A 72,089-nucleotide genomic window follows, 5' to 3' on the forward strand; every position below is an offset into this window, starting at 1 on the left:
TAGCAGAAGTCAAACAACTCAGATATCAAGCAGTAATAATTTCAAAGATATGTGACCAACACTTATAAATACAAAGAAACCCTCTAGGCTAAGAGTTTAACCCTGAATATCAATGAAGTGAAACACAGTAGCCCCCACTTACTACAGAGAGAGAGAGAGAGAGAGAGAGAGAGAGCACAGTATTCTATAAAACAATTAAATAGAAAAATAAATAACTACAGAGAGACACAGAGCACAATATTCAATGAAACAATTAAATAGACAGAAAAATAAAATGCACTACAATCTTTACCACTGCAAGTTTGTACTTAACTCAGCTTGTAATGCAGTTGATTGTAGGTATGTAGCAGAAGCCAAACAACTCCGATATTGAGCATCTTCCAAAATACAATATGAAAGGCTAATTTTCTCTTGTATAGCAAAAAGGTTTACAGTTTCTTCTTAAAAGATCATAATTAATGTAACCGGTCCCCATTCTTCTTCCTCTTGGTAATGACTGACCTTTTTATATGTAGAAGAGGTAGTCACTTAAAGCTACACTAGGTGATTCCCATTTTGAACAATGCATGCATCCAGAGAAATAGCTTACAGTAGAAACAAGTCAAAGTGCTCATGTTTTACAGAGCTCATGGATGTGCACAAGTAGGAGGAAAAAAATTTAAACTACAATTTCTGGGCCAGAAACCACTCTTGTGGTAGATAGGCAACCTAGTGCTTACAACCCCCCCTGATAAGCTCGAAGGCTCCCAACCAACACAGAAAGGCTTGGGGGCTCAGGGGAAAAACAGTCCTGGATACAACAAATCTGTATCTGGACTAGACTAGTTACAGGAAGATGGGAAACAAGCAAAAAATGGGTTTTTAAAACCCAAAAGTTGAAAGAGATGGAAAAACTGCCAAACTGCCAAAAAATTACAATACGGGCCAGAAACCACTCTTTGTAGATAGGCTACCTAGTGCTTACCACTCCCACTGATAAGCTAGAAGGCTTCCCCCCAAACACAAAAAAGGTTTGGGGGGCTCAGAAGTTTAAACAGTCCTGGATACAGCAAATCTGTATCTGGACTAGACTAGTTACAGGAAAGGGGGAAACAAGTGCAAACCCCCTTTTAAACCAAAAGTTGAAAGAGAGGGAAAAAACTGCCAAACAGCCAATAAACTACAATTTCTGGGCCAGAACCACTCTTGTGGTAGATAGGCTACCTAGTGCTTACCACTCACTGATAAGCTAGAAGGTTTCCTCCAACACAGAAAGGCTCGTGGGCTCAGAAGCTTACAAACAGTCCTGGTTACAGCAAATCTGTATTTGGACTAGACTAATTACAGGAAAAAGGGGAAAAGGGCGGGAAACAAGCTTAAAATTTTGTTTTTTGTAAAGTGGAAAGGAAAAAGAAAACAGAAGATAATTCAAAATTAAGGACCTAAGTGGCTTCCCCTTCACAAATTTCTCTGTATTAGGTAGAATGAGCTAGTGACACAAGACTAGAATAGACCTGGGACAGAGATGAACAGCTGGGACTGGTAGGAGTGTCTGAAGTCAAAATATGATATCACTGTACTCCTCCCAGATCAAACCTTAATACAAAAGTTTATTCACAAATAAAAACCCCCATTTTAAAAAGTTAGTTATCAAAATTAAAAAAAGGGAAAACAGAAAAAACCGAAAGAGGCGGGCCCATATATTTTCTACATATGAATTAATTAAAACATAAAAAGGAAAACAATATAATTAAAACCCAAACACAATTTCAATACTTGTAAATCCTTAAACAAAAAACAAGTGGGGAAGGGGAAAAAACAATAAAATAAAATATAATGAACTTTGAAATATAAATGCTAAAAAAAAAATACTATAAAAACAAAGTACTATTTAAGTAAAATTTAAAAAGGGTTGAAAAAAAGAAAAAACCAAAAATCTAAAAAAAAAACCTTTATATAAAATTTAAAAAAATTAAAAGAAACTTTAGAAAAAAAGTAAATAAAAAGAATAATACTAAAGTGTAAAATGTTAAAATGTAAAGCATTAATAATAGGGAAAAAAAAATTTAAATTTAAACCCCCTTTTTTTTGGCCAAAAAAAAAAAAAAAAAAAAAATCGGTTTTTTTAAAAAAATTAAAAAAATTTTGGTGGAAACCAAAAAAGGGGGGGGAAAAAAAAAATAAAAAACCCCTAAAAAAGGATTCCTTTTAAAAAATAAATTTTAAAACCCCAAAAACTTTTTTAAAAAAAAAAGGGGGAAAAAAATTTTTTTTTTTTAAAAAAAAAAAAGGGAAAAAAAAAAAAAAAAAAACCCTAAAAAATTTTTAAAAAAAAAAATTTTTAAAAAAAAAAAACCCCAAAAAATTTTTTAAAAAAAAAAAAAACCCTTTTTTAAAAAAAATTTTTTTAAATTTTTTAAAAAGGGAAAAAATTTTAAAAAAAAAAAATTTAAAAAATTCCTTTTAAAAAATTTTAAAAAACTTTTTTTTTTGGGGTTTAAAAAAATTTAAAAAAAAAAAAACCCCTTTTTTTAAAAGGTTTTAAAAACCCTTTTTTTGTTAATTAACTTTTTAAAAAAAAAAAAAAAAAGAAAAAAAAGGAAAAAAAAAAAAAAAAAAAAAACCCCAAAAAAAAAATTTTTTAAAGGGAAAAAAAAATGGAAAAAAAAAAAAAGGTTTAAAAAAAAATTTTAAAAAAAAACCCCCCCAAAAAAAAAATTTTTTTCCCCAAAAAAAAAAAAAGGGGAAAAAAAGGGCAAAATTTTAAAAAAAAAAATTTTTTCTTTAAAAAAAAAAAAAAAAAAAACCTTTTTTTTAAAAAAAAATCTTTACTAAGTCAGATGTGAGCTAGTGTAATGAAAACAAATACACAACTAAAAATGAAAAGAAGAGATATGAGATAGACATATTCTAATCAAAACAAATAAATCTCAAAAAAACAGTTGTAAATTAAAAATGACAACAGTCTGCTGCAATGTAAGAAAAAGGATGAAGATGTCACAAAAAAGTGAAAAATACCAGTTTATCTTTCCACTAGATTAATGGGACAAACTTCTACAGTATAGTAAAACAAGTTGAGTTAGCATCAATATCTGGATGATACATTTAACGAAAAAAATTAGAGGTCAAGATGATATCAGAACAATAATGATTACATTAGAACTAACTCATTCAAAATAATTCAATATTACTCTTGATGTGGAATAGATGTATACACAAACCACTATGGTCAAAATTGTGTCATTGCTACATAGAAATCAGAAAAAGGACCTGAATCTTTACATATGCAGTATAACACATATTTCCTGACACATCAACATATTTAGAACATTGACACCTCCCCATAAACTCTCATGATCCCCAATTTTAACATTCAAACATCACAATCCTACATACAAGATACTCTAGTACTTCATGTCCTCATCTATTCTGCCACTAATAACTGACTTAATGCAATATGACAAATGAAATGTCATTATTTTTATAGTATTTACATTTAACTTGTTGATATATGTCAATTCTTATATGATGTTTATGTATGTTTATTTTTTCTTAGCCCAACTTGTTTGTTATATTGCAAGTATTGATTGTGCTTATTTAAATTATATTGTTTTAAAACTTCATTTATGTTATATAATTAATTGATATGTAGAAAATATATGCATTCATTTGCATGTATTTAAAAGTTTTTGTTTTTAATGATGAAACTACCACTGAGAGTGGTGAAAATGCTGTTTGTATTGTATAAACTTTGCTAAATGATCTAGCAGTTCTTTTTCACTAAGCCTTTGTTTAAATGGTTTGTGTCTTTTCTGAAGTTTGGTATATCACTTACTGTTGAGTACAAATAAGAAAAAGAATATTTAAACACAAATACATGAATAATAACAAAATTAATACCAGAACAAATAATAAACTAACTGCAGAGAGAAAAGAGAGAGAGACCACAGTATTCTATGAAAATTAAATAAATAAATAAATATTCTATGAAAAAATTAAATAGAAAAATAAATAACAACAGAGAGACACAGACCAGAATATTCAATGAAACAAATAGAAAAATAAAATGCAGTACAATCTTTACCACTGCAAGTTTGTACTTAACTCAGCTAGTAATGCAGTTGATTGTAGGTATGTAGCAGAAGCCAAACAACTCAGATGCTGAGCAGTAATAAATTCAAAGATATTGTGACTAACACTTATAAATACAGAGATACCCTCTAGCCTAAGAGTTTAACACTGAATATCAATGAAGTGAAACACAATAGCCCCCACTTACTACAGAGAGAGAGAGAGAGAGAGAGAGAGAGAGAGAGAGAGAGACTTAGAGAGAGATCACAGTATTCTATGAAACAATAAAATAGAAAAATAAATAACTACAGAGAGACACAGACCACAATATTCAATGAAACAATTAGAAAAATAAAATGCAGTACAATCTTTAACTCTGCAAGTTTGTACTTAACTCAGCTAGCAATGCAGTTGATTGTAGGTATGTAGCAGAAGCCAAGAAACTCAGGTATCGAACAGTAATAAATTCAAAGATATGTGATTCACTTATAAATACAGAGAAACCATCTAGGCTAAGAGTTTAACCATGAATATCAATGAAGTGAAACAGAATAGCCCCCATTTCCTGCAGAGAGAGAGAGAGAGAGAGAGAGAGAGAGAGAGAGAGAGACTACAGTATTCTATGAAACAATTAAATAGAAAATAATATAACTACAGAGAGACACAGACCACAATATTCAATGAAACAAATACAGAGAAAAATAAAATGCAGTACAATCTTTAACACATGCAAGTTTGTACTTAACTCAGCTAGTAATGCAGTTAGGTATGTAGGTATGTGTGTAACAGAAGCTGAGTAACTCAATATTGAGCACTAATAAATTCAAAGATCTGTGACTAACACTTATAATTACAGAGAAACCCTCTAGGCCAAGAGTTTAACACTGAATATCAATGAAGTGAAACACAATACCCCCCACTTATTGCAGAGAGAGTGAGAGAGAGAGAGAGAGAGAGAGAGAGAGAGAGAGAGACCTCAGTGTGCTATGAAACAATTAAATAGAAAAATAAATAACTACAGAGAGACACAGACCAAAATATTCAATGAAACAATTAAATAGACATAAAAATAAAATGCAGTACAATCTTTAATACTGCAAGTTTGTACTTAACTCAGCTAGTAATGCACTTAGGTATGTATGTATGTGTGTAACAGAAGCCAAATAACTCAATATTGAGCACTAATAAATTCAAAGATCTGTGACTAACACTTATAAATACAGAGAAATCCTCTAGGCTAAGAGTTTAACACTGAATATCAATAAAGTGAAACACAATAGCCCCCTTGCTGCAGAGAGAGAGAGACAGAGAGATCACAGTATGGCTTGAGCTACCACAACTACTTAACTATCATCAGCTGGTTACTGCCTACAACATTCTCAAATACCCTGAAAACAACCCCTCAATATCCAATCTCCTTACTCGCTACACTGGAAACTGGCACCTTTGATCTAGTGGAAAATCTCTCCTCTGCATCTCCAGGGCTAATAATAAGGCAGGGAATGTACTCTACTCCCACACCATTACTAGAAACTGGAGCTCTCTTCCCCATTCCCTGTCCACTGGCCCTACCACCTCACAATTCAAAAACGCGCTCAAATCACATGTCCTTAGTACCTGGTTATGCCCTTGTAACACATAAACACACCCTCATTGCTTCTATCTCCCCCTCTCACTTTATTTTTACCTGCATATTATATGAATTGGGAATGTCAAACCATTAGTTGTTGAAATGCTTGACACATTTCTTCTCGTGATAACTGTCCATCAATATATAGCTGTTATTGCCATTCTTTTTACAGTTTCTTTTTATTGCTCATTTTGTTTCCCTAATATGTTGTATGTCTACATTGTTCACCATGTATTTTGCAACATTTTGCTAAACTATATATACTGTATTGTTTTGTTAAACTAAATGCTGGAGCTTTTCTCCCCTGGCCTCTGTTGTAAATGGACCAGGTCCAGTCGGATCTTCCCGGTTAACGAATGTAAAATACAATAAAATAAATAAATAAATAAATAAATATTCTATGAAAAAATTAAATAGAAAAATAAATAACTATAGAGAAACACAGACCACAATATTCAATGAAACAATTAAATAGACTGAAAAATAAAATGCAGTGCATGCAATCTTTAACACTGCAAGTTTGTGCTTGACTCAGCTAGTAATGCAGTTGATTGTAGGTATGTAGCAGAAGCTAAACAACTCAGATATTGAACAGTAATAAATTGAAATGCATGCGACTAACACTTATAAATACAGAGAAACCCTCTAGGGTAAGAGTTTAAGACTGAATGTCAATGAAGTGAAACACAATAGCCCCCACTTACTAGAGAGAGAGAGACCACAGTATTCTATGAAACAATTAAATAGAAAAATAAATAGCTACAGAGAGACACAGACTACAATATTCAATGAAACAAATAGACAGAAAAATAAAATGCAGTACAATCTTTAACATATACAAGTTTGTACTTTATGCAGTTGATTGTAGGTATGTAGCAGAAGCCAAACAACTCAGATATTGAGCATTAATAAATTCAAAGATCTGTGATTAACACTTATAAATACAGAGAAACCCTCTAGGCTAAGAGTTTAACACTGAATATCAATGAAGTGAAACACAATAGCCCCCCTTACTGCAGAGAGTGAGTGAGAGAGAGAGAGAGAGAGACCACAGTATGGCTTGAGCTACCACAACTACTTAACTATCATCAGCTGGTTACTGCCTACAACATTCTCAAATACCCTGAAAACAACCCCTCAATATCCAATCTCCTTACTCGCTACACTGGAAACTGGCACCTTTGATCTAGTGGAAAATCTCTCCTCTGCATCTCCAGGGCTAATAATAAGGCAGGGAATGTACTCTACTCCCACACTATTACTAGAAACTGGAGCTCTCTTCCCCATTCCCTGTCCACTGGCCCTACCACCTCACAATTCAAAAACGTGCTCAAATCACTTGTCCTTAGTACCTGGTTATGACCTTGTAACACATAAACACACCCTCACTGCTTCTATCTCCCCCTCTCACTTTATTTTTACCTGCATATTATATGAATTGGGAATGTCAAACCATTAGTTGTTGAAATGCTTGACACATTTCTTCTCGTGATAACTGTCCATCAATATATAGCTGTTATTGCCATTCTTTTTACAGTTTCTTTTTATTGCTCATTTTGTTTCCCTAATATGTTGTATGTCTACATTGTTCACCATGTATTTTGTATCATTTTGCTAAACTATATATACTGTATTGTTTTGTTAAACTAAATGCTGGAGCTTTTCTCCCCTGGCCTCTGTTGTAAATGGACCAGGTCCAGTCGGATCTTCCCGGTTAACGAATGTAAAATACAATAAAATAAATAAATAAATAAATAAATATTCTATGAAAAAAATAAATAGAAAAATAAATAACTACAGAGAGACACAGACCAGAATATTCAATGAAACAAATAGACAGAAAAATAAAATGCAGTACAATCTTTACCACTGCAAGTTTGTACTTAACTCAGCTAGTAATGCAGTTGATTGTAGGTATGTAGCAGAAGCCAAACAACTCAGATGCTGGGCAGTAATAAATTCAAAGATATGTGACTAACACTTATAAATACAGAGAAACTCTCTAGCCTAAGAGTTTAACACTGAATATCAATGAAGTGAAACACAATAGCCCCACTTACTACAGAGAGAGAGAGAGAGAGAGAGAGAGATCACAGTATTCTATGAAACAATAAAATAGAAAAATAAATAACTTCAGAGAGACACAGACCACAATATTCGATGAAACAATTAGAAAAATAAAATGCAGTACAATGTTTAACTCTGCAAGTTTTTACTTAACTCAGCTAGCAATGCAGTTGATTGTAGGTATGTAGCAGGAGCCAAGAAACTCAGGTATCGAACAGTAATAAATTCAAAGATATGTGATTCACTTATAAATACAGAGAAACCCTCTAGGCTAAAAGTTTAACCGTGAATATCAATGAAGTGAAACAGAATAGCCCCCATTTCCTGGAGAGAGAGAGAGAGAGAGAGAGAGAGAGAGAGACTACAGTATTCTATGAAACAATTAAATATAAAATAATATAACTACAGAGAGACACAGACCACAATATTCAATGAAACAAATACAGAGAAAAATAAAATTCAGTACAATCTTTAACACATGCAAGTTTGTACTTAACTCAGCTAGTAATGCAGTTAGGCATGTAGGTATGTGTGTACCAGAAGCCAAATAACTCAATATTGAGCACTAATAAATTCAAAGATCTGTGACTAACACTTATAATTACAGAGAAACCCTCTAGGCTAAGAGTTTAACACTGAATATCAATGAAGTTAAACACAATACCCCCCACTTATTGCAGAGAGAGAGAGAGAGAGAGAGAGAGACCTCAGTGTGCTATGAAACAATTAAATAGAAAAACAAATAACTACAGAGATTCACAGACCAAAATATTCAATGAAACAATTAAATAGGCAGAAAAACAATGCAGTACAATCTTTAACACATGAGTTTGTACTTAAACTCAGCTAGTAATGCAGTTAGGTATGTAGGTATGTATGTAACAGAAGCCAAACAACTCAGTATTGAGCATTAATAAATTCAAAGATCTGTGATTAACACTTATCAATACAGAGAAACCCTCTAGGCTAAGAGTTTAACACTGAATATCAATGAAGTGAAACACAATAGCCCCCCTTACTGCAGAGAGAGAGGGAGAGAGAGAGAGAGAGAGAGAGAGAGAGACCACAGTATGGCTTGAGCTACCACAACTACTGAACTATCATCAGCTGGTTACTGCCTACAACGTTCTCAAATACTCTGAAAAAAAACCCTCAATATCCAATCTCCTTACTCACTACACTGGAAACCGGCACCTTTGATCTAGTGAAAAATCTCTCCTCTGCATCTCCAGGACTAATAATAAGGCAGGGAATGTACTCTATTTCCACACCTTTACTAGAAACTGGAACTCTCTTCCCCATTCCATGTCCACTGCCCCTACCACCTCACAATTCAAAAACTCCCTCAAATCACATCTCTTTAGTACCTGTTTATGCCCTTGTATCACATAAACACACCCTCACTGCTTCTATCTCCCCATCTCACTTTATTTTTACCTGCATATTATATCAGTTGGGAATGTCAAACCATTAGTTGAAATGCTTGACACATTTTTTTCTCGTGATAACTGTCCATCAATGTATAGCTGTTATTGCCATTCTTTTTACAGTTTCTTTTTATTGCTCATTTTGTTTCCCTAATATGTTGTATGTCTACATTGTTCACCATGTATGTTGTAACCCTTTGCTAAACTATATATACTGTATTGTTTTGTTAAACTAAATGCTGGATCTTTTCTCCCCTGGCCTCTGTTGCAAATGGACCTGGTCCCGTTGGATCTTTCCAGTTAATGAATGTAAAATAAAATAAATAAATAAATAAATATTCTATGAAAAAATTAAATAGAAAAATAAATAACTATAGAGAAACACAGACCACAATATTCAATGAAACAATTAAATAGACTGAAAAATAAAATGCAGTGCATGCAATCTTTAACACTGTAAGTTTGTGCTTGACTCAGCTAGTAATGCAGTTGATTGTAGGTATGTAGCAGAAGCTAAACAACTCAGATATTGAACAGTAATAAATTGAAATGCATGCGACTAACACTTATAAATACAGAGAAATCCTCTAGGGTAAGAGTTTAAGACTGAATGTCAATGAAGTGAAACACAATAGCCCCCACTTTCTAGAGAGAGAGAGACCACAGTATTCTATGAAACAATTAAATAGAAAAATAAATAGCTGCAGAGAGACACAGACTACAATATTCAATGAAACAAATAGACAGAAAAATAAAATGCAGTACAATCTTTAACATATACAAGTTTGTACTTTATGCAGTTGATTGTAGGTATGTAGCAGAAGCCAAACAACTGAGATATTGAGCATTAATAAATTCAAAGATCTGTGATTAACACTTATAAATACAGAGAAACCCTCTAGGCTAAGGGTTTAACACTGAATATCAATGAAGTGAAACACAATAGCTGCACTTACTGCAGAGAGAGAGAGAGAGAGAGAGAGAGAGAGACCACAGTATGGTTTGAGCTACCACAACTACTTAACTATCATCAGCTGGTTACTGCCTACAACATTCTCAAATTCCCTGAAAATAAAATGCAATACAATCTCCTTACTCCCTACACTGGAAATGCACCTTTGATTCTAGTGAAAAATCTCTCCTCTGCATCTCCAGGGGTAATAATAAGGCAGAGAATGTACTCTACTCCCCCCCCATTTACTGCAAATTCAAAAACTTGCTCAAATCACATCTCCTTAGGCTACCTGGTTAACACTGTATCAATAAAAACACCCACACTTACTGCCCTCAGTTTTCTTCTTTTCACCTGCATATTGTATGAATTGGGAATGTCAAACCATTAGTTGTTGAAATGTTGCAAACAACTCAGATAACTGTCCATCAATGTATTGCTGTTATTGTCATTCTTTTACAGTTTCTTTTTGGCTCATTTTGTTTCCCTAATATGCTGTATGTGAAACACAATAGCCCCGCTTACTGCAGAGAGAGAGAGACTACATTGTTCACCATGTATATTCAATCAAACAGACAAAAATAAAATGCTGTATTGTTTTTAACACTGCAAATGCTGGAGCTTAACTCCCTAGTAATGCTGTTGATTGGATGTAGCAGAAGGATCAACTCGGTTACTGAATGTAATAAATACAATAAATAAATAAATAAATAAATATTCTATGAAAAAATTAAATAGAAAAATAAATAACTACAGAGAGACACATACCAGAATATTCAATGAAACAAATAGACAGAAAAATAAAATGCAGTACAATCTTTACCACTGCAAGTTTGTACTTAACTCAGCTAGTAATGCAGTTGATTGTAGGTATGTAGCAGAAGCCAAACAACTCAGATGCTGAGCAGTAATAAATTCAAAGATATGTGACTAACACTTATAAATACAGAGAAACCCTCTAGCCTAAGAGTTTAACACTGAATATCAATGAAGTGAAACACAATAGCCCCCACTTACTACAGAGAGAGAGAGAGAGAGAGATCACAGAATTCTATGAAACAATAAAATAGAAAAATAAATAACTACAGAGAGACACAGACCACAATATTCAGTGAAATAATTAGAAAAATAAAATGCAGTACAATGTTTAACTCTGCAAGTTTTTACTTAACTCAGCTAGCAATGCAGTTGATTGTAGGTATGTAGCAGAAGCCAAGAAACTCAGGTATCGAACAGTAATAAATTCAAAGATATGTGATTCACTTATAAATACAGAGAAACCCTATAGGCTAAGAGTTTAACACTGAATATCAATGAAGTGAAACAGAATAGCCCCATTTCCTGCAGAGAGAGAGAGAGAGAGAGAGAGAGAGAGAGAGATAGAGACTACATTATTCTATGAAACAATTAAATAGAAAATAATATAACTACAGAGAGACACAGACCACAATATTCAATGAAAGAAATACAGAGAAAAATAAAATGCAGTACAATCTTTAACACATGCAAGTTTGTACTTAACTCAGCTAGTAATGCAGTTAGGTATGTAGGTATGTGTGTAACAGAAGCCAAGTAACTCAATATTGAGCACTAATAAATTCAAAGATCTGTGACTAACACTTATAATTACAGAGAAACCCTCTAGGCTAAGAGTTTAACACTGAATATCAATGAAGTGAAACACAATACCCCCCACTTATTGCAGAGAGAGAGAAAGAGAGAGAGAGAGACCTCAGTGTGCTATGAAACAATTAAATAGAAAAATAAATAACTACAGAGAGACACAGGCCAAAATATTCAATGAAACAATTAAATACACATAACAATAAAATGCAGTACAGTCTTTAGCACTGCAAGTTTGTACTTAACTCAGCTAGTAATGCAGTTAGGTATGTAGTTGTGTGTGTAACAGAAGCCAAATAACTCAATATTGAGCACTAATAAATTCAAAGATCTGTGACTAACACTTATAAATACAGAGAAATCCTCTAGGCTAAGAGTTTAACACTGAATATCAATAAAGTGAAACACAATAGCCCCCCTTACTGCAGAGAGAGAGAGAGAGAGACCACAGTATGGCTTGAGCTACCACAACTACTTAACTATCATCAGAAGGTTACTGCCTACAACATTCTCAAATACCCTGAAAAAAACCCTCAATATCCAATCTCCTTACTCACTACACTGGAAACTGGCACATTTGATCTAGTGGAAAATCTCTCCTCTGCATCTCCAGGGCTAATAATAAGGCAGGGAATGTACTCTATTTCCACACCTTTACTAGAAACTGGAACTCTCTTCCCCATTCCCTGTCCACTGGCCCTACCACCTCACAATTCAAAAACTCGCTCAAATCACTTGTCCTTAGTACCTGGTTATGCCCTTGTAACACATAAACACACCCTCACTGCTTCTATCTCCCCTCTCACTTTCTTTTCACCTGCATATTATATGAATTGGGAATGTCAAACCATTAGTTGTTGAAATGCTTGACACATTTCTTCTCGTGATAACTGTCCAGCAATGTATAGCTGTTATTGCCATTCCTTTTACAGTTTCTTTTTATTGCTCATTTTGTTTCCCTAATATGTTGTATGTCTACATTGTTCACCATGTATGTTGTATCATTTTGCCAAACTATATACACTGTATTGTTTTGTTAAACTAAATGCTGGATCTTTTCTCCCCTGGCCTCTGTTGTAAATGGACCAGGTCCAGTCGGATCTTCCCGGTTAACAAATGTAAAATACAATAAAATAAATAAATAAATAAATATTCTATGAAAAAATTAAATAGAAAAATAAATAACTACAGAGAGACACAGACCAGAATATTCAATGAAACAATTAAATAGACAGAAAAATAAAATGCAGTACAATCTTTACCACTGCAAGTTTGTACTTAACTCAGCTAGTAATGCAGTTGATTGCAGGTATGTAGCAGAAGCCAAACAACTCAGATGCTGAGCAGTAATAAATTCAAAGATATGTGATTCACTTATAAATACAGAGAAACCCTCTAGGCTAAGAGTTTAACCGTGAATATCAATGAAGTGAAACAGAATAGCCCCCATTTACAGGAGAGAGAGAGAGAGAGAGAGAGAGAGACTCCAGTATTCTATGAAACAATTAAATAGAAAATAATATAACTACAGAGAGACACAGACCACAATATTCAATGAAACAAATACAGAGAAAAATAAAATGCAGTATAATATTTAACACATGCAAGTTTGTATTTAACTCAGCTAGTAATGCAGTTAGGTATGTAGGTATGTGTGTAACAGAAGCCAAATAACTCAATATTGAGCACTAATAAATTCAAAGATCTATGACTAACACTTATAATTACAGAGAAACCCTCTAGGCTAAGAGTTTAACACTGAATATCAATGAAGTGAAACACAATACCCCCCACTTATTGCAGAGAGAGAGAGAGAGAGAGAGAGAGAGAGAGAGAGACCTCAGTATGCTATGAAACAATGAAATAGAAAAATAAATAACTACAGAGAGACACAGACCAAAATGTTCAATGAAACAATTAAATAGACAGAAAAATAAAATGCTGTACAATCTTTAACACTGCAAGTTTGTACTTAACTCAGCTAGTAATGCAGTTAGGTATGTATGTATGTGTGTAACAGAAGCCAAATAACTCAATATTGAGCACTAATAAATTAAAAGATCTGTGACTAACACTTATAAATACTGAGAAATCCTCTAGACTAAGAGTTTAACACTGAATATCAATAAAGTGAAACACAATAGCCCCCCTTACTGCAGAGAGAGAGAGAGAGAGAGAGAGAGAGAGACCACAGTATGGCTTGAGCTACCACAACTACTTAACTATCATCAGCTGGTTACTGCCAACAACATTCTCAAATACCCTGAAAAAACCCTCAATATCCAATCTCCTTACTCACTACACTGGAAACTGGCACCTTTGATCTAGTAGAAAATCTCTCCTCTGCATCTTCAGGGCTAATAATAAGTCAGGGAATGTACTCTACTCCCACACCATTACTAGAAACTGGATCTCTCTTTCCCATTCCCTGTCCACTGGCCCTACCACCTCACAATTCAAAAACTCGCTCAAATCACTTGTCCTTAGTACCTGGTTATGCCATTGTAACACATAAACACACCCTCACTGCTTCTATCTCCCCCTCTCACTTTATTTTTACCTGCATATTATATCTGTTGGGAATGAAAAACCATTAGTTGTTGAAATGCTTGACACATTTTTTCTCGTGATAACTGACCAACAATGTATAGCTGTTATGGCCGTTCTTTTTACAGTTTCTTTTTATTGCTCATTTTGTTTCCCTAATATGTTGTATGTCTACATTGTTCACCATGTATGTTGTATCATTTTGCCAAACTATATATACTGTATTGTTTTGTTAAATTAAATGCTGGAGCTTTTCTCCCCTGGCCTCTGTTGTAAATGGACCAGGTCCAGTCGGATCTTCCCGGTTAATGAATGTAAAATAAAATAAATAAATAAATAAATAAATAAATATTCTATGACAAAATTAAATAGAAAAATAAATAACTACAGAGAGACACAGATTACAATATTCAATGAAACAATTAAATAGACAGAAAAATGAAATGCAGTGCAATCTTTAACACTGCAAGTTTGTACTTGACTCAGCTAGTAATGCAGTTGATTGTAGGTATGTAGCAGAAGCCAAACAACTCAGATATTGAGCAGTAATAAATTCAAAGTTATGTGACTAACATTATAAATACAGAGAAACCCTCTAGCCTAAGAGTTTAACACTGAATATCAATGAAGTAAAACACAATAGCCCCAACTTACTGCAGAGAGTGAGAAAAAACACAGTGTTCTATGAAACAATTAAATAGAAAAATAAATAACTACAGAGAGACACAGACCACAATATTTAATGAAATAATTAAATAGCCAGAAAAATAAAATGCAGTACAATCTTTAACAATGCAAGTTTGTACTTAACTCAGCTAGTAATGCAGTTGATTGTAGGTATGTAGCAGAAGCCAAACAACTCAGATATTGAGCAGTAATAAATTCAAAGATATGCGACTAACACTTATAAATACAGAGAAACCCTCTGGGCTAATGGTTTAATACTGAATGTCAATGAAGTGAAACACAATAGCCCCCACTTACGAGAGAGAGAGAGAGAGAGAGAGAGGGAGAGTGAGAGAGAGACCACAGTATTCTATGAAACAATTAAATAGAAAAATAAATAATTACAGAGAGACACAGACCACAATATTCAATGAAATAATTAGAAAAATAAAATGCAGTACAATATTTAACACTGCAAGTTTGTACTTAACTCAGCTAGTAATGCAGTTGATTGTAGGTATGTAGCAGAAGTCAAACAACTCAGATATTAAGCAGTAATAATTTCAAAGATATGTGACCAACACTTATAAATACAAAGAAACCCTCTAGGCTAAGAGTTTAACCCTGAATATCAATGAAGTGAAACACAGTAGCCCCCACTTACTACAGAGAGAGAGAGAGAGAGAGAGACCACAGTATTCTATAAAACAATTAAATAGAAAAATAAATAACTACAGAGAGACACAGAGCACAATATTCAATGAAACAATTAAATAGACAGAAAAATAAAATGCAGTACAATCTTTACCACTGTAAGTTTGTACTTAACTCAGCTGGTAATGTAGTTGATTGTAGGTATGTAGCAGAAGCCAAACAACTCCGATATTGAGCATCTCCCAAAATACAATATGAAAGGCTAATTTTCTCTTGTATAGCAAAAAGGTTTACAGTTTAATTAATGTGACCGGTCCCCATTCTTCTTCCTCTTGATAATGACTGACCTTTTTATATGTAGAAGAGGTAGTCACTTAAAGCTACACTAGGTGATTCCCATTTTGAACAATGCATGCATCCAGAGAAATAGCTTACAGTAGAAACAAGTCAAACTGCTCATGTTTTACAGAGCTCATGGATGTGCACAAGTAGGAGGAAAAATTAATTAGAGACCTCAGAATCCTTTTTATAGGCCATCTGTGCCCGTGGAATAAAAATACACCAAGTGGTAAATTGAAAATCCACCAAGTAGTGAACTGCAGAGTATACAAAACCTTTAATAGGATCATAGGATCATAGGATCATAGTGGGTTACTAGGCTAGTGGCCCTGGGCCCCTTACAAGCCTAGCTAAGATTTTGTCCTCAAAAAGAAACCTCAGTCAGCACTTGTCACCCCTGACAATGAGGGACACAGGTGGAACCCCTGGGACAAATTTGTGGTTTCCCATCCACTCATCAAGGTTGTGCTTGAAAAGGGTCATGGAGGTATTCTGTTTGCTGTGTATGGGAAGTCTATACCACAGATGGGGCAACGTCTGGGAGACAAACCTGTCTCTCCAGCGGGTTTTGTTATTCAGGCCTTTCAAATGGGTAATGCCTGAGGAGGTAGACTTATGGATATGGAACATCTCTAGTAAGGCAGGGTCCGAGATTGCCTTGTAGGTGAGACACAGATCACCTTTGAGCAATCTGTATGATACTAAGTAGAGTGATAGTGATTTGAGTCTGACTACATAGGACTGGTGTTGGAGGCCATGGATTCTGTTTGTGAGGTATTTATGTGGCCTTTCCAGTTGGTGCAGATGTTTGGAGAGGTACATGTCAACGGGGAGTTATATTCAATTATTGGTCTAATGAGGGAGGAGTATAGAGAGATGATTACCTCCTTTTTTCTGAATGCAATCACTTTACTTATGAGATGAACTACGTAAAAGTTTTTTTTGACTACTGATGCTACATGATGATTGAATGTGAGATTATCTACCTGAGTACCCAGGTCTCTTACCACAGGTTATATGTTTAGGGGCTTGCAGTTGATGTTCATTAGTTCATAGGGTCATAGGTGTTTACTAGGCTAACACCCACAAGGGCCTTTTTAAGCCTAGCTATGCATCCTGAATCTCTGACAAGTTCTGACACCCTTGATAAGTGTAAGCATGGGCCTGGGAGATGAACCATTTACAGGTTAGCTCTTTGCATTACAGACATAGATGCCAAACCAGGGATGAATTTCCCGTTTCTCATCCAATTGACCAAGTTGCAGTTGAGTTGGGTTTGGGAGGAACTCTGCTTCACATGGATGGGGAAGCCTGTTCCATAGATGTGGTAGTCTCTGTGATATATACCTATCTCTTCAGCGGGTCCTATTTATATCACAGGCAAGGTTTAAGTCTTTAGAACTGGTAATTCTGGTACTGTTTATTTTGTGGATATGCAGGAGGTCCATCAGAGTGGGGTCTGACAATGCCCTGGGTGCCAGGCATGGATCTCCCCTCAAAATCCAGTAGGAGACAGAATACAGGGATAGGGCCTTGAGGTGGTCAGCATAGGACATATTACTTATACCCTGTATTCTTTTAGTGAGGAACTTCTGTGGAGGTTCCAGTTGTTGGATATGCCTGGTTAGGTAAATATCAAAGGGGGCATTGCACTCGATAGGTCTGATGAATGCTGAATATAGTGGAACAATGACTTCCTTGAACTTAGATGCCAAACCTTTATTTATATTTTGGGGAACATAGAATTATTTCCTCATCACTGTAGACATGTGATGATCAAAGGCTAGATTACTATCTGTGTGTGTCCCTAAATCCCTGATTACTGGATCAACTCTAAGGGCTGTGTTGTCAATATGATAGTTACCAGGGATGGATGACTTCCCAAAGGATACTATTATGCATTTCTTGGCATTAAGTTTTAGTCCATGGCTCTGACACCAGTTGTTTGTCTGTGTTAACCCCTCCTGGAGAACATTTGTGTTAGTATGGGATTCAATGGCAGGTCCTAATTTGCAATCAACTGCAAATTTAGTCAGCCAGAGACCGCTGACATTGGCCTTGACTTCTGAGAAGTAAATGCCAAAAAGGAGCGGTACAAGGACTGATCCCTGAGGGACTCCATTTGTGACTGGCCTTTTTGAAGAGGTGGACTCCCCAGTTCTAACTTCCTGGGTCCTGTCTGTGAGCCAGTTGGCAATCCACTGGGTGACATACAGGTTTGTACCTAACCTCTTCAGTTTGTTAATAATGCCCAAGTGGGATATTGTGTCAAATGCCTTGGCCAGTTCAAGGTAGGCAGTGTGAATGATTTTGCCCTCATCCATTGCTTTGGTGACCTTCTCAAAGAAGTCCCCCAGGATGAGTAGGCATGATCTGACCTTGACAAAACCAAAATGGGTTGGGTCCAGTGTCTGGAGGTTAACTAAATCTCTGTTGATCATCTCCATGATAATTATTTCCATGGCTTTACATATAAGACTAGTGAGACTTATGTGTCTGTAGTTTCCAGGGTCTGTAGATGGCCCACCTTTTTGCAGAGGGATGACTGTTGGCTTTCTTCATTCATGAGGCACAAAGCCTGTTTGGAGGTTACAGTTAAATAGCAATTCCAGAGGGCCTGATAGGTCATGTTTCATGCTATTTAGAAGGCAACCTGGTATATTGTCTGGGCCCATTGATGTAGTTCTTAGTCTTATAGAGAGCATTAAGGACCTGTTCCCTAGTGATAATAGGGGGATTTATATTTGATGATATTTCCTGAGGGAAGGTTGAGGGATAGAAAGGAGTAAAGTTGGAACTGAATTTATCAGCCAGGAGGTTTGCTGTATCTTCTGTCTCAGTATAGGTGGCTACATTTACAATGAGCTCTGCACACAATTGTGCATTGCCTTTGTGGTTGCGGACATAGCTAAAGAATGCTCTGTCATTGTCCTTGGCCTAGGTGGCCAAACTTACCTCAAATTTGGCTTTGGCAGACTTTATTTGTCCTCTGAGTTGTTTGCTTAGTTTGATGAGAGTGCTTTTATCCTGCTGGGTATTGCATCTCCTAATTTTTGCCATGATTTTCTTCCTCCTGATATACTTCCAATTGATGCTGTGATTCCACCAGGATGGCTTGTTTTCTGAGTTAGTTCTGTACTTCTTCCTAGTGGGCACAACTGCCTCTACACAACTATTAATATGCTTGTACAGGGTTACGTTGAACAGTTCTGCATATGCAGAAGTGTTTTCAGGGTTTATACTTACTTGAAATTTTGCCAGGTTCTAACTTAATAGCAGGAGGTTAGCCTTAGAATAGTTCCTGAATATTCCCAGTTTAGCTGGGGGCTCAGGTTTTATTTTTACTTCAAAGAAGACCAATTTGTGTTCTGACCTTATCAGGGAAGGCATTACAGTAGGGGGTGTGCAACACTCTTCCATATTAGTGAGGACCTGATCCAGTATGGTTACACCCCGGTTGGTGTATTGACTATCTGGTCCAGGGATTTTGTGTTTACAAAATCCAGGCATCTCTTGCATATATGTTTGATGTCATATAGGATTCCTTGTTAACAGTGGGGTAATTAAAGTCACCCATGAATATGGTATTGGGTTGGATGGTTAGTGTTTCTAATAAGTTTAAATACATAGTATGGGTTTCCTGGGTAATAGAGGGGGACTTATAGCTTGCAAGTAAGTGGTATTGGATTTTACCTACAGTGATTGTGCATTGTCTTGTTTGACCAGTCTTGCAGTATATTTATTTTTTTATGTAAATAGAGCCACCTCCACCTTTAGTCCCTGCCTGTGAGGTAGCTAGTCTAAATGTGTGGAAGGCATTATAACCTTGCACTGTTGGTGTGTTGTCCGCTGCTTTAAACCATGTCTCAGAGACCGCACAGGCATCAGCATTCTCTAGGGTAAAGACATCTTCCAGAGAGTGGAGTTTTTTGTTTAGGCTCCTAGCACTGAGCAGTAATACCATTAGATTTTATTGATTTTGATTTATGTCAGAAGTACTTTCAGTTTGGTATTGCCCAAAAAATGCACTATGGGGAAAGACAATCTTTTAGCTAATATCCAAAAGCCCAGAGAGACGAGGTGCAGACCATCCCTGGCAAAGTAACATGATCTGTTGACCTTCTCCTTCCATGATGACAAATATTGCACCACCTTTGAATGACACCAGAAACTAAGCCAATTATTAAAGTCAGTCATATTTTGTTCATATTGTGGCATCATCCTTTGAAAAGGTAAAATGCTGCTCAATGCTAGGCTTATACCAGCCTGAGGCACGTATTCCAAGAGCTCTATTATGTCTCTCTTCATATAGTCTAGGGAGTTACATCTCAGGTCATTTACTCCCACAATAAACATAAGAATCTCAGCTCTTCTTTGAGCATAGGCAAATTCTGCCTATGGTGTAAAGAATATAGCAGTGTGGAGTGGTGCCCTGAGATAAAAATTTCATTGTACTGCATATTTTTGAATTTTGTTAAATGCAGGCCCAGTGGCTACAGTATCTCTTCCTGGCTACTGTGGGGTAGCTGCAGTGAGAGGTGGAATGTTTTTGGTTACAGAACATGGTTTTGTGGTACTTCAGTCTGGGTTCTTCACTGTCAAGCTTCTTCCTGAGTCTAGGAGTTACTGAGGGCTCTTCTGTTCAGATTCTTCCTCTCTTCAGGTTCCAGGTGGTGAAGTTTGTGCAAAAGAGGGCTAGATAGCTCTGTGCTTGGCTAAATAAAGGGCTGGAAACTGGGAGGGAGCAAGTGGAAAGATAGTTAACCAATCTCCTGAGAGAGAGAGAGGTGCTATGGGGCTCAGGGTGGGGTTAGATGATGTCAATCAAACTAGGGGGCTAGTCTTTGGCCACCTTTTTCTCACTCTCAACACCAAAAGGAAAGCCTAAGTCCCAAATGAGTAGTAGAAAAAAACATTTTCAAATAACTGAACGTTGCTGTTTAAGTTTGTACACATCACAAGGAAAAAAGCATTTTCAAATTCATGATAGTTACTGTTTGGATTTGTACACATCTGTAGATCACAAAACAAGAGAAAACAAAGTAAAACAAATAAAATAAATGATTGACTTGTTTCCCATATCATTAGTTCACGAGATAAATTCAGATAAGAGTGTTAAGATGAGGAATATGTATCCCAACTAATACTGGGGGAGTTAAAATCACCTGCTAAATCTCCTTATTCTGCATGACTGCTAAACAAGCCGGAAAATAGATGTCCAAATGGAGAGATTATAAAATCAGCAAGAAAAGGAGAGTATTATTGCTGGAATTGAATTAATCCTCAACTCTTTGTGAGTACATTCACATGCTGGACCCTGTTTTCACAAAAATCTTACCAAGACGACACTGATATATACACTGTATTTTATACAGCATATATAATAGACAGAGATAGGTTAAAAAAATAATAAAGATAGGAGGGTGCAAGTGCCAGGTCCTGGTATGTGGATTGGTGCCAGGAATGGAAAAAAAATGACAGTGTAGAATCCTGAAGACATGGAATATTCCTACAATGGGGTTAGGCCAGACTCAGGGGAGGATGCCCCCCATTATAGACAAAAGTAGTAGTCCACACAAAACACACACAGAAACTGTCAGGCCAAAAAATAGCATTAAAGATGATAGCATGAACTATTAAAGATAAGGAAACAATTATTTATTGTTACTATTATACAAGAAGACCAGAATTTTTAGAGAGAAGGTATTCAAAAAGATTAAGAGAGAAATTAAAGGAAAGGAAAATACTTGCACAAGAAAAACTGTCAAAAACTTCAAATGCAAATTTGTGTTCATTAACACAACAGATCGAGGAAAAACATTGTATAGGCCAAGAAACTAAGGGTATTTTGGAAAAAAGATGTGATAGTGAAAGTGTGAAGATATAAAGAACAAAATCTAGAGATTTTTGAAAGCTATAAAAATAAACATGGACATGGGAAGGAGAAAGAGATCTGATATGGTGTAACATTTATCCAAATGAGAATGCCAAATTAACCAATACAAAAAAGCATCTCCAAAGATATTTGAAGAGAAATACAGGCAAAGGCACCCAGATATGTAAAATTCTACAATACAAAATGGAAGATCATAAAGGGGGAAGTTAAACAAATAGAAGTTAAAGTTATGGAATACTTGTGAAGTGAATGATTTAGTTTAGAAAGTCTAACACAGGATATGTTACAGCATGATGTAACAATGAGTCCCTATAATAAGGAAAAACAGATAGAGCAGGAGACACCTGAAGAAGAAATATGTATATTGGAAAGAAACAATTTACTATGATGTAATATTTATGCAGATCAGATAGCAAAACTAATCAATACAAAAAATAGCAGCACCAAAGATATTTGAAGAGAAACACAGGCAAAGGTATCCAGATATGGAAAATTTCACAATACAAAAATAAGAAAACAAAGTGCAAAAGTAGAAAAGAGGGTTAGTTATGGTGATGATAAAGACACAGGAACTGTGGTGATGATAAAGACACAGGAACTGAAGTTATGGATTACCTGTAAAGTAAAGGATTTAGTGTAGAAAATCCAACTCTGGTAAAGTCATGGCATGATGGAACCATGAATCCCCAACTTGAAACAGGTGAAATGGGAAACATCTAATCGCTTGCCACATGAAGATACTCTGGATCCTTCAGTAAGAAACCAGTACAAAAGTTCAGCTGGAGTTGCACAGCAAAGGAAAGAGCAGGGAACAGTGGCAACTCTGACTCAGTTTTGTGGAGTGACAGGCCAGTGGGTTTCCATATGAAAAAGCAACAAATGACGCAGGATGCAGCTGAAGAGTATATGTCTCAGAAAGATGCCCTGGAGCTCTCTGCATAATGTCTGCAGGAGACAGAGAATGAAGAATGTGATCTCAGTTTAGAAGAAAATGATCGAAAAAGTTTCTTGATTTCATAGATATGGATAGATATATTAAGATCGATGAAAGAAATGGATTACAGAAATCAGTAAGACACAAAATGTTGGAAGTCCGATAAAACAGATGAACACAGTAATCAAGACTATTAACAGAAATTCATGTTATATAACATAAGTAAATAGAATATATTACTGTGCAGCTAAATTAATAACAGATAAAGCTTTACCACAAAAATAAAGAACACTAAGGGAAAGGAAGTGAAGAAATCAAATACTCTCATGGAAGCATTGACTAGAGAAAACTATAAAGCAATTAAGATAAGAAGTGTCATTGTTAGAAGAGTATAGAAGATGGAACAGATCACAAAAATACTCAGAAAGATAGACATGATTACGAATTTCAAATGTACATGATGTGAAATGGAATGAATGCTAAAAACCCAGGCCCAGATGCAGTAACTAACTTCTGGTTAAAGGTATTAACATCTTTACATGAAGATTTAACCCTGAGTAAGAAATACTTACATGCGCATCCCAAACAGACACCAACCTGGTTAACAACAGCAAAAAAATGATACTCCTAAGAGTGAACCTGCAAGCTATCTTAAAAACTGTAGACCAATAATTTGCCTTCCGACCATGTGTAAACTATATATAATGAAATTAATGCCAACATAATTTAAAGTCATTTAGAAGAATACTCATTCATAGTAATTTTTATTTATTTATTTATATTTGTTTTCCAGGGGAGAGCACTGATCTCCATGGACCTTTTTCAGACTCATCCCAGGAGTGGTGTCTGGTTAAGTGACTTGCTCAGGGTCACAAAGCTAGGCAGTGGAAGCTGAGGGAATCAAACATTGCACCACTGTACCACAGGAAACCACTTGATAACAGCTCCTTAATCCTTTAAGCCAACTGCCAGACAAACTGAATAGAACAAAAGGGTAACAAAAGAAAGTCATATGGAACAAAGGATTATGTGTTGCTAAATAAAATCATAAATGAAAATTGTAAAAAAGGGAATTATTAAAGTATGACATGGATAGATTACAAAAGAACATTTAACAGCATCCCATATTCATGGATAAAGGGGAATTTTCAGATGTACACCCTACATTGATCAATTACAGTACAGTGACCATGCAACTTCGCAAACCACTTTGCAGCTAAGATATAATAAAGGATGAATGAATATCCCAGGGATAAAAATTCAAAGGGGTGACTGTTAACACTGCTCTTTTTTCTTGCCCTTAACCCATTAAACTGTCTACTTAACAGATTCGATCATGGTTATAATTTAGCTCACAGAAAACAATCACGTGTAAAGACTTCTTGTTTTCTTTTTGTGGATGATTTAAAACTGTTTAGTGTATCAAATGGGGAAATGAAAGCACAACTGCAAGTGGTTAAAACCTTCTCGAATTATATAAAAATTTTATTTGATCTTGATATACAGGTTCATAGGTTCATAGGTTGGTACTAGGCTATTGGCCCTAAGGCCTATGCAAGCCTAGCCATAACAATTCCCTGGAAATTTTTTCCCACAATATTTACTTCTCTGGGCCCCTGTCTAGCAGGGCAACTGACATGATCCCCGGCGTGAATTTCCTATCTCCCATCCAATCATCAAGGTTCCTTTTGAAGAGGGCCAATGAGGTGCTCTGCTTGACATGTATGGGCAATATATTCCAAAGTATGGGGAGTCTCTGGGTCAGGAACCTATCCCTCCAGCATCTTTTGTTCATTGTGATGATAAGGTTCAGATCCCTGGAGCGTGTGGCTCTGAGGGACTGGGATTTCTTTAAGTGGAGCATGTCCAACAGCTCAGGGTTTGACATGGCCTTGTATGTTAAGCAGAGATCACCTCTGAGTAGATGATATGCCACAGAGTATAGCTGGAGTTTTTTTAGATGGTCAGCATATGGCATCTGCTTTAGGCCTGTGATTCTTTTAGTGAGGTACTTCTGTGAACTTTCCAGCTGTTGCAGATGTCTTGTGAGGTACATACCAAATGGGGCATTATACTCTATAATGGGTCTAATGAGGGATGAGTACAGTGGGACAATGACCTCCTTTTTTCTGGATGAAAAGCCCTTGGTGATGAGGTTTGCCACATAAAAGGATTTCCTGACTGTTGTGGCAATGTGGTTATCAAAAGTGAGACCACTGTCCACTTGTGTCCCTAAGTCTCTCATCACACTTTCGATGTTTAGTGTCCTGCCACCTATGTGGTAGTTCATGGGTACATGTTTTTTCCAAAGGGGATGATTATACATTTCTTGGCATTATGCTTGAGCCCATGGCTCTGGCACCAGGCATCTGTTTCTGTAAGGCCCTTTTGTAGAATATCCACATAATTTGGGGATTCAATAATGGCTCCCAGTTTGCAGTCATCTGCAAACTGGGAGCAATGTGCAAAAGCAACATTTAAAACAGGAAAGCTGCAGCACCAGGAAAATATCAGTCTGAGACAGGAATGTGATATAAAGGAACTTGAACAGGAAGGAGTATATAAATGTTTCAGAATTGATAAAGGATTAAAAATAAAGCATGAACAACTGTGAACAAAACTCAGTAAGGAATATTTTAGAAGACTAAAATTAATACTGAAAACAACACTGATAGCTAGGAGCAAAGTTCAAGCTATAAACCAATTTGATTTTAATGTTCTAACTTACAGTTTTGGGGTGCTTCACTGGCCCCAAAAGGTATTAGAACAGTTGGGCAGCAAAAGAAGAAAAATGCTTCACGCTTATAAAATGATATATAAAAGTCATTGTACACCAAGATTATATATTTCTCATTCTGAAGGTGGTATGGGCCTCCTCGAAACTGATTGCAAGTATAGATCTGCAATTGTAGGACTGCATGCATATCTGCTGACTTCACCAGATCCAAACATAGTGAAAGTTATAAAACATGAAGAAAACAAGACTAAGATGACTTCTCTGCCTAATTTAGCAGAAGGATATTGGTGTCAAATGGGAATGGAAATTAAATCAAAAGAAGACAAATATCAGGCAGCAACTAAATGTGCCAAAAAAAAAAAAACCCCAAAAGAAAGCATATAAGGAGAAATATCAGATGAGAAGGTAAGAAATGTGGAAAAGGCATAAATATGATTGCTAGTACAGAAAACTCCTGGAACAACCTCACATTGATCAGGATCTGACACAGGAATGGTTAAGGAGAGGTGAATTTAAATCAAAAGATAAAAAGTTAATATTGGCGATCCAGGATAGTAGACTACATACATGTTAGTTTACAAACTCCATTGAACATGTTGGAGAAACAGATAAATGCAGATTTTGTAAAACAGAACTGGAAACAGTCGCAAATCTTGTTGCTTGGTGTGATGCAATAATGGCAGAGGGCCTGTATACCAAAAGGCATAATAATGTGGCAAGAGTGTTGCATTAGGGATTCTACAAACATTACAGTATTGAAGTAGCTGAAAAGCATTGGAAACATGAGCCATAAAGCATTATAGAGAATTATGAAAATTATATTACATAGGATCCCCCAATACAAATAGTTCAAAAAACAGATGGGAGATATAGTAGTCCGTGATAAGAAGACAAAAGTAGCATTGATCATTGAAATTTCTACACCCAGTTATTATATTGCCTTATGTACATAGAGACACAAAGCCATAAAATACCTGGATTTGCAGGCAGAAATGAGGGCAATGTGGAAGAAAGATATCCAGACAGTTCCAATAGTAGTAGGAGCAATGGGTCTCATAAAAAAAGTATTTATAGTCATACTTAAATATGCTACCAATGCATGTAACTCCATGTGAGTCAGTTGTGGGCAAAGAGCACTTTTGGCTGATATCAAAGAGTGAAACAATACTAATTTCAAGAAGGTTAATTATACTTTGACTTAGGAATGGAGTCCATTCCCGTCATGGTACTAGAAACCCAAAAGAGGAGAAATTAAACTGCCAGAAATAATCAGTATTCTGTTCTAAATTTAGACTTCAATTTCTCTAGGTGGTCATCAACATCACATTGTCCCATTTACTTGCTTAAAGCAAATCTAGGGCCCGAATTTCTGATTTATGGTCAATAGCAACAAGTTTTGGTGAAACAGAGAAGTGTATAAGGACCAGAACATCACCCCAGATCTGATGTGCATTTTACAATGAGAGGGAGATAACAAGAATAGAAAATGTTTGGTTTGTTTTCACTATCAACATATAACACAGCATGGATCACCAATTAACAATGAAAGAAAGCAGTCTTGTGTGTGTGTGTGTGTGTGTGTGTGTGTGTGTGTGTGTGTGTGTGTGTGTGTGTGTGTGTGTATGTGTGTAAGCAGTGTTCACTTTGTTCAGATTATAAGTTAAAACAGAACTGGACAATACTAATAAGCACAACTCAATGTAATAATTTCTGTTTTATGAAAGAGACTTTCTATTTATGGTCAAGTTATTTTCAGTATCTTTGAGAACTGACCGTAAGGACAGCTCCAGGCAGCACTACCACTAACAAGAACTTTAGTTTAACTCTTTCAGTAGTACTATCAGTGGTTAAGAATAGGGGCTTATATGATGAGGGAATGTAGTAGTCCACGAAGGTTTTGGGCCTCCTGGCAAGTACTCTTACCAACCCATTTTATTTTAGCTGAAAGATAATAGGCATTGGAGAAAAAACCATGTCATTATATAAAAGGAAAAGGCATTAAGTCAGACCGAATTAATACAGGGTGTCTGTTTGTACATAAAACTCCTTTATTAGAGTTTTATTAATTTAAGCATTAAGAGATTTAAGGGTTTTCCTTACATTTTCTTATTTAAAGGCTTCACCAGGCTTTACAGCTGTTGCTCAGAGCACTCATTACATTAGTAAACATTAAAGGCTACTGAGAAAATATGACATAAGAATGTAATTTGAGGTGGGCGATGGAGAATGTGGAAGAAAGAAAACAGCCTAAGTGTTCAAGGTGAGGGCAGCAGCCTGACTGAAGGAAGTATGGGGAGGGGGTATATGTGAGATACTGAGATATGTATTTTACCCTCTGTATCAGACAGTAGATGTGAGATATGTATTTTACCCTCTGTATCAGTGCACTGCAGAAAAATGGCAGTCACTGACAGACAAGACAAAACCTGTCTCATTCTTTCTCTGGGAGGTGGCATGTTTGATTACTCGCATATATTCCTTCAATTTTGCTCATATGTTAGTAGAGAAAAAGTGACATCAGAAACTGACAACTTGAGCTGTTCTTAGGCAATTGTAATATGGCTCAGTTAATTGGAGTAACTGATTGCTTGTTGATGTTATTAAAAAAAGGAGAAGAAAGTCATGGAGATAGAAGAACAGCTGCTGTGGAAACTGTGAGATCAGTGTTGATAGGGGACTTAGTTACATGATGCACCAGCTTGTGAAAGGATGCCGGGAATACCTGGAGAGATCAAAAATGATCATACCTCTAACACAAGCTAGGGATGGACAGGTACAGAATAATATAGCAATAACCCACGCGGGTGGGTGGTGCTAAACCCACAGTTGGCGTGTTTGGTCCGGGTGGGTGGCCCGGGGAAAAAAACAAGCCAACCGTGGATAATTATTACCCCCCACCCAGTGGAAAGTGGTTATTTAATGACATTATTTAAGAATTTAGAAAAAAAAATAATTTAAAATAATAATACTGTTTCTATCTGCCCTGCCGTGTCTGCTGGGCAGCGGCGGATATGTCTCGGCTGGCCGCTGCGTACATACGCCAGGCGCTATGAGCGCAGAAAGTTGAGAAGCAGAAAGCTTTTTCTCCGTTGCTTTTTGTTTATGGGTTTTAAATTTAAAAAACAAGCAATGGACTATAAATTAAAAAAAATGCTGCTTGTTTATTTTAAATTTTTAAATTAAGCTCGTTAACTTCTTGGCTTACACGAAAAGCGACGGAGATCTTGATCTCGGAGATTATATTAAATGTGTTTGTCTGTTAAATGGGTTTAACATTAAATGGGTTTAACATATGAAGCAAGCGGACATCTCCGTTTGCTTTTTACTTCTTATGCTAAGATTATTTAACGCCGGTGCTCAACCTTAAAAAGTTTTAAGATGGAAGAAAAGTTAAAATGGAATTACTTTTCCACCAGTAAGTCTCGATTTACGATTTTTGCTATCGATGATAACGTGCGTTTTCGTGAGGAGGGTCTATAATAAGTGAATTGCAGTGCACATAGGATCAAATGGTCTGGCAGAAAGCTTAGTGCCTGATGGATCTATAGCACCATTTCTGTGAAATTAGCTAGCATAAAAGCTTGGAAGCCTAGTACTTAAACATTAGTGGTTGTGACTGAAAACTGAAGTTAGCATGACAATATTTCTGAAGCATGTCATTCATTTAATGCATACAGTTACCTATGTTACATTTAGTCTGCATTTTTGACATGCTGCAAACCAAGAATTACGTACAATATTATTTAGTTTCTTAGTTTGGTATAAATTATAATAACTGACTAAGAAATTCCAATTAGGAAAAGGAATCCAAGGAAAAATGTTCCAAGATATATTGTTTTCCTGTAGGCTGTGCCCAGGTTTCCAGTTTAACATCCTTAGCAAGTAAGTGGAACCTGTCATCTAGGGCCCTGTGTGTTGATGAAAGTGTGGGGTTATGTCTTTGTTGCATGACATGGATCTTTCTTGCTTTCTTAATAGAAACTTTGCTGCCCATCAACTCTGACCCTCACCTTATGATTACAGTATTAAGAGGTGTTTTGTCAACACTGGGGTTTAGGTTGGCATTTTTTTATTTTTTTGGATTAGATGGGTTTGGTTAAAACTAAGGTACCAAGTCATTTGAACATGTTTTGGCTGCAGGATCTAACAGCACTTTGCTCACCATCTACAGTCAGCATGGTTGTGTGAAGACATTTCTTCAAACAGTCACTAACTCTCAGACTGACTGTGATATTTCACCCAGTCCTTGAGCTTCTTAGTTATCTCACCAAATGAGCTGATACAGAATCAATACCTCTTACAAAGACATTCCACTGTATCATGAAGGGATTCAGGTCTGCTAACGTTATTTGTTTTGCAACCCATAGATTAAGACATGCTGTTGATTTAATTCTCCTTTTGGATGTGAAGATCGCAGACTTGGTGGTGGGGATGGTCTCATGGTCTATTTCCTGCTTCACTTTACTCCTGAATACCCAGGTTAAATCCCCTGATCTTGAGATAACTCCTATAATACATCTAAAAGTTATTTTTGTCTGGATTCTTTCAGCTTCTTAGGAAGATGTTGTTGGCTGTCTAGATGATCTGCTTGATGAGTGTAATAGGTTTGTATTCACTGATCTTGACTGGCTTGCCCCTTGTCATGTATTTCCTGTCATTAAGAAGGCTTGTAGCTCATGGCTTGACCTTGAACTGCACTCCTTGAAGCAAGAAGGAAGCAAGAAGAGGTTGTAACATCACTGGAGGTGTGAGCATCCTTGGAGCAAAGAACTGGATTTGGTGAGTGTTATGCTCATTACAAGATTAAGAGCTTTTAAAATGAATACAGATTACTTGTCCTGAGACCTCTCAGCTGCAGCAAGCCATATGGCCATGATGTTCCAGGAACTGAGGCAATCTATGCAGCCCAGCCTGGCTCACCACCTGGAAGGCTTTCGATTCACATCAGTGTAGTGAGGTGACTCCCACCATCAGATCAACATTTTATATATTTGACTTTATCCATAATTATCTGATCTTTGGTTAGCCTAATCCTTCTTGCTATTGTCCAGTGTTTAGTATTTCCATTTATGATGAGTTTTTAACTTTGATTTCGGCCTTGCACCTTTCAATTGGCAAGCTGGAGTTATAGGTTCATAGGTTCAAAGGAGATTACTAGGCTAACTGCTCAAGTGCCCTTACAAGCCTAGCCAGTTTTATCCAGATTTTACCCAATTCCCTATCCCCAGGAGAAAATTAACAAGGCTCAGCAAACTATTTTGACTATTTTTACAGACTGCTTCTGTCTATAAGGGACATGGGTGCCACCCCAGAAGTGATGTGATTTCCCATCCATCTGTCCAGATTGCACTTGAAGACAGTTAGGGAAGGACTCTGCTTCATGTGAATAGGAAGCCAATTCTAGGGGAGGGGCAATCTCTAGGACACATATCTGTGTGTCCTGCATGATCTATACATATGTTAAATTATGTTAGATCTTTGGAGTTGATTACCCTCATGCAGTTAGTTTTGCGAATATGCAACATTTCCATCGGGGCTGAGTCAGAGACTGCTTTGTAGGTCAGACACAGATCACCCCTAAGTAATCAGTAAGAAACTGAACACAGTGATAGCGCTTTTAATTGATCGACGTATGACATATTGGTTATACCCTGTATTTTTTTGGGTGTGAAACTTCTGAGGATGCTCAAACTATTGCAGGTACCTGGTGCGGTACATGCCAAAGGGTGCATTGCACTCGATTATTGGTCTGATGATGGCTGAGTACAGTGGTACTATGACATCCTTAGATTTGGATGCCATGCCCTTATTTATAGGCTGAGCCACATGGAAGGATTTCCTCACTACTGTGTCAGATTACTATCTATCTGAGTATCCATATCTCTCATCAATAAGTCCACTCTTAGGAGGGTTTTATCAATGTTCTAATTTGCAGGGGTATTAATTTCCCAAAGAGTAGTATTATTATGCACTTCTTTACATTTAGTTTGAGGCCATGCCTCTGACACCAATCATTAGTCTGCACCAGACCTTTCGGTAGGATATCAACATCGCTTGGGGAGTCAGTGATTGCATTTAAATTGCAGTCATCAGCAAACTTAGTAAGATAAAGGCCATCTACATTTGCTTTGACATCTGAGAAGTACATTTCAAGCAGGATGTGGCCCAGAACTGAGCCCTGTGGTACTCCACTGGTAACTGGCCTCTTGCTGGATGTGGATTCCTCCACTCTAGCAACATGTCATATTTGTGAGACATTTGCTTATCCATCAGGTGATGTAGAGATTTATGCCCAGTTTTATGAGTTTATCTATAATACCTGAGTGAGTTATTGTGTAAAATACCTTGGCCAGGTCAAGGTAGGTTGTATGCACTGTCTTACCCTCATTTATGGCCTTGGTGACCTTTTCAAAGAAGTCCATCAGACTCAACAGGCAGGACTTGCCTTTGATGAAGTCAGACTGGATTTGGTCTAGAGTTTCCCCAAGAAACAATAGTCCTCGGAGACTTTAATATAAATTGGAATAGCTGTACCTCAGAACAGCCCTCTACCCATCTTAATTTACATGGTTTTACTCAAACTATAAACTCCCCCACAAGGACCAATAAACACAACAACACCGAAAGCACCCTAGACTGGATACTAATAAATAGACATCACCTAAGTTATAAAGTTGGAACTTTCCCTGAGGATATAAGCGACCATGCTCTAACCTTCATAATCAGGGACAAGACTGATATCCAAAATCCAATTACCTATAGAACTATTAGGAGTAAAACTAAATTTAACCCTGATAATTTCCAAAACAAACTTAGAGCATGCAACTGGGCACCCCTTAATAGTCTACCTCTAGAAGAAGCAGTAATTCACTTTAATAGTAAATTTCTAAACATTCTCGACCTCCATGCTCCAATAAGGACCATTAAGACTAGAAACAAACCTGCACCCTGGCTCTCAAAAGATACAAAACAAAAAATGCTACTTAGAAATAAAATATGGACCTTATGGCGTACTACCAAAAACCAAGAAGATCACATCAAGTTCAAACAGTTAAGAAATGACACAAAAAAATCAATCCTGTTAGATAAAAGAAAATACTACATAAAACTCCAAAATACCCAGCAAAGTAAACTCCAAAAATTTTGGGCAGGTATAAATACTCTCTTACATCCAGGTCGTACTGTCACCCCCACCTGTAGGCGCAGACCAGGACAATCCAAAGGAAGTAGCAAGAACCTTTAACTCCTTCTTCACTGAAACCATTCAGTCTCTTTCCAACCAACTATCTCCCAACAGCTCACCTCTAACATCCCATAATACTACCTTACCTCCCCCATTTCATCTCAAACCCATCTCTACATCCCTTATCCGTACCCTCCTACAAAAACTCAAACCTACTACCATTGCTGCCGATCTCCTTCCTGCTGAATATCTACAGAAAGCAGCAGATGCAATAGCTACCCGATTTCCATTCTGATTAACAGAACAATCTCTGAAGGTGCAATTCCTAGCACCTGGAAGATTGCGCATATTATCCCCCTTCATAAAGGGGGAAATTCTAGGGAACTATCCAATTATAGACCTATTGCCATACTTTCTCCTTTGGCAAAAATCATGGAGAAATGCATTCATAGGCAACTGTTAAAACACCTTATAGACAACAACTTGCTAGCTAGCTGCCAACACGGTTTCAGGCCATTTCACAGTACTACTACTGCCCTCTTATCCTTCTCCGACTGTATAAATAAAAATCGCAATAACAACACTCTATCCTCAGCCCTCTTTATTGATCTGTCCAAAGCTTTTGACATGGTTAACCATAAACTTCTCATTAACGCACTAAAAAATCTGTCCCTTGATACTCTATCTATACATTGGTTTGAATCATACTTAAGCAATAGGCAACAAGCAGTCATGTGGGGGAACAACCTATCTCCCCTTCTCCCCATCTCACTAGGCGTCCCCCAAGGTTCTATACTTTGACCACTTCTATTCTCTGTCTTCATCAATGACCTGTACACGGTTATTCCTCAGGCCTCCTTAATACAATATGCTGATGACTCCACATTAATCTGCACAGCCCCAAATCAAGCTGACCTGCAATCTCTTACCCAAAAAGTGTTCAACACAGTTGAGGATTGGCTTCAACATCAATGTCTCATCCTAAATCCGAAAAAAAAACAAACTTCTACTTTTAACTCCCACCCATAGAGCCACACCTCTAAACTTCACTGTCACATCTAATAACGGAACCATCATTTCCCCTGATTCTAACACAAAACTCCTAGGGGTACTAATTGACAATAACCTTAACTTTGAAGCCCACATAAGCAATACCATAAAAACAGTTAACAAAAAACTAGGCTCACTATATAGGATCAAATCCTTTCTTACCCCACTAGCTAGATCTACCATTGCCCAGACCCACCTAATTTCTACCCTCCTCTATGTCTCCCCAATATATACTAACCTCTCAAAAACCAACATGAACAAACTAGCAGTCTCCTACAACAATATTGCAAGATTTGCAACTGGCTCAACATTTAGGACCCACCACTGTATTAATTACAAAAATCTTGGTTGGCTAGAGTTACCTAACCTACTGCTACTTAAACAATTAATAATTGCTTATAAAATCCTGTATCAACCTAGTAACACACCGATTCTTACCAACCTTATCATCCCCTACAGTAACCTCAATACCCTCCGCTCAGCCACTAAAATGCTAGTACTAACACATAAAGCCAACAACAAGGCAGGGGACTCTCTATTCTCTAACACCGTGGGTAAATCCTGGAACTCTCTTCCCAGTGACCTAACCTCACTACCATCACTTTCACAATTTAAAATCAGGTTTAAATCCTACCTTAAAAGACATTGGCTATGCACCTGTCTTAACCCAGACTAACCTCTCTTGTCTTCTCACTAAATTTCTAAATCTCAATGTCTGCATAATCTACCTGCTTACTGGAATCCAGATTCATAACTTCTCTTTCAACTAATTTGTACTCTCTTTTATATTTTATTATGTCTCTTTGTCACTCTAATATCTCATGTTGACTCACCTCTTCTAGTGTGTTCCTGTATTGTACATCTTACTTATTTTACCCAACTGTTTACTTCAATATGTTCTTTATTGCATAAAATAGCTTAATTGTATATACTACTTCCATTTTGTTAACCTTGAATTTATTTTATTTTATAGTTTTGTTTTATTAAATCAAATATTGTTTTGTACTCTCGTGGAGCTTTTCTCCCCGGGCCTCTGCTGAAAATGGATATGTATCCAGCTGGACTAGCCCGGTCAACAAATGTAAAATAAATAAATAAATAAATAAATAAATAAAATAAATGTCCTATGTCATTGTTAATCAGGTCCATGATTATCCTTTTCATAGCCTTGAATATGAGGCTAGTCAGATTTATGGGTCAGCAGTTTCCTGGGTCAGTTGATGGTCCCCATTGTGAAGAAGGATGACTGTTGCTGTCCTCCACTCTACTGGAATAAAGCCTGTCTGGAGACTGTGGTTAAATAGAAATCTGAGTGGGTTTGCTAGGTCATGTTTCAAGTTATTTAATAGACGTTTTCCCCTTCAGGCTAGTTATGGTTAACCTGGATTTACTAAGTACAATTATTTATCAATATTGGTGTCCTCTTTGAGGAATGGAACCTTTACTGTATTATTAAAGGAGGTGCTGTCACTCTCTTTCCACAAGAAACCATTTTTGGGCTATAATATACATCAACATTTCTGCCCCATTTTAGGACAGGCATTTTGGTAAAGCTATTGCAAAGGCAGTTTATTAGCAGTTTGATTCTTTGCCTTATTTTCTCCATGGTTGCACAGCCATGGACAAACAAAAATTGATACACGAAAAGAATAAATGCCTGTGCATAAAAAGAACTCTCAATGTCAGGGGTTTCTTATGGAGAAAAGTGATTATTAATTTCAACATGGGCGAGTTGAACGTAATCAGAATAAAAATCATCTGTTTCGCTCTCACTGAAGAAAAAGGCAACATGGACTTTATTCTAGTGGTAGTACTGCTACAGCACTTACAAGAGCTGTGAAGTCTCTGCTTATGGCCAGAGAGCTGTGCTTGTATTCTATTCTGCTTTGCTTGATCTCTCTGCAGAAGCATTTTAATGCTGCTGATCATGGTACCCTGCATGACATCTGACATTCCTATTGTGGTCTCTCTTCTACAGTCATTGTTTTGCCTCCTTTCTTGCAGACAATAATGAGAAGGTAATTTTAAGTCTGAATTCCTCTGGCTGCCACACTTTGGAATGGGAAGTGTCGCAATGTTTGATCTTTGGTCCATCATTTTTCAGTGGGTTCATGATGTCCTTAAGGGAACTTATTAGCAGGACAGAATTACCATTTTACTGTTATGCTGATGATACATTTTACCCAACCTTCTCTCTGAGTTATGCAATGAATATGAACTGTTTCTCAGAGCATTAGGAAGACATTCTTATGTCAGTTTATCAGTCAGGGGAAGCTTAACATACCTGTGTCAGTGGATGTGCCTGCCACTTTGAGGGAGATTTTTCTATTTTGTTGATTCCTCCCTTTATTCTTTAGGGTGACAAAATGCTTCAGTTTTGTGTCTGACATGCACGACGTTAGTATTATCCTCAAACTTTTGTTTGACATCTGTGACTAGTTGTCAAATGCAGTATTTTAAATAAACGTTCCCAGCTAAATGTCAGTCCCAATGTAAGTCATTGGATAGCAAACTGGCTCACAAATAGAATTCAGGAAGTTAGGGTGGTTGGCTATACCTCCTGCAAAAGACCTCTAAATAACAGTATACCGCAGGGTTCAGTCCTTGGGCCACTCCTCTTTGGCATTTACTTCTCATAGGTCAAAGCTAATGTTAAAGGTTTGTGGATGACCATGTTTGCAGATGATTGCAAACTTAGTGCCATTATAAACTCCTCAGAGGAGACCAAGATCCACCATGAGGGCATGTCCAAAACAAATAACTGGTGTTAAAACCACAGACTAAAACTAAATGCCAAAAATGTTATAATTCTATCCTTTGGCAAACACGGCTCCCCTTGTGACTATCACACCGATAACATACCCCTGAAACTGATCAAATACAGGAGTCTGGGAACCTATGTTGACAAAGAGCTCTCCTTTGATCACCATATATCAACTGTTGTAAGGATATCCTTTTCCATTGCACAGCTTATATATAAAAATATTGTATCCATACCCAAGGATGTAATCATTCTACTTAGCATTAGGCTGATCATTGAGTATATACCCCTTTTGGTATATGCCTGTCCAAACACTTGTCACCACTGGAATGACCACAGTGCTTTCACACTAAAAAGAACAAGGGCAAACATTGTAAAAACTATGCACACCATCTCAAAGCCTTATCCCTGTTCTCAGTATCATACAGGTTATTGAGAGAAGACCTCTCCCTTGTATATTGAGCTTCAGCAGACCCTATTCTGTCAGACCACTTACGTATTTCAAGTCTAATAGCATCATAAACACACACTCAAGGAATTTCAATCTCTTTTGCAAAATAAATAGAACATGTTGGAGTAATAAGCTTGTATCATAGAGAATATCACTTCTATGGAACCTTCTTCCACTTCAGATAAAGCAACGCACTTATCTATCTGTATTCAAATGTAATTTGGATGAATGGATGAATAACCATAGATTTACCTTTTGTATAGCACCCTCTCTCCCTCATGGTTAGGAGAGACATTTAAATGTCCCAACATTTCCTTGTTTGGCCCATCTCTGGGCTATTTGTATGCAAAATATAAGGTACTTAACTCTAGCCAGTGCTTAGGTCAGCATTAAATAGTAAAAGGTGGTCAGTAGAATACAAGAAAATTGGAGAATATATTTATTTTACATTTGTTTACCGGGATAGTCCGACTGGATACATGTCCATTTTCAGCAGAGGCCTGGGGAGACAAACTTACATAGATTACACAGAAGTTAGCAAACAATTATAAAAACAAAGTGATTATATACAATGGCTTAGTAGTGTTCCCTAGTAGGAACTCACAATTCTCATGGACAGACACAATTAAAAGAAAGAGACATCAGATTGGAAGCAGAGCTTGGTGACGTAGTTACAAGTTATGATAATTACAGAATATGCTTTCAGTTTATAACTTAACCAGGGTCTATACATGGGCATAGCCAATTCACATTGAGATACTGTTTGAGTTTTTTTTGAAGAGACTTTTGGAGGATTTTAGAGTTATATAGTTTGGCAACGAATTCCAGGTTTTGCCAAAGAAGTTGGCAAACAGTGATTCACTAGAAGAGTTATTAGCTTTGTGGGTTTGGACCAGTAGTTTATAGTTTATTGGTATATATATATATATATATATATATATATATATATATATATATATATATATATATATATATATATAAATATATAGGGTTGCTATATGGCTTAATAATATTTTTAAGTGAGGGGGTATCCTCAGGGTGGTACAAATCTTTTGTGCACTATTAAGAGTTGATTGAATTGAATTAAGCTGGGCAGTTCTAGTCACTCTAGTTGTTTATGGTTCTGGCAGTGGTGGATTCTATATGTGGAGCCAGTGGTGAATCTGGCAATATGATTGTAGCTATGGGACAGCTTACTGAGTTCGGATTTGTTGAGGTTTGAGAGTACAGGCGAGGCATATAAAAGTGTAGAGAGTAGGTGTGATTGGGTGATTGCAGTGCTAGCCAGTGGGGTTAAAAATGTCTTGTTTCTATACAGTGATCCAAGCTTCTTATTTCTGGTCTGTATGGTTTTGTTGACTTTAGGTCAAATTTGAGATTATTGTCTATGATAACCCCTAGCAGTTTGGTGTGATGATCTGGGGAAATAGTAGTACCATTGTTAGATGTGACAGAGAATGAAAGTGTGGTGGATCTCCTAGTAGGGGAGAAGAGTAGAAGTTTAGTTTTATTGGGGTTGAGAAGTAGGCAGTTGGTGAGCCAGTTCTTGATGGTGTTAAATGTATTTTGGGTTAAGGTTTGCAGTTCAGATGGGGAGGTGGCTGAGCAGATCAGAGTGGAATTATCTGCATATTGAATGCAGGTAGCTTTAAGGATAGCAGTGTGAAGGTTGTTGATAAAAATAGAGAAGAGTAGTGGACCTAGTATGGACCCTTGAGGGACACCAAGTGTGAGAGGTAGCTGGTTGGAGAGTTTGCCCTGCCATAGTACCGTCTGTTGTCTACCAGTCAGCTAGGACTGGAACCACTGGATAGCGGGCTTGTTGAGGGAAATAGATTTTAGTGAAAGAATGAAAAGTTCACGGTTGACCATGTCAAAGGCTTTTGATAAGTCAAGAAAGAGGGTGGAGGTTAGCCTATTGTCATTCCTATTTTGGTTTATGGCAGTAGTAAAGGAAAGAAGGGCTGAGGTGGTGCTGTGGTATGGCCTGAAACCATGCTGGGAGTTGGATAGTAAGTTATTCTGTGTAAGGTATTGCATTAGTTGCTTGTGTACGCATTTCTCCATTATTTTGACTAGTGGGGAAAGAATGGCAATGGGTCTATAGCTGGATATGACTGAGGAGCTACCACCTTTATGGAGTGGGATGACATGAGATATTTTCCAGAGGGAGGGGATAGCGTTTTCGGATAAGGTTCTGTTAATAAGGATAGATATGGGATATGCAATGGCATCTGCAGCTATTTGTATGTACTCTGCAGGGATGAAGTCATCAGCGAGGGTGGTAGGTTTTAGATTTTTTTACAAGTGTTTTGATAAAACTAGTCGATATTGGTTGGAAGCTAAATTCAGGGTGATTATTGGGTAGATTAGGCTTGTGGTTTAAGTTAGAGGGGGTTAGTTGATTTGTTAGGGATTGGATTGTTTCAGTGAAAAAGTTATTAAAGGCTCTAGCTATGGTGTCTGGGGAACTATGGATGTAGTTACACGGGGTTGGGGTGGTGGAATGACCTGGAAGAAGTAGTTGATTTAAGACTGCCCAAAACATTTGAGGGTTGTTATGGTGTTTTTGTAGGAGATTTTGGTAGAAGCTTGTTTTATCCAGTAAAATAGATTTTTTGTGTCATTCCTGATTTGACAATATTTTAGATGGTCAAGTAGGGCTTTAGTTGTTCTCCAGCTGGCCCAGGCTCTGTTTGTAGTTTTGATTTTAGCTTTGGTATCTTTTTTGAGCCATGGTGCTGTATTTGATCTAGTTTTTATTGTAGGTGCTGGAGCATGGGAGTCAAGGATACTTAGGAATTTAGTGTTAAAGTGATCTATGGCCTCCTCTACTGTTAGATTTTTTTAGTTTTGACCAGTCAACTGCTTTTAATTCATTTTGGAATATAGCAGCATCAACGTTTTTCCTGTTTCTAACTGTTTTATATTTGGGCTGGTGAGGGTTTCCTGCCTTATGTTTTATGATATAGGTTAGACAATGGTTGCTGAGGTCATCAGGGAGAGTACCAGCTGTGTACAGTTGGGGTTGGTTATTAACTAGGATCCAGTTTAGGATACTTTCCCTGTTGGTTGGTTTGTTTATCCTAGTGGGAGAGGTTATGGTCTGTTTAAACCCAGATACGTTTATATGGGTGGGGGGGGGGGTCGGAGGAGCAGGTGTGCCAGTCGGTGTTAAAGTCACCAAGAACTATGGTTTCTTGGGGATAGGTAGTGGGTAACCATTAAAGGATATCTTCTAGGGTATTTAGGTTGTTGCCTGGCGGAATGTATTCACAGATGATTTTCAAGTGCTTGTTTTGGTTAATCTGTAGCTTGGTTATGAGGAGTTCTGCATTATTGAATTGGGGAGGTTGAATGGTGTCTCTATTAACGGTTAGAGTATTTTTGTAAAGGACTGCTATCCCACCTCCTTTCCTTGTATCACAGTCTAACTGGTGAATATTGTATCCTGGAGGTAGTATGTCATTGTCAGTAGTACTGGGTTTTAGCCAGGTTTCCGTAAGACACATAATGTCTGGGGAGTGGGTTGCTAGGAGGGTGTGTAGGTTGGGAATCTTATTGTTAATACTTCTAATATTTACCACAAGCAATAATATGAACCCAGGCGAGTAAAGTGTCAGTTACCAAGTAGAAAATAACAATCCACAAACTCATATACGGTAACTGAAACACAAGCAGGCTTCTTATAACGCCATGCACCAAACCAGTCAAAGACACTTGTTCGTAAAATATCACAAGGATCACAATGAAACAAAGATGAATGTTCTTTAATCGGTACAGTTAGCGCTTTCACCTCCTCGGCTTCATCAGACTGTATTTAAACCACATTACACAGTCATTTATATATCACATTCAATTAGACACAATAATTACATAATGACATCCATTTAAAACATAATGAGCTTGATCTATAAATCAAGTAAAGATGCATGTATAGTTTAAAGAAATAGGCACCTGTACTTTAAAAGTGTATCAGAAGCACATTATGAGACCTGATATAAAAACCTGATATAGGACCTTAAAATTTAGCGTCTACATAAAAATGCCTACTATTGTCTACATAAAAATGCCTACTATTTATTAATATTATGATCTAATATAGACATATTGTTAAAATAAATGCATTCAATTACCCAACTATTATAATAATCTAGTCTCTAAAGCTTAGCTTTATTACTCCTTATTTTTATTTTTGTTTTTCTTTATCTTTAACTTCCGTTTCTGGTCTGTACACTGATCTTATCATTCAAGCCGGGTGGGTGATCAGCTCTTAAACGTATTATCCATCTGAGTTCCATTTCTAATGTAAAATTCTCTAGATCCCCACCTCTAAGACTAGTTTGAATATGTTGAACTACACAAAAATTAAACCTGTGCATGGGACCTGCCAGTATGCAGTGTCTAGCTAGAGCATTATGTTCCTGACCAGTCCTAATGTGATATAAATGTTCCCTTATTCGAACTCTAAACTCTCTATTGGTCTTGCCTATATAAAACGCGTCGCATGTTTCACACTGTGCCAAACATATCACATTTGCACTCTTACAAGTGGTGCCTGTCATAAAGGAGAATTCTTTATGAGCACGAGGGGAGTGGAATGAATGACTAGTGTTGATGTAACTACACTGATTGCAATTGCCACATGGAATGGTGTTGTATGCTATTACTTTCTGTTCAGGAGTGGGCCTGCAACAAAATAACCTCTTCAGGTTCTTCTTATTCTTGTATATAAATCTAGGTTCATCACCTACTAATTTCACAATTTCCTCATCTGCTTCTAACACATCCCACCGCTCTCGTATTATTTTCCTAATATTGCTGACGTCAGAGGTATAATAGACCGGTATACTTAAGGTATCCCCTTTCATATCACTGTTCATGAGAGTCTCCTCCCTCATTCCATGCTCCCCTTGATGGATATGGCTGGAAAAATATGGGCGTGCTCTAGTGCCTCTGAGTCTAACGGAGGTTATTTATAAGTTTTATATAGTCTTTGTCTTTAGGATTATGTTTTGTGGCTGTACAAGGGTGGTATTTTATAGTGGGTGGTATAGTCGGTGTGTTGAGGATGGTAGAGTGTTTGGTGTTATGTGTGAAGTCGTGGGTGTCGGTTTGACCTTGGGTAGTGAATACCATGGTCAAGTGTTTGTTCGTAGGCAGTGAAATGGTAAAATTGAAACAGTATAGACATTAGGGTAATTAGTATTTTTTGCTTGTTTGCATTTTGTTAGGAAGACGGGCCAAATTTTGATGGCTGACTGTGCTAATAGGGTGTGGAAGAATGGGAGCGAAGGAAATGGGTTAAGGGGGAAGGTTGTTCAATGATGTGTGAGGTGCTGATTGATACTTAGCAGGAGGGGAGTGGCAAGGGAGTGGCAAAGTCTGGTGCCTAGCACTAGTGGGGGTGGATGGAATTTGGGGGCAGGGAAGGGAGTGGAGCGAGCCCAGGCGCAGCGAGTAGATGACTAAAGCATGTGAATAGACGTGCTGGATGAAAGAGGGGGAGTCTGTGGGGAAAGAGAAAGGAAGAATATAGTGACAAAAACAACCAATCAGTATTTTTATCAGGTAAATGTGCAATGCTAATCTTCCTTTGGGAGTAACAGCTAAAGTGAACTTATAAACTGGGACTGGTGAGGGCAAAGGATACTAGGTTATATGTGGATTTTTGAGTTCTGATCCCAGACTGAATAAATCACTGAGGGCAAAGTAAGAATGATGGCAAATCCCAGTGAGATGCAAGGATTTATGACAAGATGAGCAGAATTAAGTAATGAAGAAGCAATGTTTCCACTCTGTAAATACTGATGAGATGTTCTTGCAGTATTTCTTGCAATCTTAAAGTCCATTCAAAAAAAAAAAAAAAAAAAAGATAAGGCTGTTAAAATGAGAGTGAGGGAAAGGAACTAGTAGGCTGAGATGGATAGATGGACATAATGCTGGGTAAGCTGTCAATTTATAAACTGGAATATGGGAGGATATGGATAAATGATTTATATACAATGATTTTGAGCTGGCATTGTGTAGGGGCTGAGCTCAAAATATAGGAGAAACAGAACATGTGATGTCAATGGCAGATAAAATGGAGTATATTCAAAATGAAAATAAAAAAAAATCTTCAGTGAGTGGGTGAAAGGTTACTTAGCAGAGTAGGTTTTGAAGACCAACAGCAATTACCTCAAAAGGCCATAAGATAGACAAAAAATAAAAATAAAAAAAGACATGCATTTGTTTTTTATGATTTCTGTGTCTTTATATAAAGTTTTCTTTAGTAACCTCACTAATTTCTGCAATGTACACTATTCAGAAACCAGACTTCAGCGGTGGTGCAGCGGTAGCGTTGTTGCCTCACAGCAAGAGGTTCTCCCATTCGATTCTCGGCTGGAGTGCGGGGAGTGCCTTCTGTGTGGAGTTCTCATGTCCTCCCTGTGGTTGGGTGGGCATTTGAAAGACATGTGTAAATGGGCGTGCCTTCTTTAAAGGTTGAACGTCGAGCTGGCACCTTGGCGTTCGTGAAAATCTACTGCCAATCATTAGCGGACCGGCGTTCCGCTGTGGCGACCCCTAACAGGGAAAAGCCGAAAGACAACAACAACAACAACACTATTCAGTAACCAGACTTCCTAACTTGTAAATGTTAGTTGTGAGCTCTTAATGCAGAATCCTGGATAAATGTATTAGAAGGCAGTCTATATTCTTTTTGCATTGCTTAAGGGCACATATGTGTATTCTCTTTTTCCCATAATCAAATTATTTTATGCATCTTAAACTGAGGATATTTGTGAAGCATTAAATGTAGAAAACAAAACCAGACAAGGATTTCTTTGTCTCTGACCCAGTGTCAGATGCATTGAAACCCATTGAAAGTCCTTGCAATAAAAACATAACTACTTGTCTGTGTTAAGCTCATCAAGAGTGTTACAGAACTGCACATATACTGGAAACAAAGATAACTCATTTTCTGTGGAGCTGACTAGCAATAATAAAATGACAGACTAGTTCCAACATAGCTGTAATGAGAGGATTTCTTGGTAGAAACTTGCTTTGATACCACTAATGAAATAATTTCAACAAAAGCAAACTATGAGACATTTCTTTTCATTATGTTCTATAATTTATATCCAATATTTTAGCAATTAGGAAATATTTCCAAAGTGGAATACTGCATTTCAATGACAGATGACTCACAGTATTGCATGTTCTGCACTAATCAGAAAGTTTATGTCTTAAATCATGATTGAAATGTGTTTTGTTACACTACTTTACAACACATATGCAGTTACTACTAAAACTGACACTACCCTGGGATTCATGAAGCTTGCGCCAGGCGCAGGCGTAGCGCAGGCGGTATAATGCCAAACATGGCCGCTGAGTGATTCAGGTACGATCCAATTCCATGTGCACTACTGGCGTATGCCAGATCTGCGCAGCCCTTGGCTTAGGTATGCTAATCACCCCATGCACAGTGCCGCACCATGCAAATGAAGGTACATTGTGATTCATGAAGTGGTGCAGGCGTAGCATAAGCCCACAGAAATGTAAACCAAAAAACACGGTTTACATTTTTCCAAACAGAACATCGGAACTATGAAAGCAGACCAGACTCATGTATTACAAAGTTAACATATGCCAATGGCTAAATATATAGCCAATGGCATAAGAAAAGATGCACAACACCTAAAAAACAACATTTAATGTCATGTCCACAGTAACGCAAAGTACAACTGCAGGGCATGTGTGCGCAAACGGGAACACAAAGAAAATATATACAAATGTCATAAAATCGCAATGATTTCACCATAATACTCAATGGTATGCATGGTACACCACAACCAAGCTGCAAGGCTTGCTAAGGGTCTGTGACAGTGTTCGGCACGGTAACTAGGAATTAGTAGTCAATGCCATGCAAATGAGGCAGGTAACAGTGAATTGCAAATGTCCCGCCGGACTAAGGATGTACCATATGGTGCAGCGCTACAACACTGAGTAGCGGCTTAGAGGTATACATGACAGCAGCAGTGGGGTGTGCCACCATAGCTGTAAGCACATTGGAGCAATGCAAATCTGGCCTGGCCATTGCTAAGCAAAGCCGCAGGACAGGGATGGAAAGGTAGGTATAGCATCGTTTAGCTGAGAGCACATATGGTGCCCGAAAGCGCATGTGTACAGGGAGGAAAATGTGCCCGAAACCTGGTAAGCGGACGCATGCACCGTGCACCATAGCTCAAACAGGAAGGTCAGGGGAAGAAAATAAGGAAATGCCGCAGTAGGGTAATTGGAGTACAACTGAGCAATTAACACTTATTAACTCACAGTGGGCAATCGACGGCAGCTGACAAGTCTGCTTGCAGAAACCTGCAAAACAGGATAGGGGAGGTGTCAGATTGCAAAGAAAAGAGAACTGTCATAGCAGAGCAAAGCAAACCTGCAGTAGACCAGCCATAGAACACATTACGCTTGATAAGCCAGGTGTAGGAAAGTACAAATGAAAGCAGACTGCTGGATGCATGCCAGAAAATGGGAGGTGAAACGTTAAGAAATGTAAAGGGAAGGGCAAGAGGTAATCCACGGCAGCCAAATGTAATTCAACACCAAAGGCACCACAATAGTAGTTCATGTCGTAAAACACATAAGATACCCTGTAGCTACGATCATACATACACACCCTATGACATCATCGGTGCTCACAGCACAATAGTATAAAGCGTGAAAGCACCCCACACACACCTGTGTATTCCCAAACACTGCACCATAAGTGTAAACATATGGGGAACTTTTACAATGTACATGTTGGGAGCTGCCATAGCTGTGATTCATCACCATGTGTTAGAGACTGATGGTGTTGTGGAGGATGATGCTGACAACCACCGCAGGCCCCGGAGGAGGAGAAGAGTGTTCAGACCAAGGGTAACCTACCAGGGGCTACATGATCTGGAGATAGTATAGCATTACAGGGTGGACAGGGACATCTTACAGCAAATAGTTGAGCTGTGCCGGCCATGCCTGAGATCCAGAAACAACAGAGGGGAACCCATCCCAGTGGACACGAAGGTATGTGTAAGCTTGCGAATACTAGCCACAGGTACCTTTCTAAGGCCATCTGGAGATATAATGGGGATCTCACAGGCATCAGCATCCAGGGTACTACACCAGTTCCTGGATGCCATGTTACCACATGCCAATGAGCATATATACTTCCCCCGAACTCAGGAGGAGTTGGTCAGCAATATGCGTCTCTTCCACCATATGGCACACTACCCAGAGGTACTGGGTGCAATAGACTGCATGCGCATACATATCAAGTCACCACCCGGTGAGCATGGTAGGCGCTACATAAACTGGAAGGGATACCACTCCATCAATTGCCAGGTCGTGTGCAATGCCCAGGGCATTATCATGGATGTGTGTGCTGGCAGCCCTGGAAGCTACCATGACTCCCACATCTGGCATGCCTCACAGCTGTATCAGGTATTTGTCAGGGGGGACATCCCACATGGCCACCTTGTGGGGGATGCTGGCTATGCACTGGAGCCGTGGATGATGACTCCCATCAGAAATGCACACACACCCATGCAAGAACGCCATAATGAGGCACACGCACAAGCCAGAATCATCATAGAGCGTGTGTTCAGGATGCTGAAATCACGGTTCCGTTGCTTGGACATATCTGGTGGAGCCTTGCATTACTCTCCAAGCATGTGTGCCCACATCCTCATAGTATGTGCCATGCTACATAATATGATCCTGAGGAAACAGCTGCAGCAGGGACAAAATGGTGAAGGCCCTCACAGCCCACCATAATTGCCAAGGCCATCACAGGCACAGAGGGATTCAGACCACGAACACCCTGTGCCAGCCCCAGTAAGCAGACGGAGGCATGCCCAACATGCCTATGCCTTGGCAAAGAGGGAACGTATAGCACATACTCTGACAGTGTAGGCCCCAACGGACTAACCTGTGTACTGACCGTGGGTATGTGTCGGCCTGTAAACACTGATGTGTGTCCTGCAAATGTCCCACTATGGCCATTTGAAAAGGTGGCAACCCATTCCAAAGAGGTTCAGTCACCAACACAACTGCAATGAGTGCAAATATCTGTGACAGAAATACATGGGACAGCTGTCATTTAGTAACATTCCTTTACATATCGCTGTATTTCCGGAGGTATGGAAGTATCAACCTCACCTGCATACTATATAGAAACCAATTAACAATGGCCCAATGTATAAGCCCGTAACAACCATAGTTTCAGTCTACTAACTGATAGCTCTTCAATTAGGGAAGGAGCCCACACACATATATGGAATAAGTAGAAATGCAGTCCCCACAAACCTGTATATGCTATGTACACCCACCTACATCTCCCACACATGAAACAATAGCAATACAGACTGTAATAACATCACAAACAGCCACTCACTCAATTACATCTGCAGAAGCGTTAACATACCTTGTGAGAGACACATTTGTAAAGGCACCATGTGAAATCGTAGCTGTTGTATAATGGAACAGACGGCGATGTTACAGGTTTTGTTTGCAATAGTCCGTTATCAGACGGGTGAGATGACAGGTACACTCACATGTAGAACCACATACTCTAGCCGTCACACACAATCCATGGGGGACATGAATCCAAAATATCCATGTCTTTACAAATAGCAGCTGCAATTCCACACAACAAAACACATACAGGCCGTCTCCCCGAAGGTAGGGCAAAAGGGCAATGCCCAAGTGGAGAATTCAATTATACCCCACTGTTGCCACGTAATTAGCGAATGGAGTAGCTGCACAGCTGATGTGCATGTAATAATTTACTCAGGAACACCAATTGGCGGCAGGAAACCACATGTTACAGGTATCGACGTATATAAGGATAACTTGCCAGACATTCAAACCATATGCTCATACCATAGAACCATTTAAACAGTAAAGGTGTAAGAGAGATATTTACAAAAGTTCGGAACGCTAACAAGGTATGTAGAACACTCAGTATGTTAGTGTATGTATAGCCTGTTTTGTATTAATTAAATGTGTCCGCAATGCATAAAGCGGGAAAAGGTATTATGTAGGGATGTCTTGCTGAGCATAGTAATGCTTGTAGAAATTGTGTGTCCTGCTGTGGGCCACAAGGTAAACATCACAGACACCACAAGGGATGCTACATGAGGACTTTAAGCAGAACAATTCCACACCACCCGCCATCAGTGGTAGGGTATGTCCAACAAGTACGTGCTATAGCAGGGGATAGTATATGTTGATATACTGTCACAGTAGGCATGTGTATAGGCATATAATGACAATAACATGCCTAAGGTGGTCCTGCTGTGCAAGTATGCTTTGCATTATGGGATAATATGTAAAATATGTGTAATGTACAGTATTGTAGGTAGATATGTCAGATATTCTACACAGCATAACAGTTATACCATGCAAACAAAAGGTATTGTCTGTTGGCATGTACAATACACAATAACAGGATACATATGGCTTGTAGTCACAGGACACTGTAACAGCATGATAGCTAATCAAAATGGAAGAGCTACTCAATTAACCATGCACAAAGGACATGTAATAGCTTCACAGGTTCATAGTGAGGTACTATGCTATCTGGCAAGTCTATGTGTAAGCCCAACTACAGTGTTTACACCAGCGGCACCTTTCTAGGGTAGTGTCCTGTCTGTGAACAGCAGAGCCATGTGCTACCTGCACCTCTGCACAGTACAGCCACTGCAGTGATCCCTGGCGTACATGTGTGTCTCCCATCCACCAAGTGAGGTATCTTATAAACAGTGCTACTGAGTGTCCCTGCATGATGTACATAAGAATCATGTTCCAAAGCATGGTGAGTGTCTGGTTTGGGAATGTAACCCTCAAGAACATCCCACTCATCTTTGCATTTGTGCACATATCCATGAGCCATGTTGCTCTCAGTGGCTTTTGCTTATGTCGCTTATGTGGAGTATATCCATGAATATTGTTGTGGACATGGGCCCTGTATGTTCAGCAGAGATCATCCCTGAGTATGCAGTATGCAAATGTGTACAGTCGTGGTGTCCATAGTACTGTCGCATACGTCAACCTTCGGAGCTCAATAATCCTCATGGTGTGTTAATGTTGTGGTATGTAAAGCTGTTGCTGTTCTGTAAGGTACACCCTAAATGAGGTGTTGTACCCTAGAATGTGTGTATATGTCAAGAGTTTAGAGGTACAATGGGTGCCTTTGTTCCAGCTACAAACCCAGTACAGATAAGGGTGGCCATGTAGAAGGATATCCACGCCACATTGGCAATATGGTTATCAAAGGAGTGGGTGCTACATACGTGTGTAAGATCCCGTATAATGTCACATGTATGTAGGGGACTACCACCTATGTGATAGTCAGTGAGTGATTGGTGTAATCCAAAGGAGATGTTCATGCACCATGTGTCATGCAGCTTGAGGAGATATTATCGACATCAGGTATCCGTCACAGTGACACCCTTATGGAGGGAGTCTGTATCAGCTGGTGGATCAATCATGGCGCCTTGTATGCAGTTGTCTGGAAACCTAGTCAGGGCAAGTCCCTCTGTGCTAGCCTGTACCTCAGGGAAGCATATACCGAACACGAGGGGCCCTATGACTGAGGACTGTGGTATGCCAAGTGTAACTGAAATACAGTAGGTACTACGGGATCCTACCCTCATTGTGTGGGTCCTGTCCGTGAGCCACTTTGCATAACATCCTGAGATGTAGGGGTCGATGTGCAGGTGGATGTGTATGTTGTCAATACCAGAATGGAGAACGGTGCTGAAAGCCAATGAGAGGACAATGTAGGCTGTGTGGACCCCCTTACCATCATCACCTACCCTGGTAACTGTATCAAAGGAGTCCACCAGGTGTAGGAGCCATGGTCTGGGCCTAACAAGTCCAACCTGGGTGGCATCAAAGGTCTGGAGCCCACCAATGTCTCTGTGAATGACTTCCATGATGATGTGCCCCATAGCCTTGCAGAACAATCCAGTCAGGCGTATAGGGCAATAGTCACTCTGGTTCATTGTGGTGCCACCTGTGTGGAGTGTGATAACTGTTGCTGTGTGCCATTCAGGGGCAACAATGTCTGATACAAGGCTATTAGTGAATCTGGTGGCCAAGTGGGGAGACATGTCGTTCTGAGGTTTGTGTAAATCACAGCCTGGGATGTTGGATGGTCACATGGAGTCTGTGTTCCAGGCCTTAGAGAGTGCAGGTTGGAACTGTGTAGTTGTGACCGCAGTGACCCCGCAATGTTCCTGCATAGATTATGGCCCTGTAGGGAGTGAGAGGGTGTAAAAGTTAGCATTGAACCCATCCACCAGGATGTTGCCAACATCACCCGGTTCTGTAATGTTCCTGAGTAACCGTTGTATGTCAGAGCAGATGTGGGTATTGCCATTGACTACTGACATACCTCCATAATGCTTTGTGGTACACCCGGGAATGTGTTGCAGTAATGTTTACGTAGCTAGGTTTGGAGGATGTGATAAGGGATCCCGGAGCCCTACTGAGGCTGACCAGTGAGCTACCCCACCCATGGGATTGTACTCCACTTTGCAACAGCCTTCACCTTTTGCTGTACATTATGTTCATAGAACTGGACCCCCAGACTGGCGTCCATTATCTGGTGGGTACCATCATGGCTCTGTTTGGAATAGCATGATCCATGCAATCATGTAAGTGCTAATGAAGTGCACTGGGGTATGTTTCAACGTTTGTATGTGCATTGTCCATCTGCACGGGTGTCATGATGTTTACTACTGCTGTCATAAGACGTCTGTAGTAGGCGTTGTACTAATCTTGTACTGTGTATGCCATGAAGGGAGTGGTGCCGGGATGTGGATAACAAGGGTGATTAGCATATGTTCGGAAACTACCAATGAAGGGATAACCACTGGTGTGGCACACCAGTGACATGTTGCAATGTCCATGTCTAGGATATTGTTGGTCTTGGTGGTTGTGTGTATGGGTTGATCCAGCCGAGTGGAGGTTATGAATCCTGGACAGCGTTGGCCTAATGTGTTGGTACATGAGTAGCTATCCCAGTTAAGTGTGGGGTAGTGTCAGTTGCACATCAGTAGTACCTGTCTGAACCCTGCTGTCCAGTACACCAAGAAATGAGGGCCAGTAACCGTGGGGTATGTTGTTGAATCCGTAGCATGTTACAATGTGTATAGCAGTTCTGGACACAGTTAGTTGCATGTGGATCACCTCTGATGCATTATGCTAAGTAACCAGCCAGGAGGTGTGTACAACATAGTGAAATATGGACACACCTCAGCCGTGGGTGTTCATGTCCAGGTTACATGACTGAAAGGTGTGGTCTGTGTATAACCTGTCAGTGCAGGTGTGCTCTGCAGAGCCTAGAGGCAGGTCCCAGTCACTGCAGAGATATTGAAGTGGTCCATTATAAGGAGTGCCATGCCTACGTGCGTCAGAGATGATGTCAAGCATTGAGTCACATGACCCCATATTTTGCTTGCCTGTTCCCGTTCTGGTGGTGAATGTTATTGGAAAATGTGCAAGACAGGCAGTATAGGAGCAGCAAGAGCCTTACATGTTATCTGTACTCCCAGGGCTGACAGGTGCAGGTCATCTGTGCCAAAGCATCGTGTTTTGTAGACCATGTCATTCAAAGCGGACAGATACCGGATGCCTGTGGAATGACAGCAGAAGCATAGACAACTGTTGAAGTGAAACAGTCAGTTGTTGTACAGTGGTATCTAGTCTGGATGAGTGCAGAATGCTCCCCAGGGCTTGGTCGACACCTTCTGGGCTACAAGACCGGAGAGCTATTGCATGTCCCTGCACATGTGGTCTGTGTAGTTACATCTCAGGGCAGTCACACTAACATGGAGAATGACAGTCAAATTGTATTTAGTGAAGTGTGGCATGGGTGCATAGGTTATGTTGCAGAACCAGTTACCCGACAGCTAGATGTAAGCAACTATCGCCTTGTGTAGCCTGCTGAGTGGGACATTAGTGTGACCGCCTACAGAGTCACCTATGACTGGTGTGTTGGGTATGTTATAACACCCTATTGGCTGTAGTTGATGGGCACACATGAGTCTGTGCACTATAAGTAATTGTTGTGTTTGGTGATGGGGGCTGCCTCTGGTGCCTACACAGAGTATGGAGAGGTTCTGCAAATGTCGTACTCATACTATGTGTGGCCTGTGGTGGTGGAGATCTTGTGAGACTATGTGATGAGTGGGGTGTGTTACAAATGTTACATGTCCCCACATGAATGTCAGGTACAGTCTGGGTTGGTGAGAGCATTACCCCCAGCATGGCTACATATGTGCATCTCCCACAGGCTGTAGTGTCGTATGTTGGGAGGTGAGCATTGACTGTGTACATGAGACAATTGCTCTATTGCCACATGTTCACCATATTCATCATATAGACAGGCAATTGCACTGGTACGTGACAGTCGGACATGCCTGTATATTCAACCATGTCTCACGAGATATGTGAGTTATGTGTGTACAACAGCTGTTGTACTGTAAGCAAGCTGGAAATGTAAGGACAGACAGTGTACTTGTAAGAAATGAGTTGGAATGGGTGCTATAGTAATTAGTAGCTCATGAAGTGCTCATAAGTTCTGAACATGTGCTGAGCATGAATATGCAATACAGATAGGGTGTTGGATAATATCAACCCACTGCAACCCACAAGTGGAGACGACAGTCATAATTGGAGGCACTGCACTATTACCCTGCTGAGTATGATCTGCAAGTCTATGAACCTTTATCAACGTAGATGTTAGCAGTACAGAAGTAGATGACAGTACAGATGATTTCACACTGCATAGCATACCTGTGACAGGTCATAGGACATCATCACCCATACCGTGTTCCAGCTACACTGAGTATACTAGATGTACCTTCGTATGTCGCAGGAGTGTTCTATCAGTGGCCTGTTGACAGAATCAACACTACAAAAGGTGTTAGAGTGACATGTGCATATCATACCAGAGGCAGCTACATTAAAACAGGGTTAATGTTTTGTACTCCCCCCTCATTGTAGCCCATACCACACAGACAAATGTGAGCATCTGTGTATGTAAGGATGTGAATGGCCATGACCTAGGAGCAATATCTGTCTCAGTGTTATGGACAACATACAGAATAGGCTTTGTGGGTGAGGTGTGTGACATATGTGCACAATCTGACAGCTGATAATAGCATTGTCACCGCTAGGTGAATAATCCTGTACCCATTAACTACCACCTAGGCAGCGGTCAACATTATGGACACTGTGTATGGGATGGTGCTGTGCAGTTCACCTCCCTGAGTTGGTGACATCTCCAGGCCTATTAGGTAGTCATACGAGGCACTCATGTCATGACAGGGTGCCATCCATGAGCATGGAGATCATTGGACAGGCATACTCAGCACTCGGGTGACCAATATCGGATCACATATCACCTTTAAGGGGTATTGGCCATGCGTGGATGGGTGATACCAGCCTTCACAATCCTCACCTCCACTATGCAGCATGCTGGCTACCTTGCATAAAGACGTGCTACACTGTGATGTTGGACATGCTACACGTACATATCCTGATCTGAAAGACATACGTCATGGACAGCCACCATCCTACTACAAGGATTGCCACATACTGGACAGATCCCTGTGCCATACATGTTACATACTCCCACCATACCATGCAACCCTGTTCATCAAAGCTGCACATGTCATCTCTGTCATACATGGTGTGATGACCGCATGGTAGATGTATTATTAACTGTCTGGATCAGTAATGTGGCACTGATGCACCTCGGGGTGGCAAAATGGCTGTCGGATACAGCTAGGAAACCTTGCCCGTACATGCTATAGTTGATAACTATCCCTGCAAATGACGTCCGGCTAGCCATTGTCCCATGTCTATCACATATGCAACACAGGTGATCCATGGCAGGATGTTGAACTGCTGTACAGTGCCATGTAGATGTATATGGCAAAACCCATGCATGTAAAGGTTCCGTGCATATGTGTGCATTGTCACTGCTCATGTCCATTAAGCAGTGTATGTGTTGATATGTGACATATACACAGCATCAAGGTCAACTGCATCACTGTGGGCACATCCAGGCATGTGCTGATAGGTAAGAACACCAGTACAGGCAAACAGGCATGCCCACATCAAGACAGCATTCACATGGAGTATGAACAATGTAATGAGGTGACACACATATATGGTGATGATATCCAATGCATAATGGGTGTTACATGTGTGACACAAACATGTCAGTCATGTCAGTGTCATGATGATTTGCAAAGATAACTGTGCAGATGTACTAGATGTAATACAAATGTATGTGCAGTATCCCTGTGATACTGTGACCTGTCACCATCATTATGTCTTCCAGATAATGCCTCGTTCACGCCTGCCAGCGTACAGCCACCAGGAGGATGATGTCCTCATCCCGTACCTCCATGAGAACTATGAGGTGTTGTTCAGTCATGTGCCACAGCATGCCCAGCAATGTGATGACCTGTGGCAGGACCTTCGCAGGAGGGTTAATGATGTGGGTGGCCATAACTGCACCTACCAACAGGTGCGCGGATACTGCACGGACTTGATATAACATGCAAAACAGCGTGCCACTGCAATCGCCAGGGAACAAGGTGGAACAGGTGGTGGGCCACCAGCCCAGCCCCCACTCACACACACACTGAGGAGCTACTGGCCTGGGGACACCCTCAGAACAGCATCCACAAACACTAGCTGCCATCGTGGAGGTGGGTGTCTCCCAACTGATGAGCCTGGAGTTGCCTGGTAAGTCACTACTGCACATATGTGTATTATATCCCATTTAGTTGCATGTGTCACTGTAGAATATGTAATGTAACATCATATGCAAGGTATGTTTACACACATGCTGCATACTACAGTATGCTACCCTGTGTATGCACACATGTGCATACTATATGCTATTGTACAGGCGAATGTGTTAACATGCACAGTGCACCCTGTGGCTGTCATACAGTCATGGATAATGTTCAAACTGCTGTGTCACCCCTATACAGGTACCTCTGACGTGCCGCACAGACATCAGTTCGTTGCATGTGAGGCTGTCATCAGAATCAAGCATGTTAATGCATATATCTAATCACCATATGGCCAGTTAACACATGTACACATGATGTATGGTCCAGTCACGATATACAGGTCGCATCTCCCGTCATTCACACTGGCTACCCATGTGCAATATATACAAATGAAATGAAACACCGACATGAAACCACAGTATCTGTCATTGCTACATGTGTGGACAGCTGTGCATACAACGGTGGAGATGTTGTTCAATGTAGGCATCTGTACTATACATTGGAACAACACATGTGTGGTACACAAACAGTACCACACAGTGAGCTGGGATATGGGCAGCCCACAGGAGTCACCATTGTGTTATATGCCCCTGCAATGGGTGCACACATTGTGATGTGCCATCTGACATGTCCCAGACATGTAATGTAGTGGCTGCAATATTGTCACACTATCCCATAATACATACCCCACATACCAAACATACAACCCATTGTCTGCATAGCCCTGTGGACAGTGACATATCTGACATCTATGGGTGTGTGTCATATGGGACTACACAGACATGTGAGATAGACGGCCATCACAAACATTTGGCCAACACATGTTCACACATGGCCATGGAGGATGGCCAGAGACATATAACCACACAGTAGATGTGTTGTGTATGCACCCTGTTGCACATTGTCCACACATGGTCTAACTATAGCCTTAGTTGACTGATTATACAGTTGATGTGGTACACTGGACATCCTAAAAGCCTGTGCACAGCTAGTGGAGGTGTCACGTAAGTTGACCTTATAAGGTGTGTTGAACATCACGACTGTGTCATAGCATGACAGTAGTCACCTGTACAGCTTCCACAGACATTGACACCACATCAGGCCACAGATACCATACATTTCCCTTGCTGCTGTAAGACATCACCGTCAGCCGTGCACCTCGTGTGTGTGGTACATCAATGTCATGTGGGACATGGTGTACTGACAAGTCTGCCATGTGTGGACATGGTTGCCAGGCAGCTAAGACTCTGTAGTAGTTGTGCAGGGGTGTCATCTGTAGGTCTTCCAGTGACCTGTTACATGACACAGCATGGTTTGGTGTGTATACACCTCAGCAACGTAGGTCACAATTCACAGTTATGTCATGTGTATGCACGCAGTTATGGCTATGCAATGTGTGCATATTAAACACTGTATAGCAATATAGATGCCTCATGATGCCATGCAATGGCACAGTGTCTGTACTTCACACTGTATAGCAATGTAGACACCTCACACTACCCTTCCATGCTCATGCACATTTGCTAAACGTGCATTCTATCTGTAGGGCATACAGACAACACTGCAATGTGATACCCATTACAACACTGTACATGTGTCAGGACACCATTGTGTCTGACATGTATGCATGTCAATGCACACGTCAGCAGATTACATGTCAAGGTCACTTCAGCCATGTGTACTGTTAACCTGTGCTGGTCCACATGGTGTATCACAAGGATGCATGCTTACTACCATGATTGTGTGAACTGCATGGCTACTGATATGACACCCGCTTGCTGTTGTGTGCAACCTAGGGAGGTATGCTAACTACCACTATTAATGTCTGAGCTGCATGCCGTCTGCTGTATCACATGCATGGTGCATGCCATCTGTCAAATCACATGCATGGTGTGTGTGTGTGTGTGTCTGTGGTGTGTGTGTGTCTGTGTGTGTGTGTGTGTGTGTGTGTGTGTGTGTGTGTATTGTAATATAGAGTCTTTCTTTGCATTCACAGGTGATGTAGGTGCGTTACCCTCCTGCGGTCCATCTGCTGTTAGTGTCCCCACAGATACTAGCAGTGATGAACATATGCATGAGGTACAGACAGAGTTGTCAGGGGCTGAATCTGTGCCAATGGTTGCCATCCCAGCTATGTCCCCCTCTTCCCCGCACACAGTTCTCATGCCAACACATACCCCATCACCAGTGCCCATAGAGGAAGGACAGTGAGCGTGTGTTAGCTTGGAACAGGAACATGTGGTGGCTACATAAGGTGTGTCTCCACACCATGGTGTTAGTGTAATGACTGCAGATGTGCCACACAGTCATGTGGCCAGTGCTGCTCATAGGAGGACTTCTGGCAGACATGCACTTGCAGGACAGAGTGCAGCAGCTGGTGTCACCAGACACATGTTACAGACTGTAATGGTGGCACAGACATGTGCTGAATGGCAGAACAGAGAAGGGCAGAGGTTTCAGAGGGCTGCTATCCATACTCTAAATGACAACATCCAGGCATTGGCAAATGCTCAACAGCAGATTGCTGAAGTTCTGGACAGGCAATTGGGTGACATGGTCGGAATCCTTGACCGTGGCATGGCAATCCGCGAGCGTGAGCTGTCTGTGCTGGAACATCTGGTAGGAGTGAGGCATAGGCCACGTGGACATAGGCCAGCTACACCACCTAGTGCAGGTCAACGTGAACGAGCCACCTCACATGCCCACTCCCATAGTGCCGGTAGCAGTAGCAGTGCAGCTGGTGCTGTGCTGTCCACACCAGGACACAGCAGGCCACATGGATGTGGCCCTGGATGTACCCAGCGGGTACATGGTTCCAGTGGACATGTCATTGGACAGTAGCCAATCTGTACCTCCGCCTGGTAGTGCCCGTGCAATCCCTGGCAGGCACAGGTCATGTGGCCCTGGCCGGACACAGTGAGCTGTACATCCTGGTCTGTACAATCTGGAGCTGTCAATAATACCCCTGTGTAGGTCTGGCAAAAGGCAGAACTGTGTGCAATCATACACGCACACAGCAAAAACATCTATAGTGCACCGCAACACCACATGCATAATGACCACACATGTCCAATCAGATCACCGGCCCTTACCCACACACATGATGTCATCCACTGGTGCAGCCTATGTCCCTGGCAAACATTATCACCCTGTGCATATGATGATGCCTGTGCCGCATCCCTGTCATCCACACCATTGGTGCAGGGACATGCTCAAATGGTCTGATACACAGGGTGAACAGAATAGTGAGAGAAGTGTATATTACATTAGTTGTGTACTGTTGACATGCACCAGACATACCATGTAGCACAGGTTTATAATGCATTGTTATATGTTCACAGTATGTGTCTTGGTAACAACAGTAACAGCATGTTGGTAATGATGCCCTGGTTCCCTCCTTATGATCTACTTGCATGTGCCAACAAGTAGCAGTGTTTTCAGTTTCCCATGTGTAAATGTGGAGTACTCAAAGGCATGTATGGCAATACCAGCATGCTATACGTAGCCTCAACCAGACTGTTAGAAAGGCTACCATACCACAGATGTCCACACATCTACTGATCCAGAAGCATGTGGGCTGTTTAATAGGCTACAGTGGCTACAGACGTGACATCCATACCAGGTCACATCACAGGTATGTTGACATGGTGCGGGGGGTTTACACAGTGGTCTGGCCGATGATAATGTTACAGGCCACTTGATAGCATGAGGCCTCACTGTGTAGCAGTAATACCCTGTCACATTACAGGATGAGAACACACACAGACATACACAGAGACACACAGTAACATGCCCACACTCACGTGGTCAACAACACTATAACCTACACTCGATAGTGTTGAGGTGAGGACCCCTGCCTATGTGGTAATCACCCTAACAGTACTGTGCACCCACACGATGCAACACAGAGAATGAACATGTACAGGTAGCCAGTAAGGCTGAGACCGATGGCATCAACAGGGTAGTAGACTGCATCACCTTGAGGGGTTGGGGATCCTGTCTGTTCTGTATGGTAGCATACACCCTCACTCCATGCACCAGACAGCCATACATACATACATACACACACACACACACACACACACACACACACACACACACACACACACACACACACACACACACTGTGGAGTCCACAAATGTCATTCACATACGGATAGCTGATGTGTGTGATACACACACCACCCCTGCCTACGTCATGCTTTCAACACGGCAGTATGTACAGATCTCTACAACAGTGTACAGGGGTGTGTAACAACTGGGATGTATTCCCCACCATATGTGGCATATAAGGTCACACAAGCAAACACACATGGCAGTACTGTGAATGATACACCTGCTATATGATAATACGTCTGACAGACATGCAGCAGTATTGGCCGCATTATGTGTACCAATGCTACCTTCGGCAATTGTGCTGCTATATGCACATGGGAGGATGTAAGTGTTACAGGTGTCATGTGACTTACAGTCAGTAACACCCGACCGCTGTGTAGGTTTTATGTCTTCACCGTCACGTAACAGTAACATAGCGTACTGTTTGCACATGTAATGGTAGGATGGCTTGTGACACACATGCGAGCCATCCCCGGCAAACATCCATCTGCAAAGGTGGATCACCACTTTATGTACACACATCCATCCATACCTGATGTACATCCTACCGTACTGTCAGTATTTCACCATATACAGGTGTCAATGATGGGGCTGCATTGCAACTGCATGTTGTAGTTAGGCACAGATGAATTACATTCATCAGCTACTACACATGCATGGTAGCTGCATGCACACCACTACGTGTACATGTGTGTTGGTCCTAAATGCCTGTCATGTAGCCATGTTTATATGCATTGCAATTGGTGGACATGTGTGATGACATACCTAACACATGGACTGTTGTATGATATGATGGGTGTCATGGGTAACTAGTACAGAGGGAATGTTTCCTCAGTCAACATTGCTACCTCAAGTACTGTTAGCATTCAACAGCCATGGACCTACCTTCCATGTGCATGCGTGTGATTGCTGTAGCCACTTGTCTGCACGGAGGACAGCAAAAGCTATGCTATGTACATATGTGTTGTGTGTGTGTGTGTGTGTGTGTGTGTGTGTGTGTGTGTGTGTGTGTGTGTGTGGTCCATGCACATATCCACTGTGATTACATGTATGTCATATCCAAACATGTGTGTTCTTTGGTGTACAGCGATAGTCATCTGTCACAGCTGTGTAAGACCCAGGGCCCCAGTTATGTGTAGAGCCGACCTGGTTATGTACAGTGGTATCATTGCATTGCATAACACATGATGGAACCCTTTCAGTACATGTGTAGTTTGCACAGTTGCTAAAGACCTATGCACAGTCCAATGGTCATGAGTCACACGGTGTTGTGGTAATGTATGGATGTGTGTTACTGGTCCAAGGACATGGTGATGTCTGAGGGCTACATAGTAGAATGCGGCGTTTACCTCTGTGATCTGCACCTGAGACATCTGTGATGACTCTTGAGTGTGTACTGGTCAGTACATGTGAGTGGCCTTCATGTATGTGGGAACAGTAACACCATACTGTGCCGTTCCGTGTTTAGAATCCGTGTGCATGCAAGACAGCCCTTCATGTACGTGGGGACAGTAACACCATACTGTGCCCTTCCGTGTTTAGAATCTGTGTACATGCAAGACAGCCCTTTGCTACTGCTAAGTGTGTGAGCATGCCCAGTATGCTGTTGTGTAGATGGACACACAGTACATTCCAAACTATGCCCTTCCGTGTTTAGAATTCGTGTGCATGCAAGATAGCCCTTCGCTTCTACTAGGTGTGTGAGCATGTCCAGTACACCATTGTGTAGATGGACACACAGTACATTCCAAACGGACGTGTGATACTAAGTGTGTGAGCATGCACAGTGACACCTTGTGTCAGTGATGTGCCTCTGTGTATGGGCATGGCCATTGACATCCTGTATAGCGATGGTGGTCATCCAGGCAACAGATGTCCATACCCCACATCAGGATGGATGCCTATATTGAACACACTGCTTGACTGTCTTGAAGGGTGTACTGTCTGTGGCACGTCTCGTATCTATGTAGTGTTGTAATAGTGCTCCATAGATAGGCAGTTGTCCCACTCACACCACTGCCGTGTGTTTGTCTATGTCTACCTTGGGACAGTAATATGCTTTTAGACTGCTCACTCTCTATACATTCCCTATCGGCATCTTTGCCTTTGCGGCTGATGTCATCCACCTAGAAGTATGCCTCTGGGAGTGCTGTATTCCAGTAATCTCGGTAGCGCATTCTGTAACTGCGTAATGCTATAGTGTGATAAGGTAGTTAGGTGTATGTTCGACTCCCAGCCCTGTCAGGTGTGTGTGTGTGTGTGTGTGTCTGTGTGTGTGTGTGTTTCCGGCTGCCTGGGGACAGAGTAATGCTTTTAGACGTCTCACTCCACATACATTCCCTATCGGCGTCTTTGCCTTTGCAGATGATGTCATCCACCTAGAAATATGCCTCTGGGAGTGCTGTGTACCGGTAATCTCGATAGCGCGTTCTGTAACTGCATAATGCTGTAGTGTGATAAGGTAGTTAGGTGTATATTCGACTCCCAGCCCTGCCAAGTGTGTGTGTGTTTCCAGCTGCCTGGGGACAGAGTAATGCTTTTAGATATCTCACTCCACATACATTCCCTATCGGCGTCTTTGCCTTTGCGGATGATGTCATCCACCTAGATGTATGCCTGTGGGAATGCGGTGATGCTGGAACTCAGTAGCACGTTCTGTTGCTGCATAATGCTGTAGTGTGGTAGACTAGACAGGTAGGTGCTCGATTCCAAGGCATGGCAGGTGTGTGTGTTTGGCAGTTATACCGTATGTGTTGGTATCTGTGGGTGGCTAGCTGCGGGATGTGTTCAGTGTGTTTTGTTGCTGACCTATATAGTGTCCACAGCCCGCATATTCTGCCAAGACACTGGGTTGTCAACACATACATTTGCCAATAGGTCTGGTGAGTAACTGTCAGCAGCCCTACAAGAGTACAGTCTGACCCGTGTGATGCAACATAACACACGTGCCTTGACAGTAACAACACTACATGATGCAGGTGGCACATGTAGTTTCCTTTTCATTCCTGTCTAATGCATTGCTGTCATGTGGTCCGCTGTTGTGATATAAATGCCATATCTACATATGTGTGTACATGTATATGTGTGTATGTGTATATATATATATATATATATATATATATATATATATATATATATATATATATATATGTATATGTCCATGTATATATGTATACAAATAATATATATGATATATGTAGATGTAGAGGTGGACATAGATGTGAACATATATGTCTGGGGACATCAGCACTATTGACTGTTTGTGCCGGATGATCTGTACGTGATAACCTGGGATCTATGTATATCTGCCATGGCATGGTGGTAATGCACATCGTCTGTAGTGTGCAGGGCCACGGGTTGTAGTCATGTAGACACTGGTTATTTTGTTGTTGGGAAGACCATGGGACATTGAATATGGTGATAGTAAGGCACCTGTTTCCAGTTGTGTATGGATCTGAGTGACACTGAGCAGTGGTTATTAATTTGGAGGTTCGGTATGGGTCATATAACTATTCATTAGAAGACTATACTATGCAGATGAGGTTGACTATAGTGTATCACATTTATCACCAGGGTGTGCTGCTGGTCCCTGGAATGTATGTGTGTAGTCAGCCAGGTGCAGGTCTCGAATATAGTTGACAGCATGGGAGGGGGGGGTCAGGCATACTGTACGTACATTGCAGTACTGTGCCTCGGGAGTGCTCCTGCCTTAGCACACCTAAGCTAGGGTGTGTCTATACCTGCCTGGTGACATTGGGAGGGATGACAGCAGTGGTGGGGTAGTCAGGGTGTACAGGCTGCACAAACAGGTGTTGATCAGCACAATCAGCAGATGACATGGCCAGCCCACACATGAACAGTACGTTAATGCGAGCAAGCAACATACACACAGGTTTCGTCTGCACTCTACACCACCGGTGTATACCTGCAGGGACATTTCACGACACAGTCCAACCAAATGACACAGGCTGCAGCAGGCAACATATACCAACATGTGCAGGAGGCTGGGGCAGTGAGGATGTGTATGCTGCTGAACAACCCTTACTGGGGTGACATAAGATTTTATAGACCGAGGGTGACTTACCAGGGGCTACATGGGCTGGGGATGTTGGAGCACTATGGGGTGGACAGAGACCTCCTACAGCAGCTTGTTGACCTGTGCCTGCCACACCTGATACATCAAACAGGCCGAGGAAAACACATCACAGTGGATACCATGGTATGTGTTGGCCTAGGTGTACTAGCCACAGGTACCTCACACAGCACAACTGGGGATATCATGGGTATCACAGGCATCTGCATCCAGAGTATTGCACCAGTTCACAGACGCCATGTCAACACATGCTAGTGAGCACGTACATGTCCTCAATACATGTGATTAGTAGACCAGCAATATGCATCTGTTCAACCACATGGCTGACTACCCTGGGGTACTGGATGCTATAGCTTGCACACACATACACATCGTAGCACCACCCGGTGAGCGGGGTAGGGCCTACAGTCACTGCAGGGTCATACCCTCCAACAGCTAAGCCATATGCGTTGGCCAGGCCATGAGATTGAATGTGTGTGCTGTCTGCCCTGGAAGCTATGATGTGTCCAATATATGGCTTCTGACACAGCTGTAGCACACCAATGCCAATACGGAATCCCCTACAGTCTCCTAGTGGGGGACGCTGGGTAAACACTGGTGTCGTGGCTGATGACACCCATCAGCAATGCACACACACCTAAACACTCACACCATACTGAGGCGGATGCACAGGCAAGACATATACTTGTGCATAGTGTTTGGGATGCTCAGTTCACAGTTCTGGTATCCGGACACATCCGTTGGAGCTCTGCAGTATTCACAAGCTACATGCATACAAGTTGTTATGGTAATTGCTATGCTACACAATCTTATCCTACAGTAACGGTTTCAGCAGGAACAGCATGGGGCTGCGCCACACAGCCCAACACCACTGCCAAGGCCTGTACAGGCACAGTGTGACTTGGTGAAGGAACTACCTGAGCAGGGCACAGTCGGCGAAAGCCCGTGCACAGTATGACCTGCCCTTGGCAAAGAGGCAACACAAGGTATTTGCACTGACACAGTAGGTACCCACAGATTTCCCCTCTCTGACCCACACACAGTACAATGGACGCCAAACATGACAGTACCTGTGCTTGGCCATGTATAGGAGGTGCACTGTGTGCATCCAACATAGGCAGCACTCCAGCACTGTCCTCAAGTAAAGAACACACCCAGGGTATGTCTACTGACCTAACAAGTGGCAGTTGTATTAGAATGTGTAATTACCCATTGCTATGTTATGTATGTGAGCATACAAGTGACTGTGGTGACCAAATGTTAGGGCAGCAGACAGTACACATCCATAGTGGCACCATGACTTCTGTAGCACATATGGGGGTCACAATGGTAGCCTGTAGTACACAGGATGACCTAACCCACTGCAGATTATGGGCTGACCATCATGTGTGTCCGTACAGCCCACACACGTTCCATGCAGCTGGACAGATGTAGACCAATACAGACAAATGATATACGATGGCCTGTGGATATGCCCAATGAATGACCCCAACCCCCTAAGACACACACAGATGACAGCAGGCCAGGCAGTTTGATTTAGGTTGTGTAAGCTAGGATGTCCAACACCACTGTGCTGGTAATTAAAGCTGGGAACTGACGTACCCTGGTATCCCTCCAACCAGCAATTTAGGTAGGTCCACACACTGACATGGAGTACCCGGCATACCAGTACAGTAGCGGCAGATGTGTACAACTGTTGGCTGTGCCCCCTGTCAAACCTACACATGTGAGAGTCATGCGCGCCACCCACTGTGCTGTGTAGGACTGTGGCTGTGGTTGGATGTCCCCCCACACTCTGCAGACATGTAGCAACTGTCAATGCCACATGACCATTAGCTACCCTGCAGACACAGCATGACACCTGTCTGTGTAGAATGGAGGGGTCAGCAACACAGTACTAACTATCTGGACATGTGACACATGCAGTACAGTTGACCATACTTGGCATGCTCACACACATGACGGTATGATGGTAATGTCGGTCGACAACATGCATAATAGTCATACTGGGAATGCTCACACACTGAAACACAGGATGGCCAGGCATGCATACACCAGTGGTCCGGACATATCTGCCAGTACATTGCTATACTGTTGGAAGTCTGCACTGTATGGTGTGTGTGTGTGGTCTATTGTCTCTACATATGCCATGGTCTATTGTTAATTCACATGAGCTATGTGCACAGGGTACTTCTACCATCAGGTGTATAGGGCAGTTCTTTGTTTGTGGACAGGCCGATGCCTTTGGATACAGACTGGGTAAGGCACATTCCAGCAGGTGGGAGCAGTTGTGCATGGGTGTGCACAGTGTTAAGCACCGCTGACCTCTGATCACAGCACCTTATACACGTTTAGACTCCACATTTCTTTGACAGTGCACTACTGCCATACTGGTAGACAAACACGCTTACAGCCGCTCGCTCAACGACATTTCCGCTTACATTTGTCACTCATGCTGGGTGTGTGCGATCCCTTGTGATGCGTATTACATTGGACTACATGACTACAGTATCAGGTATGTTTAACCATTTTGCGACGGCAGGCGTTCGACTGTACGGACTCGGCGGCCTGTCCAGTGATGTAATCATATTATATGCGTGTTCCTCATACAATCTGCTCCCATCTGCCTGATACATGGGAACCGATACTCTGCAATGCTGACATGTGACTTGAGTTTGTTACCGCAGCTGTCTGCTGAGTCATGCTACCGCATACCTACTGCACGTTGTCCACCTTTCAGATTGCACGACGGGAGACTGTAGGAGTGACACCTTTCCCACTTTGCATGGGACAGTCCCTCATCATGCATATCTCATCTGACAATACCAGAACTCTCCACCAATCGGGGGCACATTTCTACAGAATCAGGGACAGGTCAAGAAAAATCAGGGACACTTTTACAAAAGTAGTGCTATTAACTTGAAACAATGACAGAATCAGAGCATATGACTTAATACACATATTCTGAGGTAACAGTTGTTTAGAACTCTTACTTATTGTCATTAGTCAGTAAGTGTAATTCACCACCTTTCCTTCAACAGCCACTAATTTTAGGATGGATTAAGAGGGACAGAGTTAAACTTTCAGTCAAACTCAGGGACGTACCTGACATTCAGGGACGGTTGAGTGGTATGGACAATACTCTAGCCATTGCAACTGTCCTGATTAGGGGACATTCTCATGTTGTACGTGTCTGTACTGGTTGCTTGTTACAGGTCTTGTATACCTGACATGTCGATATGTCATATGTAGTAGCATAAGCAACTTTACTGCTGCTAGACTACGCTTTGATTTGTTCCAATATGTATATTTCTGTACTATGCATGGCTGTAGGTATGTTCTCCCCTGGTACATCTGACATTTCTACAGAGCAGGTTCCACTTTGGCCATTCAGAATGGTGGCAGCCCTATAGACCCTATATGTAGAGCTATCACATGTGTCAAGGTAACACATACCCACAGCCAGTAGTAAACGGACGACTACCACAGTTTGCATGCGTTAAGGTTATTCATGTAGCATTATAATTTATAATACTGTTTCCTATTACATGTAGCTGTTACTGATACAACAAATTGATGTCTGACACCACTACACACACTATATAGCCTCCATTCCCGAACTCACAGGCCATGTGCCATAACTGTCATTTTGCAGGACACAACTGCCCAGACGGGTGTGTCCCTCGCAGGCGTACGGGTGTTGAACCTCGTACGGGTGTTGAACCTCTTCTATTATGTTATCATCTACCTAAGGTGGTCGGCAAATTATGCACTTTCTGTCAGTAGCAGAACTCACATACCAATGGGTGTGAATGAACACTGTATCAGGGACAATGCATAACACCCTGTGGGGCACATTTAGATGATTGGTTCTATTAACCAGACACATTCACAGAGCATATGTATTCATTCACATTTGTCAAGGTACATGCTGTTTATGACTATTACATGTTGTCATCTGTCATTACCTGTATTCCACCACCTGTTCACCTAATATCACTTGTTCTGGAAGTGTTTAGTTGGACTTTGTTACATTCTGATACATAACTATGGACATCCATGCTAATCGGGTACACGGCACTGATTTGGTCTCTATGTATTCCCCCGATGGTTTACAGACTATCCGGTAGATGTGCTCTTCAGGTTTGGGAGGTGAAGGCATATGCTATGCCCACATAGGAATATTAATGACTTCCACTGGGCGGGCCTACTACATCTCTGCCAACCAGCACCTGCACACTTAAGCCCATTAATGCAGACCCATGGTCCACCTACCTGGCACCTCTCTACAGCAGCCATGACAAATACTTACTGCGAGCGCAGCAGGGGTATGAGCACACCCCTACACATTGCCCACTCTCCCTGTCTCGGGACACATGTCGTACATTTTGTCAACCCATGTATTACCACACTTGCACAACCTACTGTTCTATGTACACCTACATCCTGCTTGTATTAGTGTCAGCAGATTCACACGTACCCTGAATTTTTGGGGTCCCGCAAGGGACACCGTTATCCATGTTTAAAGTGTAGACCTTGCAGAACTCTCCCACTGGTACTTTCCTACCGGTGTTTTGGACAGTGGCAGTGTATTGATCTGTATTTCCTGTCTGTATGTCTGTCTGGCCTAGCTGGGTGATGTGGGGGGTACAACGTTTATTTATTGGACCTCCCAGTCACATATGCCCGGGCTGTAAATATGTTACCCCTAATTGCTGTGAAGTAACCTATTTATGTACATGTGTATATCTACACTGACATATATATTTTGTTTTGTGTGTATGTGTATATATCAGTACCTGTTGTTTGTGTATATATCTATCTATATATATCCATAGTATATCCTTGTGTGTGTATATATATATATATATATATATATATATATATATATATATATATATATCCGTATGAATATATATGTGTATGTAAATTAATATAGATATATGTATTTATACATTTTTATCTATATATACATCTGTGTGTCCATTAACCTATACATTTCCCGGACATGGACACTTACACATGTGTATTGGGTTTTATCTCTGCTTCAACAGCATACTATTGCCTTAGTCATTATGACACCGACACTTCACTCCGGTGAACTTGTGCTCAGTATATTGCACGTTATACAGCGGACAGATGTCGCACGTTTTTCATGTCTGGGGTGCCGCTGCTAACTGGGATGTGATACAGTGTCATTTGACCTATTACTCGTATGTGCAGCCTATTATTATTGCTACTGTGTTTGTTTCTGTGCACATTCATATTATTACTGTTGATAGGATGTGTGTTTGTGTTACTGTGACTGTACATCAACATATTGTTGTCTTCATGTAGTTGTGTCTTTCTGCTTTTCCCGGTTTGGGGTTGTCACAGCAGAACTCCGTTCCGCTCATGGGTGGCGTATAGGTTTTATGTGCCGGGCTGCCAACCCTGATGCACAACGTCCAACAACAATACGCCCATTCACGCATGTCTCCACGCAAACGATGCTCTATCTGGGAATCGCACCTATGTACTAGTTGACCTCCACGGGCCGCTCCATTGCACCCAGCGCAACATACCCTAGCACTCCTATGTCCATAATTGCATATCCATAGTTTCTCCTGCACACCCGTGTTGAGATTCCACACATAACAGCCATTATACACCTGATATTGCAGCCATGACACACCTTTACACATTGCTCTCTCATGAGCGTTGGGGCCCTACACACATTTTGTACTGCCTCGTGTATTCACAGGCTCACCATCCATTCATATTTGCACATACGTGCCTTTCCTGGTGTTATGGATTACGAACGATTTGTGGGTTACAAGTGTAGGTGGTCACAACATGTACTACATTTCGTCTGTTTACAATGTTGACGTAGCACTTCAACGATGTTATGGCCACTGGTATAACCCTGCCTCTGGTGTGAAGAGCGGTGCTCTACTCACACTTGTGCAGCTTTATGTGACATATGCGGTGAGCACTTCATAATTCCTTACTTGCTCTGGATTCCCTTCAAAACCCTTATGTTTGCTTTCATCTTTTGGCGTTCCTTACATATCTACACACATATATATATATATATATATATATATATATATATATATATATATCTGTATATATATATATATATATATATATATATATATATATATATATATATATATATATATATGTGTGTGTGTGTGTGTATATATATATATATATATATATATATATATATATATATATTTATATATATGTGTATATATAGATAAATATGTAGATATATAATTGCATATTTCTGTTATGTCTGTGGATATTTATCTATACACACATCTATCTATCTACATATTTTAAAGTTACAGCTGTACAAGACAACATACATTTGCTATGCTAATAGCTGCATACACCCACACAGGTGCACTTGCATCTACTTATTCTGAGTTACATATGTTTACAGGCACTTCTTTGGGATTACATGTGCCTTATTCCTTATGAAAGTACCACTTTGATGGAATTCGGTTAACGGACCCATGCGAACGCGGTCACCTTTACATGTATAAATGCTGGCTTTACAGCCCAGAGGCATTCATTACACAATTAATATGTGCTATAGTCGTACTTGAACCGGGAATGCCTTTACATTGGGCGGATGCTGTAACCACTACACTATTGGTGTTCTGGCTCATTTATATGTATACCCATGGTTCACAGCTACTTTGACATATGCCTCACCGCTTCCCTTACACAGCAGGCATCCATTCTCCTGCTGGGAAAACTGTATTACTACAATTAGGACATTCCCTGTTTCCTACTGCTCTGGACCCATGCTGCAAGTCTACTCACTCCAAGGATATTCAGAACGCCTATGCTTATAGTCCTCGCACATACACGTGTTTGATTGTCAGGGTGTTCATGTGCTGGTCCGGGTTTAGGCTCGGCTGACTGGTGATTAGAACTGCCCTGGCACTGTTCAAAGATCAGACATAGCACATGGACAGAGTTAGTCCAGATTTTAACATTCTACCTGTGTTTACAGACACAGGTGTTTGGGCACCTCTGACCACATTATTGGGTTGGTGCTACATAATTTAGGGTGGGGAGTGGTTCCACCATATAATGCAGGTTGGGGGTGGTTTCCACATGTTTCCCTTGCCATTTGACTATTTCATTCATTTATAGATAAAATTAATATTATTCTGGACATCTGTTATAAATTCACTACAGGTATGCAATAGTCCTGTCAACTGATGTGACAGTTGGTTGGTGTACTTATGTGTACAGACCTCTGTGATACTTGGGGACTCGTTTCTACAGTGACAGGGACAAGGCTATGGCAACTCAGGGACAATCATGGACACTTCTACCATATTAGTACTATTAACTTGGAACGTGTTGACAGATTCGTAATACTACAAATTTTCTGCAGTTAAATGCGTCTATTACTCTTCATTGTTGTAAGTAGTCATTCTCATTCAACACCTTTCCCCCAAAGGTCACTGGCTTTGTGAGTGGTTAAGAGGCTGGCCAGTTATTGTGCAAATGCTCTGACCATTGGTAGCATTGACATTATCATATGTACAGGTTGGGATGTATTCTGGGGACTAGGATTGCCACCTTTTCAAATGGCCAAGATAGGACATTTTTGGAACACACATCAGATTTTACAAGCCGACACATACCTACGGTCAGTACAAAGGGTAGAACTTTACTTATTTGTCTACTACTGTTGTAGCGGTTTATTTGCTTATTCTGTTTCTTGTAACATTTAGGTATTTTAGATACTGACATAATTATTTTCTGCAACTATTACATAACATATGGGACATAATTTTGTCCTACAATCCCAGGACATTTGCCATTTGTAATGTATTTTGTCAGGACACAACTGTCCAAAGAGGGACTGTCCCTCACAAAGTGGGACAGATGGTAACCCTACTGCGGACACCAGATTGTTTGGGCCAACACATAGCCACGGTCAGTGCAGGTTTAGAACATTCATTTGTTTCCTAGCTGTGAGCCTTATACCTTTGGCACTTTTGTTGTTTGCCTATTTCTTCTACGAATACATTTATTCTATCCTGACGTGACCGCTTTAGGCAACTGTTACATGCAGTATGGTACATAGTTATTTCCTACAATCACAGGACATTTGGCATTGTATCATTGTTGGTCAGGTCATGCCTACACACACATTAATTGTCCCTCACACAGTGGATCAGGGGGTATCCTGTTTACGTCAGTGCCTTCATCACCCTTATACCATGTGCCACTATGAGAATGTGTGCAATATATTCTCTCACTTATTCGTGTTGGGACACATGCATCACGGGCAGGTGTTTGATCCTGGGTAGTAGGTTCTGCATGACCATCTAGGGCTGGACAGTCTTGTGCACCACTACTGCACATTCCAACTTGTGTCCAGATATCTACAGGACTGGACTTCATGTCTTCATACCCATTCTAATGTTTACACAGGTTACTTATCCCATGAGGGATATCACAAAAATTGAACAAGACCAAAACAAGACAAATACCGACCATTCTTCTGGTGTTATGAAAATGTGCTGGGGGTTTTACATGCAAGGGTTACATAGTTTGCAATCCTGAAACTGCCTAGGGTGACACTACCTACTACATATGCGTAGTGGTCACTATGTGTAGATGTGGCTGCCAAACCAGTAGGCCAAGTATGACTGAATTTGGTGGACGTTCAGGTATGGGAGTGGGTTGTGTGCTGTGGAGGGGATGCTGGGTAGTCCATTATACATCCAGGTGTGTTGCATTTGATATGGCCAGTTCCATCAGGACCAATCTGTGGGTATGTGCCGGTGACATGTCTATACATTTGTATCGCACATTTTAATATTCATATGTTTGTGGAATTGTGTTCTACAGTATGGCCTGTCTGGTTGTATTGCAGATGTGTATACATGTTTTTGTGTTTCTTTCTGCTTCACCCGGTGCTACCTCATACACCTCTGGTTCACCTATTCTGCATACAATTCAGTGTTGCCTTGGAGGATTATACCATTACCCATCCCCCACACACACACATATTCCTGACACTCCATCATCACTGCTTTGG

This window comes from Protopterus annectens, chromosome 2.part1 (assembly GCF_019279795.1).
Source record: "Protopterus annectens isolate FY-2018-M chromosome 2.part1, PAN1.0, whole genome shotgun sequence".
Lineage (NCBI taxonomy): Eukaryota > Metazoa > Chordata > Ceratodontiformes > Protopteridae > Protopterus > Protopterus annectens.